This window comes from Cervus canadensis, chromosome 25, assembly GCF_019320065.1.
Source record: "Cervus canadensis isolate Bull #8, Minnesota chromosome 25, ASM1932006v1, whole genome shotgun sequence".
Taxonomy (NCBI): Eukaryota; Metazoa; Chordata; class Mammalia; order Artiodactyla; family Cervidae; genus Cervus; species Cervus canadensis.
The window spans coordinates 7522411-7594499 of NC_057410.1; the positions used below are offsets into that span (position 1 = coordinate 7522411).

At 38.5% G+C, this 72089-nt stretch overlaps 1 protein-coding gene and 1 non-coding gene across 3 annotated transcripts; both read left to right on the plus strand.

Moving 5' to 3' along the window:
• Positions 1–18538: 18538 nt before the first annotated feature.
• Positions 18539–18665, plus strand: LOC122427878. Its single transcript, XR_006265576.1, has one exon. It is a non-coding gene; the product is annotated as a small nucleolar RNA SNORA40 (small nucleolar RNA).
• Positions 18666–31351: 12686 nt separating this feature from the next.
• Positions 31352–57651, plus strand: RXYLT1 (ribitol xylosyltransferase 1). Of its 2 annotated transcripts, none has more exons than XM_043447144.1 (6): positions 31352–31650; positions 33078–33233; positions 39306–39408; positions 48748–49062; positions 51922–52092; positions 57214–57651. In XM_043447144.1, the coding sequence occupies exons 1-6, from the start codon at positions 31482–31484 to the stop codon at positions 57629–57631; spliced, it is 1332 nt and encodes a 443-aa protein (XP_043303079.1). In that variant the 5' UTR covers positions 31352–31481; the 3' UTR covers positions 57632–57651. The 2 variants fall into 2 exon arrangements, with proteins under 2 accessions (XP_043303079.1, XP_043303080.1); XM_043447145.1 differs by lacking the exon at positions 31352–31650 and adding an exon at positions 31704–31903.
• Positions 57652–72089: the final 14438 nt, after the last annotated feature.

Sequence of the window (72089 nt, forward strand, 5' to 3'; positions counted from 1 at the left end):
AATTTTTGAATCAGCATTGAGCAAAGACCCAATACCCAAGTTAATCAATTAGATTGAGTTGTCTTTGGCTTAATGGTCTGGCAGTAAATAAATTGCTTTGTTTATAAGACTAGCTCATTTGTAAGAAGATGGCATTAAGGAACTTCCCTGGTGGTCCTGTGGTTGAGACTCTGCCTGCCGAGGCAGGGGACAGGGTTGCGTCCCTGATCGGGGAACCAAGATCCTACATGCCAAAGGACATCTGAGCCCATGAAGCGCAACTACTGAACCCACGCACTGTAACTACTGCAGTCTGCAGGCGCTAGGGCCCCTGACCCACAAGAGGAGCCACGGCAGTGAGAAGACTGTACGCCACAACTAGAGAGCAGCACATACTCGCTGCAACTAGGGAAAGCCTGTGCAAAAAAGCAAAAAAGACCCAGCGTGACAAAGCGGGGAAAACAAGGGTAACTTAAAGCAACTGATGAAAACAAACTGAAAAAAAAAAAAAGATAAGATCCAAAGAAAAATGAGAACAGACCCAACAGAATCAAAGCAGAGGAAATTCTTCCCTAAGAGAACACTGCTGTTTCCTTCTCCTGAGGATTGCCCTTACCCCAAACCCACCCAGCCAATCTGACTCATCCGTCAAATCCCAGCTCCAAAGCTGTATTCTGCTAATCATTTCCTGATGTCTTCCTTCTTTTCAGCCTTTTTAAAATAGCAGATAGCATTGTTATCTTCCTCTCTCATTAATTTTTCTTTACTTATCAGCTCCACCTAAATCACAATGATATATGCCTATAGGGTGCTCTCAGTTCGGTTCAGCTCAGTCGCTCAGTTGTGTCCAACTCTCTGTGACCCCACAGACTGCAGCGCACCAGGCTTCCCTGTCCATCACCAACCCACAGAGCTCGTTCAAACTCACGTCCATCCAGTCGGTGATGCCATCCAACCATCTCATTCTCTGTTGTCCCCTTCTTCTCCTGCCTTCAATCTTTCCCAGCATCAGGGTCTTTTCAAATGAGTAGGTTCTTTAGATCAGGTGGCCAAAGTACTGGAGTTTCAGCTTCAGCACCAGTCCTTCCAATGAATATTCAGAACTGATTTCCTTTAGGATAGACTGGATGGATTTCCTTGCAGTCCAAGGGACTCTCAAGAGTCTCCTCCAACACCACAGTTCAAAAGCATCAATTCTTCAGTGCTCAGCTTTCTTTATGGTCCAACTCTCACATCCATACATGCCTACTGGAAAAATCATAACTTTGACTAGACAGACCTTTGTTGGTAAAGTAATGTCTCTGCTTTTTAATATGCTGTCTTCGTTGGTCATAACTTTTCTTCCAAGGAGCAAGCATCTTTTAATTTCATGGCTGCAGTCACCATCTGCAGTGATTTTGGAGCCCAAGACAGTAAAGTCTGTCAGTGTTTCCATTAGTTTCCCCATCTGCTTGCTGTGAAGTGATGGGACCATATGCCATGATTTTAGTTTTTTGAATGTTGAGTTTTAAGTCCTCTTTCACTTTCATCAAGAGCCTATTTCGTTCCTCTTTGCTTTCTGCCATGAGGGTGGTGTCATCTGCATATCTGAGGTTATTGATATTTCTCCCAGCAATCTTGATTCCAGCTTATGATTCATCCAGCCTGGCATTTCACATGATGTACTCTCTATAAAAGTTAAATAAGCAGGGTGACAATATACAGCCTTGACATACTCGCTCCCAATTTGGAACCAGTCTGTTGTTCCATATCTGGTTCTAATTGTTGCTTCTTGACCTGCATACAGATTTCTCAGGAGGCAGGTCAGGTGGTCTGGTGTTCCCATCTCTTGAAGAATTTTCCACAGTTTGTTGTGATGCACACAGTCAAAGGCTTTGGCCTAATCAATAGAGCAGAAGTAGATGTTTTTCTGGATTTCTCTTGCTTTTTCGATGATCCAGCAGATGTTGGCAACTTAATCTTTGGTTCCTCTACCTTTTCTAAATATAGCTTGAACATCTGGAAGTTCTCGTTTCATGTACTGTGGAAGCCTTGCTTGGAGAATTTTGAGATTACTTTGCTAGCATGTGAGATGAGTGCAATTGTGCAGTAGTTTGAACATTCTTTGACATTGCCTTTCTTTGGGATTGAAATGAAGACTGACCTTTTCCAGTCCTGTGGCCACTGCTGAGTTTTCCAATTTGCTGGCATACTAAGTTGCTTCATTTGTGTCCGACTCTTTGTGACCCTATGGGCCATAGCCCACCAGGCTCCTGTGTCGATGGGATTTTCCAGACAAAAATACTAGAGTGGCTTGCCATACCCTTCTCCAGGGGATCTTCCTTACCCAGAGATTGAACCTATGTCTCGTATGTCTCCTGCATTGGCAGACAGGTTCTTTACCACTAGTGCCACCTGGGAAGCTCACAGAGAATTTAAAAGAATTTAAATTTTCAAAAGTTATTATTCTCAGTAACTAGATACAGATTTACCTCTATAGTCCCATATGTCAAGAATCTTTTGTTTGTACTACTTCTTTCTGACAACCATGGGGAAATAAAGAAGTGGCATCATAGGCAACCATTTTAATCACTGACAGTGAATGTTACAAAGGTCTGGGGTGATTAGATTACAGAACTGATAAGTGCTTTGTGACGTGACATGAGGGGCTCATATTTTGTTCTCACATGTCATAGAAATATCTAGAAACAACTAATAGAAATAATTCCTTCACAAATAAATATCGACTACATATGTAACCTTTATACTGAACAGAGATTTTTTCGAAGTAGTCAATTCTTTTTTAATCATTCCATGAGGTTTTTTTTCTTTTTTAATCATTCCCATGAATTTCTAGACAGAAGTTTTGTGGGGGTTTTTTTGGGTATGGAAAGAGGATGAGAATTCTGGGGAAAGATGAGAGACAGAAGTGAAGGAGAATTGGATGGCAACCAATTGCCAGTAGCCTGGAGAACTGGATTTGAGCCTTTGGTAGGGATACATGATTAAGGAGCTAATTTCATGAATGACCTCATGAGTCCCTGAGGGTAAGGAGGGAAAGTTTAACAAACAGTTTAACATTAACAAAATGTTGAGCAGAACTGATGAAAGGCCATGCCTGATCCTTATTCTACCATGGGCTCAGTACAGTTTTGAATACTGAACTCAAAGTGTTACCAATGAACAGCCTGGAAGCCATCATTCTCAAGGATATTGGCAAAAGAAGTGGTGTTGAGTCCTCTTAGCAAAAAAGAGGTCAGGGAAAACAAGCAGATTTTTCCAAATGCAGATCTTTCACTTCTTTGGTTAGAGTTATTCTTAGGTATTTTATTCTTCTAGGTGCAATTGTAAATAGGATTGTTTTCTCAAATTCTTCTCTGTTTGTTCATTATTGGTATATAGAAATGCAGTATATTCTATATATTATATTAATTTTGTATCCTGGAAATTTACTAATTTTCTTTATTAGTTCTAACAGTGTTTTGGTGGAATCTATAGGGTTTTCTCAATATATAGTATCATGTCATCTGCACACAGTGACATCTTTTTTCTTCTTTTCCACATTTCATTTCTTTTTCTTGTCTCATTTCTGTGGTTAGGACTTTCAATACTACTTTCAATAAAAGTGAAAAGAGTAGACACTCTTGTGTTATTTCTGATCTTCGAGGAAAGTCTTTCAGCTTTTCCCCATTAGGTGTAATGTTAGCTGTGGGTTTGTCATAAGTCACCTTTATTATGGTGAAGTATGTTACTGCTGTTCTTACTTAGTTGAGAGTATTTATCATGAATGAATGAATTTTGTCAAATGTTTCTTTTTGTGCCTCTTGAGGTAATCAAGTGATTTTATCCTTCATTTTGCCCATGTATTGTATCATGTTGATTGATTTGCAGATACTGAACCATCCTTACAACTAACCCCATTTGATAATGATGCATGAGCTTTTTTAATGTATTGTTGAATCTGGCTTGCCAATTTTCTGTTGCGAATTTTTGCATCAGTCTTCATCAGGAATATTGGCCTGTAATTTTTTGTGGTGTCTTCTTCTGGTTTTAGAATAGGTGTAATGATGGCCTCTTACAATGAGTTTGAAAGTGCTCCCTCCTCTTTGAGTTTTATGACATCATTTGAGAAGGATCGGTATTAATCTTCTTTAAATGTTTGGTAGAATTCTCCTGTGTGCCTGTCTGGCCCTACACTTTTATTTGTTAGGTTTTTCTAATTCAATTTCATTCCTGATAATTGTTCAGTTCAAATTTTCTATTTCTTTCTGAGTCTGTCTTAGTAGATTGTATGTTTCCAGGAATTTATCCATTTTTTTTCTAGACTGAGAATCTGAGAAACTTTATGGACTATTTCCCAAATTACACACATTACTATAGACACAAGAATTTCTCCCCAAATTCCAAGAATTTCAGAAAATCCCATAAAGCCCATTTATTAAATAGCTAATGCTTGGGTTAATAATCTATTTTTAGGCAAAAATGGGTTACTAAATGCAATAAAATTTTTTTTTTTGTTCAAAATTCATATTTCTGTTCTCTCTGTCTCAGTTTCTGATTTATCAGTGCCTAAGGATTACTGATCTTTGGGATCCTTTTGTGGCAGAGATTCTGGTTGTCTATCTAATATCCATCCTCAGTTTCTTTAGATTTTACTCAGAATAGGAATGGATGCAACTAAAAGACTAATTTCCCAGCCTTCTTTGCAGCTAGTTTGGTTGTGTGGCCAAGTTTGGTCAATGATATGTAAACAGAGGTTGTTGTATAAGCCCTTTTTGCCCCTCCACCCTTCATCTTACTTGCTTCCAGGAAATGTGGGTGTGATAGCTAGAGGTCCAAAAGCCATCTGGACATAGATCTCTTTTTAAAAAGAAAACCACATGCTGTTGTGGGGGAAAAACAGTAGGTCAAAGAAGGCAGAGAGTCCTTGAAGATTTCATGAAGCTGCCTCACCAACACTAGAATATCTATTTCTGAACTTTTTTACATAAAAGAAGAAATCTTTGCATTGTATATATCACTATAGTCTATTACCGATAGCTAAATGAAAATTCCTTTTGGTTTTTTTGCAGTGGTCAACAAAACACCAATTACATAACACCCTAAATATTTTATGGCAAAAAAGGTGGGGAAATTTTCTTCATTTAGAAAACCCTGTGAGCTACAGACTTGGGATGACTGCCTCAAGCCCATTGCTACAGGATAGTTCTTATTGAAGCAAAACAGAGTATAAGGAAACATTCCCCAGGAATATTAGGCCCAGTCCCTTATCAGCTAAAAAATAATGACTGTTCAGTCTTCATCATTGTCCAAAGGGATGATGAGTGTCTCTCTTTGTCCACTTGAGAAAAGATATCTGAGGGCTATCTCCCCTTAAGCCACAGATTTATTTTCCCCCTGGGGCTCCTCAGAGCAGAGGCTTTTATAGTCAGAATGTTTCTGGTTCTACTTTTCACTTTCAGTAGCTAGAATCTGGAGTCTACCCACCATTTCCATTCATGTTCCACAGGCATTTCCGTTTCACTATGTTCACAATGGAACCTACTTCCCTTCCTCTCTATGACCCATTGGATGATACTGGAACCAGTAATCTGGGAATAATCATACATTCCTTCTTCCTCCCATTGGTTTATATGTAACTGTGGTCCTACCACCTACATTTTTCTTGAGTCCTCTTGCTCTTCCACCTTCTCATCATTTCTCATCTGAACAATATCATTCCCAAATAACTACTGTCTTGCCCCATCTAACTCACATTCCATGTTATAAATATATTAATCTTTTCAAAATAAAAATGCAATCAGTTTAAAATTCTAATCTCATAGCAGGAAATCAGAAGCCTATTAGAATCTAGTCCATGATTGCCCCCATAATGCCATCTTTTGCTGCTTCATTCCATGCCCTAGATAGCAGCCAAATAAGACTACCAGCAATTTACTGAATGAGTCAGGCTGTATCATATTTCCGCAACTTTCACTAAAAAGCTCTCTTCTTATCTCCCTCACCTGGAAAATTACTACTGATGCTCAAACTTAATTGAAGCATCACCACCTTCAGGTAGCCTACCTTGACTCTGCCCCTTAAGAAGCAATTATGGTATTTGAGAATATAGTTCATCTACCATATGATGAGCTATCCCACTTCTGGGTATTTATCCAACAAAGAAAGATATGGAAACAACCTGAGTGCCCATCAATGAATGAATGAATAAAGATGCGACATGCATGCTGCACACACATATGCACACACACACACAATGGAATACTAGTCAGTCACAAAAATAGATAAAATCTTGCCATTTGTGACAACAGGGTTGGACCTTGAAGGTATTATTCTAAGTGAAATGAAGAAAGACCAATACTGTATGATTTCACTCATGTGGAATATAAAAGACTCTTGGTAATAAACAAACAAAAACAAAATAAATGAACAAATCAAATGAAACAAAGACAAGCACATAGATATACAGAACAGAGTAATGGTTATCAGGGGGGAAGGAGCAGGGCATGGGAGTGGGATGATAGATAAAGGGGGTCACCAATATGGTGACAGATGGAAAATAATTTTTTTGGTGGTGAGCACATTGTAGGGTATTTAAAAATAGAAATATAATGTTGCACACATGAAACATATAATGTTATAAATCAACATTACCACCATAAAAAACAAATAATTAAAAAAATTTTAAAGAACACAGTTCATGAGTTCAAACCATGGTTCTATGATCTTTATCAAGTAATTTAACCTCTCTGTGCCTCAGTTTCTTCATGTGTATATTAGAGATAATTTCTAATAGAGTTATGAGAAAAATAAAAAAGATAATATATATAAAAGTGGTCTGAACTATTCCTGGAATATGGTAAGCACCAGTATATATGAGCTACTTTTCTAAGACTGAGTTAAATTCCTTAGTTTTGTGGTCACAGCCTTCCATGACCTATTCGAATGTGTGAAAGTTGTGGACTGGCTCACAAAGTCTTATCCACTAACACTGGAAAAACTAGAAAGTTAAAAATATTACTCTGACTCCCTCAGACCTAAGGTTCTGCATGCAAGCTATGCCCACAGACAAGACTTGAAGAGCAGAAGTCAATCAGAGGTCATCATCTTGGCATTTGTTGCTAGTAAACATCACCTTGGAAATGACTGCATTTCAGATTCCTGGGTATTGAATCTTGAGCTGATTCCCTAAAAGTAGAAGCTATGAGCAGCTATGAGTGCCCATTCTTCAGTTTCCTGGGTGTTCAGAGGTAAAAGTACAGTGGCAATAGTGGTAGTGGTTGTAGTCTTGATTTTGACTCAGTCTTTATGAGGGTGCAAGTGTGGTAGCTCCCCCATAAGTCAGTTCTTTACTGTTCTGAAAATATTTCTGGAGGCTTAGCCTGGAATATGTTCCTTCTTCATTCTAAAACTTTTGTAAGAATTTGTCTATTTCTTCCAAGTTGTCCATTTTATTGGCATATAGTCATAAGCTCTATATGACAAACCCACAGCAAACATTATCCTCAATGATAAAAAATTGAAAGCATTTCCCCTAAAGTCAGGAACAAGACAAGGGTTCCCACTCTCACCAGTACTATTCAACATAGTTTTGGAAGTTTTGGCCACGGCAATCAGAGCAGAAAAATAAATAAAAGGAATCCAGATTGGAAAAGAAGAAGTAAAACTCTCACTGTTTGCAGATGACATGATCCTCTACATAGAAAACCCTAAAGACTCCACCAGAAAATTACTAGAGCTAATCAATGAATACAGTAAAGTTGCAGGATATAAAATTAACACACAGTTAATTTTATAGTGCATTCCTATACACTAACAATGAGAAAACAGAAAGAGAAATTAAGGAAAGAATTCCATTCACCATTGCAACAAAAAGAATAAAATACTTAGGAATATATCTACCTAAAAAAACAAATGACCTATATATAGAAAACTATAAAACACTGATGAAAGAAATCAAAGAGGACACAAATAGATGGAGAAATATACTGTGTTCATGAGTTGGAAGAATCATAGTGAAAATGAGTATACTACCCAAAGCAATCTATAGATTCAATGCAATACCTATCAAGCTACCAACGGTATTTTTCACAGAACTAGAACAAATAATTTCACAATTTGTGTAGAAATACAAAAAGCCTCAAATAGCCAAAGCAATCCTGAGAAAGAAGAATGGAACTGGAGGAATCAACCTGCCTGACTTCAGGCTATACTACAAAGCTACAGTCATCAAGACAGTATGGTACTGGCACAAAAACAGAAATATAGATCAATGGAACAAAATAGAAAGCCCTGAGATAAATCCAGGCACCTAAGCACACCTTATCTTTGACAAAGGAGGCAAGAATATGCAATGGAGAAAAGACAATCTCTTTAACAAGTGGTGCTAAGAAAACTGGTCAGCCACTTGTAAAAGAATGAAAAAGAATGAAACCACTGTAAAAGAATGAAACTAGAACACTTTCTAACACCATACACAAAAATAAACTCAGAATGGATTAAAGATCTAAACGTAAGACCAGAAACTATAAAACTCCTAGAAGAGAACATAGGCAAAACACTCTCTGACCTATATCACAGCAAGATCCTCTATGATCCACCTCCCAGAGTAATGGGAATAAAAGCAAAAATAAAAATGGGACCTAATTAAACTTAAAAGCTTTTGCACAACGAAGGAAACTATAATCAAGGTGAAAAGACAGCCTTCAGAATGGGAGAAAATAATAGCAAATGAAGCAACTGACAAAGAATTAATCTCAAAAATATACAAGCAACTCCTGCAGCTCAATTCCAGAAAAATAAATGACCCAGTTAAAAAATAGGCCAAAGAACTAAACAGACATTTCTTCAAAGAAGACATACAAATGGCTAACAAACACATGAAAAGATGCTCAACATCACTCATTATTAGAGAAATGCAAATCAAAACCACAATGAGGTACCATCTCACGCTGGTCAGAATGGCTGCTATCCAAAAATCTGCAAACAATAAATGCTGGAGAGGGTGTGGAGAAAAGGGAACCCTCTTACACTGTTGGTAGGAATGCAAACTAGTACAGCCACTATGGAGAACAGTGTGGGGACTCCTTAAAAAACTGGAAATAGAACTGCCATGTGACCCAGCAATCCCATTGCTGGGCATACATACCAAGGAAACCAGAATTGAAAGAGACACATGTATTCCAATGTTCATCGCAGCACTGTTTATAATAGCCAGGACATGGAAGCAACCTACATGCCCATCAGCAGACGAATGGATAAGAAAGCTGTGGTGCATATACACCATGGAATATTACTCAGCCATTAAGAAGAACACATTTGAATCAGTTCTAATGAGGTGGATGAAACTGGAGCCTATTATACAGAGTGAAGTAAGTCAGAAAGAAAAACACCAATACAGTAAGTATACTAACGCATATATATGGAATTTAGAAAGATGGTGACGATGACCCTATATGCGAGACAGCAAAAGAGACACAGATGTATAGAATAGTCTTTTGAACTCTGTGGGAGAAGGCGAGGGTGGGATGATCTGAGAGAATAGCTTTGAAACATGTATATTATCATATGTAAAACAGATCACCGGTCCAGGTTTGATGCATGAGACAGGGTGCTCAGGGCTGGTGCACTGGGATGACCCTGAGGGATGGGATGGGGAGGGAGGTGGGAGGGGTTTCAGGACGGGGAACACATGTACACCCATGACTGATTCATGTCAATGTATGGCAAAACCACTACAATATTGTAAAGGAATTAGCTGCCAATTAAAATAAATAAATTTTAAAATAAAATAAAATAGAACTTTTGTAAGCACCTAACTCCCTGTATTAAATTCCTTACTGCTTCCACTATCTAGGATGGTTTCTTGTCTCCTGCACTGAACCCTAAATAACAATCTAAGGAACACCACTATTGACTTTCATTTCTCCCAAAATAAACTCAGTCAGGGTGCTCCCTGCTTTTCTGATACTCCATGCTTTCTTTACCTCCCCACTTTTCTTATATCACATCTACCCTGTTTCCCCTCCTCCCTGGAATCATTCCTATAATCCCAAATATTCTATTTGAAACTACATTTTTAGAAAGCTCCTTAGTCCATATTCAGTTATAGCTCTAATACAAACAATTTTTACTTTGTAACTTTTGGCAAAAGCAATCCACAAGAGTTGAAAAAGAATTAGGAAAGTTTAGACACATATACTCACAACCTAGCCAAGATTTCACGAATCATTTCTAGATTTCCATAGAAGTCATAAATATATCTTGGAGGTCTTTCTCAGAACTTTGCACAGCTTTCCAATATCTATTTAATGTCTCTTCCAGTGGGAGAAATTGCTATAGTCCTAAATTCAACATATAAATAGCATTAAGCTAAGCTGTATTATCCTTAGGGAGGGGAATACAAGATTTTGGATCAAAAGAAGCCATTTTAGACCAAAGTATGTAAGTGCATCAAGATTTAAAATATCTAAGTAATGCTTAATTTTGATACATTTTAATACAGACTTTACCATGTAAGGTAATATATTCATAGTCCCAGGGATTCAGGTCTATGGAATCTACCTGGGGACCATAATTCTGATGGCCACATATCTGAAACTAAGGCTTTCCAACTGGAGTACCTGCTTCTTATAGTACACCCAGGTGAGGAGCTGAGAGTAGAAAACTCTTTATTCACAAGAGTCCACTTCAAAGCCCAGAAGGATAAAATTTATTTGCTAAATCTTATAATCATCACATAGCAATAAATACATTCTCCTATCCATTACCTCTTACCAAAAAATGTGGAAACTGGCTTGTTGTTCAGTCACTCAGTCGTGTCCAACTCTTTATGACCCCACGGGCTGCAGCACACCAGGCTTCCCTGCCTTTCACCATCTCCCAGAGCTTGCTCAAACTCATGTCCGTTGAGTTTGATCACATGCAAATTATAATTACGAAGTTGATACTCAGGATAAGGCATTATATATGTTTGATAGTAACTGTGTGACATGAGATTCCAAGTGGGTTTTGTGTCCATATATATATATATATATATATATATATATATATGTATTGGATAGAGTCATTATAATACACTAAGTAGGGGGAAGCAAATTGGACAGCTAGACTTCTGAGGTTTTGTACCAGTTCTACAAACTGACTTAGTGACTTTGAACAAATCATTTAAGAAACCATGGTCTTGTATTTCCTTGATGGTACAGTGGTTAAGAATCTGCCTAGTGATGCAGGGAGCACATGTTTGATCCCTGGTCCAGAAGATCCCACATGCTGAAAGACAATTAAGCCCATGTGCCACAACTACTGAGCTACAGGTGCAACTACTGAAGCCCATGCATATAGAGCCCGTGTTCGGCAACAAGAGAAGTCACTGCAATGAGAGGCCTGTGAACTGCAACCAAGAGTAGGCCTGTCTCACCACAGCTAGTGAAAAGCCCAGGAGCACCAAAGAAAACCCAGTGCAACCATAAATAAATATTTTTTTAAAAAAAGAAATTCTAGTCTCAATTTTATTATGAAGCTGGATATTGTGTTAGTTTGACATCCAGGTGATGATTATAACTTAAGTAATTTATATTTATGTAAAGTAAGACAGCAGATAAGCCATAGATCAATTTATTAAAAATATTTCTTCATGGGAGAGTTATAATTTTTATTATTAAGATTTCTACCATTATCCAAAAGATAAGAGCTAAAAAATGCTGATATGGCTGTATAAAAATGGGGAAACTTGTGCACTGTTGGTGATAATGTAAATCGCACAGCCACTATGGAAACTGGTATGGAGTTTCCTCAAAAACTTAAAAATAGGACCACCATATGATCCAACAGTTCCAATCCTGGGTATTCGTCCAAAGGAAATAAAATCATTATCTCAAATATATCTGCACTCCTATGTACGTTTCAGCATTATTTGCAATATCCAAGACAGGGAAACAGCCTAAATGTCCATCAACGGGTAAATGAATAAAGAAAATGTTTTATATATATATATATAACATTGGAATATTATTCAACCATAATAAAGAAGGGAATCCTGCCATTTGCAATAACATGAATAGATTTGCAAGTGTTATGCTAAGTAAAATAACCCAAACAGAGAAAGGCAAATACAGTATAATCTCATTTATATGTGAAATCTAAAAACAAATGAACAGAAGCTCAGAGAACAGATTGATGGTTATCAAAGTTAGGGGGGCAGTTGATGGGTGGACAAAATGGGTGAAGGTGGTCAAAAGGTACAAACTTCCAGTTATAAGATAAATAAGTTCTGAGAATGTAATTATTGAACAGCATCAACCCTGAATACACATTGGAAGGACTGATGCTGCAACTGAAGCTTCAATACTTTGGCCACCTGATACGAACAGCCAACTCATTGGAAAAGACCCTGATACTGGGAAAGATTGAAGGCAAAAGAAGAAAGAGGGCACCAGAGGATGAGATGGTTGGATGGCATCACCGATTCAATGGACATGAACTTGGACGAACTCTGGGATGGTGAGGGACAGGGAGGCCTGGCATACTGCAACCCATGGGGTCGCAAAGAGTAGGACACAACTTAATGACTTAACAACAAAAACAGTGGAGACTATAGCTAATACCATATTGTATATTTAAAAGTTGCTAAAACAGAGTATCTTAAAAGTTCTCTGTATGAGAAAAAGAAATGTGTAACTGTATGGTGATGGATGTTCAATAGACTTACTGTGGTGATCATTTCACAATATACACATAAATCATTATGTTGTACACCTAAGATGAATACAATATTACATGTCAATTATATCTCAATGTTTTAAAATTTCTGTGAAGTTTTTTTCATTTCTTCATAGAAAACTCACCAATTTTCTTCTTCAGAAAGAAGTTTACAAAAGAAAAAGTAATTTGCAAGTTTACAAGTTGATTCCTTAATAAACAAAACAGAATTTGTTGTAAAAAAGTTCAGCATCTCAAGATTCACATATATCCTAATGCAAAACAGATGGTTATGAAAATTTCTTCCTAAGAAGGCAGCTTCTTCCTAAGAATAAATCCTGCGGAAGAGTTTACCCATCCTTTTGTTCCTGTGGTGAATTCTGACACTAATCACTCTTTCTCTGGCAACAGTCACAGCAGGTTCTCTTCGCTCCAGTTCACAGCATCTATTTCCCAGGGCACAAGTGAGATTGCACAAAACATATTTTCAGGGAAACACACATGACACGTGTTTCGGGTCCAAGAGGCGATGTCAGCTATTACTTGGACCTAAAACCCAAATAATGTAAACAATGTTTGCTGAACATAGTTAAAAGTGTCTGTATTAACAGAATCTCAGATTTTCCCCAAAAGAGATTCATAGCTTAAAAGCTCTTTCAAACCAGTTAATCTCACAAGCTAACATTTTCCATTACTTGCTTTAATTTCAAACTATCTAAATGCAATTAATAATTTTGTTTGGTTGAACTATTACAACCCCTTAAAAAGTAGTTTGTGTTTCCCAATAATTGCTGCTTATATTCAGAGAGTTAGAGAAGAACTGGAATTTATATTGTCTGTTCTATTTCCATATGCATATCCATGCTATTTCTTTTATGTCTATTTGAGAATATTTCAAGAAGCAGAAATTGTCTCTATTTCTTATATCACATAGCACAGTATTCTGTACACTGTGGTTGCGCCATAAATATCACTGATTGTAAACTTTATTAATAAAATTTATGGATCTCAATAGAGTATATAGCAAGGTAGAAAACAAACCAGTTCCACCTAATACCCATTAGTTATTACCCAAAGCCTTATGTCAATTCTTTTCTGTCTGGTTGCCACATTTTTTAAATCAATTTTGTTCAGGTACAATTTACAATTAAATGTACCCATATTATATATTGATCAATTTTGGCAAATGCATACACCCAAGCATAATCCACCAGTATAATAAAAAATATATCTCTATATGTGTTTGTATACATGTCAATAAGAATACATATATATTATGTGTGTGTGTGTGTGTGTGTGTGTTTAAATTTGGGAGAGAGTATTTTTTATGTAAAATTCTTTGAGTTTTGGAATCAGTATAGACTCGTGTAACCATCTCCCCCATCGAGATACTAAATAATTTCATTCCTCTAAAAAAATTCCCTCCTGCTACCCCTTCACAGGCTAGTCCTTCCCAGACCCTGAGCCCCTAACCGCCACTGATTTCTTCTCTATCTGTATAGTTTTGCCCTGTCCATATTGTCATTTATTAGTAAATTCAATCATATAGCATCTAGCGTTCTGAAACTTCTTTCACTAGTATAATGCCTTTGAGATTAATTTGTGTTGTATGCATCAACAGTTCATTCTTTTTATGCTTAAGCAGTATTCTGTGCCATTGAGTCAGTGAAGCTATCTAAACAAATGGCTGACTCAGTGGCATAGATGGAAGTACCATAGTTTATGCATTGGCCCATTGAAAGTCACTTGGGTTGTGTTCGGTTCTCGGAGATTATGAATAAACCAGCTGTAAACTTTTTTGTACAGTTTTTTTGCATGAATATAAGTTTTCATTTCTCTAGGGAAAAACATGGGAAAGGGGTTGCTGGGTCATACTAAATGTATGTTTACATTTATAAGTAATTGCCAAGTTATTTTCCATGGTGACTGGGATGTTTTGCATTTCCCAGCAGTAATGTAAGAGAGTCCCAATTATGCACATTCTTAGTAGTGCTTGGTAGTGTTAAGGGGCCTTTTGTTTTTGTTTTAGCTTTTTGTTTGTTTTTTTGTTGTTTTGTTTCTTTAGTCATTCTAATCAGTGTGTTGTAGTTTTAACATAATTTCCCTAGTGGCTAATGATGTTGAGCATCTTTTACTTATCTGCTATCTGCATTCAAGTCTTTTGCCCATTTTTTCACTGGGTATTTGTTTTCTTGTCATCAATTTTTTGTGAGTTCTGGATACATTATTTTGTCAGATATATGATTTGCAAGTATTTTCTTCCAGTCTATTCTTTATCATCCTCTTAATAATGTCTTTTGCAGAGCAAATATTTTTTAACTTTGATGAAGTTCAATTTATCCATTTTTTTGAGAGATCATGCTTTGGTGTTGTCTCTGAAAACTGTTTCCCAAAGCCAAGGTCAAGAAGGTTTTCTTCTATGTATACTTCTGAAATCTTGATAATTTCATGTTTATACCAGTGATCTATCTTGAGTTAACTTTAGTGTAAGGTGTGAAATTAGGATAGTTTTCAATATGGATATCCAGTTATTCCAATACCACTTGTTGGAAAAAGTACACTTTCTTCATTGAATTGCCATTGCACCTTTGTCAAAAATCAATTGACTGCATATCTGTGCATATATTTTCTGACTCTGTTCTGTTCCATTAATCAATGACTCCATTATTTTACCAATACAACTCTATTCTGATTACTGTGGCTTTATCATAAGTCAGAATCAAGTACTATCATTCTTCTAGTTCATTTTTTTTTCTAAAATTGTTCTGTTACAGTTCCTGTGCCTTTACATGTAACTTTAGAATAATCTCATCTGTATCTACAAAATATTCTTATTGGATTTTTATTTTAATTCATTTAAATCCATATATCAGTTTGAGAAAAATTGGTTTCTTAAGTATATCAAGTTTTCTAATTCATGAACATGGTATCTCTTTTCACTCATTTGGGTCTTTCTTTTTTATTGAGTGTTTTTTAGCTTTAGTGTATAGATTCTGTACATGCTTGTAGTTAGAATTATCCTAAATTATTTTTATGGAACTATTTTAAATTGTATAGGGTTTTTTTCAGTTTACAATTGAACAATTGAAACTTGCTAGTATATAGAAATACTGAATGCCACATATTGTAGTGGAACTTTTTCAAAGGAAACTATCAGATGGTGATTGGAATCAAAACCATTTCACATGAGGACAGTGAAATTTCATCAAAGAAATGGATAAATTTGCTTTCAAATAGAAGATAGAAGGAGATGAAATAGATTATCATAGCTGACTTCAAAACACTGGAAAAACTATGAATAACTTTAGGAGTCATACATTTATTTTACAGAGTTAAAGTCTGAAATCAGTGAGAAAGTTGGCATTTCTGCTACCTAACACATTTAAGAATTAATCTGTTGCAATCTGGAACTCTCCAAGAAAAAAGATCTGTGAATATTTCTTCATAGTTTTTTCTATCAGAAGTCAGCCAAACTGAATAGCCTACTTATTTCTAAGCTTTTAGAAACATGTCCTCCAAGCTTCCTGGGTCTGCATTTTGGTGTCTGGTTAATTTGTGGGAGTTCTCAGTCATTGTTGCAAATATTTCTTCTCCTTTTTCACTTTCTTTTCCTCTGATATTTCTATTACACATACATCACACCTTTTGTTGTTGTCCTTGGACATTCTGTTCTGTTTTTTAAAAATTGTTCTTTGTTCTCTTTGCTTTTGGGGTTTTGAGGATTCTATCAATATCTGTCTAGCTCAGAGAATCTTTCATATCTTTGGAAAGATAGTCCCAACCAAAGAAGGTTAATACCTTTGCTCACAAGACTTCGAGAAACACGAGAGACTCGTGGAGAAATGTCTTGTAAAAGATAAAGAAGGAAGGACAAAAAGAAGGGAGGGAGGAAGGAAGAAGGAAAAAGAGCCAGGGAGAGACGAAAGAGAGGAAAGAAGGGAGAGAGAGATTTTCATACATGTTCCAAAGGAAACAAATTACCTCCAGAGGTAAATGTTGGCTAAATTAAGCTTGTTCATATGCATAAAAGGGCTTCTCTGGTGGCTCAGAAGGTAACTAATTCACCTGCAGTGCAGGAGACTCGGGTTCGATCCCTGGGTTGGGAAGATCCCCTGGAGAAGGAAATGGCAACCCACTCCAGTATTCTTGCCTGGAGAACCCCTGGACAGAGGAGCCTGGTGGGCTACAGTCCATGGTGTTGCAAAGAGTCAGACACAACTGAGTGACTAAGCACAGCACAGATGCATAAAAAGACTTTCTGTTAGACCAGAAAGCAATATTGTACAACTCTGTATATTTGAATGAGAAGAAAATTTAAAGATAATGGGCTATTTGAGGAGATTGCTAGAAATATTTTCATCTTCACCTCCATGAGCCAGTCCCATTTCTGATTATATTACCTCAGATATGCTCCATGATAGGAGTCTCTCTCCATCTCTGATTTTTGCAAAGAATAATAATACAATTGTCCTAAAAGTTTTTGAGATGCAAGTTTGATTCTAAACGGCCTTTATTCTAGAATGTAAGCAAGACTGAGCATATTTTAGTACCACCTATGCCAATATGGCAGGGCAGTATCAGTGTACCTTGCCCCAGAACCAGCAGTGATGACACCCACACTAGGTCTTAGCTAAGAATTGCACAAAGAAGACTCCCCAGCAAAGCAAAGTAAGTGAAGTGAAAGTCACTCAGTTGTGTCCGACTCTTTGCGACTCCATGGATGGACTGGAGCCCTCCAGGCGCCCCTGTCCATGGAATTCTCCAGGCAAGAATACTGGAGTGGGTTGCCATTTCCTTCTCCCGGGGAGCAAAGTAAAAGAGGAGAAAATAATAACAGACAACTTCTCACATGTAAGCCACTTTTCGCAGGAATATCAAAGAGACAGATGTACACGCAGAGTGAATGGTGGCAGAGCCAGAGAAATGTTTCTTATTTATAACTGTTTTATTTATCCATGTTGCCTCCTAGATTGGAGTAACCTGAGAAACGTGGTTTGCTTACAAAAGACTGACTTCATTTCTGAACACCAACATCTTTCTCTACGTTATTCACTACACATTTCATTCCTGTACATTATAAAAGAGAGATATTAAACATTAGATTGAGCTTGTTACTTCTGTTAGGTTATTTATATCTTTAGTGATTTTTACTACACTATTTTAATTTTTTCAATTTGTTTTTATTATTTATTTTTGGCTGCACTGGGTCTTTGTTGGTGCCCATGGACTGTCTTTAGTTGCCATGAATGGGGGCTTCTCCCCGTTGCAGTGTGCAGGTATCTCCTTGTGGTGACTTCTCCTGTTAGGGGGCACAGACTGTAGGCATGTGGGCTCTGTAGTTGCAGCACACAGGTCTAGTTACTCCAAGCCATGTGAAATCTTCCCTGACCAGGGATCGAACCGGTGTCCCCTGCTTAGGCAGGCAAAGTCTCATCCGCTGTGCCACCGGGGAAGAGCAATATGCTTTATTTTTAAGAGCAGTTTTCAGTTCACAGCAAAACTGAAGGGAAGGTACAGAATTTTCCCATATACCTCCTGCTCCCACACATGCATAGCCTCCCTCATTATCAACATCCCCACCAGGGTGGTATATTTGTTATAATTGCTGAAGACAGATATCTTTTAAAGACAAATCTAGAATTAACCTTGTGACAATCTTTCTCCCCTCAAGCAAACATTCCTATTTCTTAGATACAGAAACATATAATTTTATGTGTAACATAGTTTTTAAGTCAATGTAAGCACCTATATTAACATATATCAGAAATCTCAAACATAAAACAAATGTATTCACATAGTTAAAATTCTATCTGCAGCTCCCTCCTCTGTTCACTCTCTTGAAATGCAGTTTCCCTTCTGCCTTTTAAAATAGGTCATGTATAGCACTTGTGTTTGTTTTTGTTTAATTTGTGGGCAAAGACTTACAGACAAGTGCAAAAGTAAGTCCTCTTTTGCAACCCACAACTCACTGTTCAGTATGAGTTTTGATACAGATAAGAAGGAACATGATCCATAAAATGGGTGTGTATTGATGAGCTTAAAGATTGCTTCCAGGGCTATAAAGTTAAATAAGCTTTTAAATTACCAGCTGTATTGATCCTAGTACTCAGTTTTAATGTTGACATAAAACAAACAAAGATGGGCTCCTCTTTTTAGGCTTTTATCTTCGGAATACAGTGTCTGGATTTTCCAAAGGTATTGGCATATCCCAATGATCTCTGTCAAGTTTTAGGGTGTGATAACTTAGGAATTAATATGATTTGAACTTGATAAGCTTTTAGAGAACTAGACATCCTATCTCCTGACCCTAAACAGGATCCTATAGTGAACTGCTTGAGGAAATTGGATCTTAAAGATTACAGGCATCACAGCTGTGGATTGAGCAGAACTTTTTGTAAGGGCTGCCTTGAAGATGACAACTTTGGAGGAACTATGGTGACTGGCAGTGGAAAGAATCAGGACGTGTGAAAATCCTTAAAAATTTATTGACTTAAATAACTTTGCCTATGTTATGAATAAAAAGAAACCTTTGTGCAGGAAAAAAAAAATAGGTCATGTAGGCAGTATTGTTTTATTACCAGATTTTCAAGGGATTTTCTCTGGACAACTCTCCATTTCTGAAAACTAGCATTTTCCTTTTTGATAACTTAGCAGCTACAATATCAGGACAAGGAACCCAAATTCAACTGCACAGATTATTTAAATTCCTCTCATCAAAACCTCAACATCTATTTTAATCACAAGATAGCTTTCAAGCCTGTAATATTTTTTGTTTAAACTGGAAATTGGCCCGTATCACTCAGACCTTGTTTTTCTAAGCTGACTGTGTCACAGAACTTGCACGTAGCTCCGTACTTTCATATGGAATGAATTATACCACCAATGGTTAGTCCAAAATTTCTCATAGTAACTTTTAAGGCAATAAGCAAGGATAGTCCTTTGAGAGACTTTTGAGTTGGGTGTGCTGGTATCACCACAGCATCAGGGACATGGCTTGTCATCTTGCCGTGAGGAAGGAACTCTATCTTGCTCAGTAAAAATAATGATGAGCATATCATTTTTTAGTATTTTTGTGTTGAATGGAGAAACGAGTGTTTAAAACTATCTACCAGATTCCTGCTGCCTTCAGGATAAGGACAAAACCCTTCATGATTGAACTCTTGGTTCTCAGGGGCCTTTCTAACTGTAACTCTGGAGGAGAATACTAATTTCTGTCCTATGCAGCAGAACTACTTGTTCCCAGGACAGTTCTTGGACATTCCAGGACACATTTACAGTGTCTTGCTTGACTACCAAAATAGACAATAACCATGTTATGGATAGATTTTACTAAATTCATTTTCTGAGGGCAAACTCATTCCAAAGTTCATTCTCTAAACATCCGCATCAGTCAGGGAAAGCTATGTTATGCCAAAGTAGCAAATAATCCTATACTCTAAGTGACTGAAAACACTTGAGGTTAGTTTTTCTCACTCACAGAATATGTCCATAGCTGGTCAACAGGAGGGCTTTGTGGGGAATAGTTACCCTCAGGCCAACAACAACCAAGCTGATGGGAAGATCTCATCCAGAACATGCCAGTCACAGTGACAGGGAGAAAAGAGAACAGCAGAGCACGTCCTGGCTCCTCAGTGTCTGCCTGATGGTGCCACACGATGTTTTCGTTCAATCACTAAGTTGTGTCTGACTTTTTGCGACTCAATGGACTGCAGCTCGCCAAGTTTCTCTGTTCTTCACCATCTCCGGAGCTCGCTCAACTCATGTCCATTGACTCAGTGATGCCATCCAATCATCTCATTCTCTTGTCTCCCCCTTCTCCTCTTGCCTTCAATCTCTCCCAGAATCAGGGTCTTTTCCAATGAGTCCACTCTTCGCATCAGGTAACCAAAGTATTGGAGTTTCAGCCTCAGCATCAGTCCTTCCGGTGAATATTCAAGCTTGATTTCCCTTAGAATTGACGGGTTTGATCTCACTACTGTCCAAGGGACTCTCGAGAGTCTTCTCCAGTACCACAATTCAAACATCAATTCTTTGGTGCAAAGCCTTCTTTATGGTCCAATTCTCGCATCTGTACATGACTACTGGAAAAACCACAGCTTTTTTTATATGGAACTCTGTCAACAAAGTTATGTCTCTGCTTTTTAATACACTGTCAAGGTTTGTCATAGCTTTTCATCTAAGGAACAAGCATCTTTTAATTTAATGGCTGCAATCGCGATTTGCAGTGATTTTGGAGTCCAAGAAAAGAAAATCTGTCACTGCTCCACTTTTTCCCCTTCTATTTGTCATGAAGTGATGGGACCAGATGCCATGATCTTAGTTTTTAAATGTTTCAAGTCAGCTTTTTCACTCTCCACTTTCACCCTCATCAAGCTCTTTATTTCCTCTTCTACCATTAGAATGGTATCATCTGCATATCTGAGGTTGTTGAAAGCCTGGCATGTAGCATGATGTACAGTGCATAGAAGTTAAATAAGCAGAGTGACAACATACAGCCTTGTAGTACTCCTTTCCCAATTTTGAACCAGTCCGTTGTTCCATGTAAGGTTCTAACTGTTGCTTTTTGACCTGCATACGAAGTTCTCAAGAGACAGTTAAGGTGGTCTGGTACTCCCATCTCTTTAAAAAATTTCCACAGTTTGTTGTGATCCACACAGTCAAAGACTTTAGCATAGTCAATGAAGCAGAAGTAGAGGTTTTTATGGAACTCCCTTGCTTTCTCCATGATCCAACAAATGTTGGCAATTTGATCTCCTGGTTCCTCTGACTCTTTCAAACCCAGCTTCTACATCTGGAATTTCTTGGTTCACATATTGCTGGAACTGAACTTGAAGGATTTGGAGCATAATCTTGCTAGTATGTGAAATGAGTGCAGCTGTACTGTAGTTTGAAAATTCTTTGACATTGTCCTTCTTTGGAATTGTAATGAAAACTGACCTTTTCCAGTCCTGTGGCCACTGCTGAGTTTTCCAAATTTGCTGGCACTTTTGCAGCAGCATCATTTAGGATTTGAAACAGCTCAGCTGGAATTCCATCACCTCCACTAGCTTTGTTCATAACAGTGCTTCCTAAGGCCAACTAGTTCATACTCCAGGTTGTCTGGCTCCAGGTAAGTGGCCACACCATTGTGGTATCCAGGTCATTAAGACCATTTTGTATAGTTCTGTGTATTCTTGCCACCTCTTCTTAATGTCTTCTGCTTCTGTTAGGTTCTTACCATTTCTATGCGCATTGAGCCCATCCTTGCATGAAATGTTCTCTTGATATCTCCAATTTTCTTGAAGAGAACTCTAGTCTTTCCCATTCTATTGTTTTCATCTATTTCTCTGCATTGTTCACTTAAAAAGGCTTTCTTATCTCTCCTTGCTATTCTCTAGAACTCTACATTCAGGTGGGTATCTCTTTCCCTTTCTCCCTGTCTTTCACTCCTCTTCTTTCCTCAGCTATTTGTAAAGCCTCCTTAGACAACCACTTTGCCGTATTACATTTCTTTTTCTTGAGGATGGTTTTGGTCACGACCTCCTGTACAATGTTGTGAACCATCATTCATAGTTCTTCAGGCACTCTATCAGATCTAATCCCTTGAATCTACTTGTCACTTCCACTGTATAATCGTAAGGGATTTGATTCAGGTCATACCTGAATGGTCTAGTGGTTTTCCCTACTTTCTTCAATTTAAGTCTGAATTTTGCAGTAAGGAACTCATGATCTGAGCCACAGACAGCTCCAGGTCTTATTTTTGCTGACTATATAGAGCTTCTCCATCCTTGAGTGCAAGGAACATAATCAATCCGATTTCAGTATTGACCATCTGGTGATGTCCATGTGTAGAGTCATCTCTTGTGTTGTTGGAAGAGGGTGTTTGCTGTGACCAGTGCATTCTCTTGGCAAAATTCTGTTAGCCTTTGCCCTGCTTCATTTGTACCCCATGGCCAAACTTGCCTGTTATTCTGGGTATCTCTTGACTTCTTACTTTGTATTTCAATCCCCTGTGATGAGAAGGACATCTTTTTTTGGTGTTAGTTCTAGAAGGTGTCATGGGTCTTCATAGAATCTGTCAGTTTCAGCTTCTTCATCATCAGTGGTTGGAGCATAGACTTGGGTTACTGTAATATTGAATAATTTGCCCTGGAAATGAATCAAGATCATTTGGTAGTTTTTGAGATTGTACCCAAGTACTGCATTTCAGACTGTTGTTGACTATGAGGACTACTCCATTTCTTCTAAGTAATTCTTGCCCACAGTAATAGATATAATGGTCATCTGAATTAAATTTACCCATTCCTGTTCATTTTAGTTCCTAAGATGTCAATGTTCAGTCTTGCCATCTCCTGCTTGACTATATCCAACTTATCTTGATTCAAGGGTCTAATATTCCAGGTTCCTATGTGATATTGTTCTTTATAGCATCAGACCTTACTTTCATCACCAGACAATATCCACAACTCAACATCATTTCCACTTTTGCCCAGGCACTTTATTCTTTCTGGAGCTATTACTAATTGCCATCCACTCTTCCCCAGTACCATATTTGGACACCTTCCAACCTAGGAGCAACTCATTTTTCAGTGTCATATCTTTTTGCCTTTTCATAGTGTCCATGGTGTTCTCCAGACAAGAATACTGGAGTAAGTTGCCATTTCCTCCTCCAGTGGACCACGTTTTGTCAGAACTCTTCACTGTGACCCATCTGTCTTGGATGACTCTGCACGACATGGCTCATAGCTTCACTGAGTAATATAAACCCCTTCATCATGACAATGTTGTGATCCAGGAAGAGGAAAATATTCTTAGACAAGAACAAAAGATTAAGATAATACTTAAGAGTAGTTCAGGTTAATCAATTGCAGTATCTTCCCATAGTTCAGTGCTGTTCAGTAAAGAAGATGATCAACACCACAACATACAAATATGCGCAAGCCTCACAAGTACATTAAATGAAAAAATCTATTCAGAAAACTACATAAAGTTTAAATACAAACAGACTCAAGTGACAGTGGAAAAAAGGGGATTATCTTGTGGAGGATGGAGGTAATATTGACTGATGGGCTGGCTTCTGAGCTGCTTGTAATGTTGGTTTTCAATCGGGATGTGAGTTTCAGAAAAGTATTCTCTTTGTGAAAATGTATTAAGCTGTACACTTGTGATATTGCCCTTTTCTATATGGATTTTACATTTTATACTTCATTATCTTCATTAGACTTCAATGAAAAGAAAGGAAAATGTGTCCTCATTTGTTGAAACTCAATGAAAAACAGATCCCACTCTCTAGAGACATTTTCACCACCCAACTCAGGGAAATTTTCATTTATCCTCTACCCAGGACAAATGAAACTCCCTCAGGAAATAAATAGCACCTGATAAACTCGCAAGGAAAAAATTAAAAACATTCAGATACGATCAATACCAACTGTTGTATTGGTAACAGTATTTTATAAACATAAGTTTCCATTTCCCAAAAAGAATACCATAAAAGCTTATAGATCAATGAAAACTAAGTTTACTAGAGTTACTCTGGTAAGGAAAGACACAAACTGGACAGTCTGAGTGATGACTGAGAAGAAGAAAATCAAGACAAGATAAATATAAGGTTTTTAAAAAAGCAGTAAATATATTGAAATATATCTTACTCTCACTATTAAGCAGGGAAACAATAATTAAAACAACAGAACATCCTTTTAACCATTACATAGGTAAAATTTTAAAAGCCAAATCAAATCTTTACCACTTGGTAATTAAAATTCCATGTACCCTCTCTCTTATAATCACTACTAAATTAAGTAAAAAGCCTAAATAGCAAAGAGTAAAAAACAGTATGCTCTCAAAGTATGACCAGTGTTGTAGAGGAAAAATAATATATTTCCATGGTTTTATTATTAAGAAGGAATGATAAAAATTTTAAACCAACTTTTCAGCTGAAGAAAGAAAAAAAGGTCAACAACCAGGATAACAGAAGGAAGAAAATGATTTTGAAATGCACAATCTAGTAATTGCAAAATAGAAAAACAGAGCTGATAAACACCTCCAAAGATGATGGGTAATGGAAGAGAAAGCAAACAGTAAAATAATAAAATCAAGTGTAAAAACTGAAAAAAACCTCATGTAGTAGAAGAAAACAAAAACATGAAACTGGGAATGCGAGAAGGGATATATCTGAAAATTTTTGAATACCACTGAAATAAATTGTTCTCTCAGAAAATTAAAATTTCCAGAACAGATTCAAGACTTGTTAAAAATATGAATAAACCAATGAAATATTATTAAAAATCACCTTCAAAAATAGATCTAGGGGCAATAAATATTACTGAAAGTGCAGTCAAACTGGCAAGGGCTAGTATTACCTCTGTTACTTATGTTCAAGAAAAGCTGAACTGCTATCTAACCCATTTGAAGTAGTAGCTAGCAATAACCTTAATGTAAAGTAAACATAGCATAGTTTCTAAAAATAAACCTCAAACTCCTGAATGTGCAGTATTACTCTCTACTCTTGAGAGTCCCATGGACTGCAAGGAGATCCAACCAGTCCATTCTAAAGGAGATCAGTCCTGGGTGTTCATTGGAAGGGCTGATGCTGAAGCTGAAACTCCAATACTTTGGCCACCTCATGCGAAGAGTTGACTCACTGGAAAAGACCCTGATGCTGGGAGGGATTGGGGGCAAGAGGAGAAGGGGACAACAGAGGATGAGATGGCTGGATGGTATCACCAACTCGATGGGCATGAGTTTGAGTAAACTCTGGGAGTTGGTGATGGACAGGGAGGCCAGGCGTGCTGTGATTCATGGGGTCGCAAAGAGTCAGACATGACTGAGTGACTGAACTGAACTGAACTGAATTGATCCTGTTGGAAAAGTTCAGGGTGTGTTAATAGACATACAAATGTGTGAAGTTAATGAATTTAAGAAAATATGTACAAGCCATCAAGAGTTTGTGATGACAGACATAGAAAAGGCACCTGTGGTTGCCAAGGGGAAGGGGAAGGATTGGGAGCTTGGGATTAGCAGATACAAACTAGTATATATAGAATGGATCAACAACAAGAGCCTACTGTGTGGTACAGGGTGTTGTTCAGTTTTTCAGTCCTGTATGACTCTTTGTGACCCCACGGACTGCAGCACACCAGACTTCCCTACCTTCACTATCTCCAGGAGTTAGCTTAAACTCATGTCCATTGAGTTGGTGATGCCATCCAATCACCTCATCCTCTGTTACCCCTTCTCCTCCTGCCCTCAGTCTTTCCCAGAATCAGGGTCTTTTCCTATGAGTTGGCTCTTTGCATCAGGTGACCAAAGTATTGCAGCTTCAGCTTCAGCTTCAGCATCAGTCCTTCCAATGAATATTCAGGGTCAATTTCCTTTAGGATTGATTGGTTTGATTTCCTTGCAGTCCAAGGAGCTCTCAAGAGTCTTCTTCTCCAGCACCAACTCTTAGGCACTCTGCCTTCCCATATGGTCCAACTCACATGACTACTGGAAAACCATAGCTTTGACTAAACAAACTATATTCAATATCCTGTGATAAACTAGAATGGAAAAGAATATGAAAAATATATATGTGTTTCTGTGTGTGTGTATATATGTGTGTGTGTGTGTGTGTGTGTGTGTGTGCAAGAATCCCTTAGAAAATGGTGTAGCCATCATAGTCAACAAAAGAGTCCAAAATGCAGTACTTGGATGCAATCTCGAAAACAACAGAATGATCTTTGTTCATTTCCAAGGCAAACCATTCAATACCACAGAATCCAAGTCTATGCCCTGACCAGTAATGCTGAAGAAGCTGAAGTTAAATGGTTCTATGAAGACCTACAAGACCTTCTAGAACTAACACCCAAAAAAGATGTCCTTTTCATTATAGGGGACTGGAATGCAAAAGTCAGAAGTCAAGAAATACCTGGAGTAACAGGCAAATTTGACCTTGGAATACAAAATGAAGCAGGTCAAAGGCTAACAGTTTTGCCAAGAGAACGCACTGGTTATAACAAACACCCTATTCCAACAGCACAAGAGAAGACTCTACACATGGACATCACCAGATGGTCAATACCGGTCAGATTGATTATATTCCTTACAACCAAAGATGAAGAAGCTCTATGCAGTCAGCAAAAACAAGACCGGTAGCTGGCTGAGGCTCAGTTCATGAACTCCTTATTGCCAAATTCAGACTTAAATTGAAGAAAGTAGGGAAAACTACTAGACTATTCAGGTATGACCTAAATCAAATCCCTTATGATTATACAGTGGAAGTAAGAAATAGATTCAAGGGTTTAGATCTGATAGACAGAGTGCCTGATGAACTATGGATGGAGGTTCGTGACATCGTACAGAAAGCAGTGATCAAGACCATCCCCAAGAAAAAGAAATGCAAAAAGGCAAAATGGTTGTCTGAGGAGGACTTACAAATAGCTGTGAAAAGGAGAGAAGCGAAAAGCAAAGGAGAAAAGGAAAGATATACCCATTTGAATGCAGAGTTCCAAAAAATAGCAAGGAGAAATAAGAAAACCTTCCTCAGTGATCAATGCAAAGAAATAGAGGGAAACAATAGAATGGGAAAGACTAGACATCTCTTCAAGAAAATGAGGGCTACCAAGGAAACATTTCATGCAAAGATGGGTACAATAGAGGCCAGAAATGGTATGGACCTAACAGAAGCAGAAGATAATAAGAAGAGGTGGTAAGAATACACAGAAGAATTATAAAAAAAAAAAAAAAGATCTTCATGACCCAGATAACCATGATGGTGTGACCCCTCACCTAGAGCCAGACATCCTGGAATGTGAAGTCAAGTGGGCCTTAGGAAGCATCGCTATGAACAAAGCTAGTGGAGGTGATGGAATTCCAGTTGAGCTATTTCAAATCCTAAAAGATGATGCTATGAAAGTGCTGCAATATGCCAGCAAATTTGGAAAACTCAGCAGTGGTCACGGGACTAGAAAAGGTCAGTTTTCATTCCAATCCCAAAGAAAGGCAATGCCAAAGAATGCTCAAACTACTGCACAATTGCACTCATCTCACATGCTAGCAAAGTAATGCTCAAAATTCTCCAAGCCAGACTTCAACAGTATGTGAACCATGAACTTCCAGATGTTCAAGCTGGATTTAGAAAAGGCAGAGGAACCAGAGATAAAATTGCCAGCATCTGTTGGATCATCGTAAAAGCAAGAGAGTTCTAGAAAAATATCTACTTCTGCTTTATTGATTACACCAAAGCCTTTGACTGTGTGGATCACAACAAACTGTGGAAAATTCTTCAAGAGATGGGAATACCAGACCACCTGACCTGCCTCTTGAGGAAACTGTATGCAGGTCAAGAAGCAACAGTTAGAACTGGACATGGAACAACAGACTGGTTGCAAATCGGGAAAGGAGTACATTAAGGCTGTGTATTGTCACCTTGATTATTTAACTTATATGCAGAGTACATCATGAGAAACACTGGGCTGGAGGAAGCACAAGCTGGAATCAAGATTGCCAGGAGAAATACCAATAACCTCAGATATGCACATGACACCACCCTTATGGCATAAAGTGAAGAGGAACTAAAGAACCTCTTGATGAAAGTGAAAAAGTTGGCTTAAAACTCAACATTCAGAAAACGAAGATCATGGCCTCTGGTTCTACCACTTCATGACAAATAGATGGGGAAACAATGGAAACAGTGACAGACTTTATTTTGGGGGGGTTCCAAAATCACTGCAGATGGAGACTGCAGCCGTGATATTAAAAGATGCTTGCTCCTTGGAAGAAAAGTTATGACCAACCTAGACAGCATATTAAAAAGCAGAGTCATTACTTTGCCAACAAAGGTCCATCTAGTGAAAGCTATGGTTTTTCCAGTAGTCATGTATGGATGTGAGAGTTGGACTATAAAGAAAGCTGAGTGCCGAAGAATCAATGATTTGGAACTGTGGTGTTGGAGAAGACTCTTGAGAGTCCCTTGGACTGCAAGGAGATCCAACCAGTTCATCCTAAAGAAAATCAATCCTGAAATTTCACTGGAAGGACTGATGCTGAGGCTGAAACTCTAATACTTTGGCCTCCTGATGCAAAGAACTGACTCATTGGAAAAGACCGTGATGCTGGGAAAGATTGAAGGCAGGAGGAGAAGGAGACAGAAGATGAGACGGTTGGATAGCATCACCAACTCGATGGACATGAGTTTGAGTAAACTCCAGGAGTTAGTGATGGACAGGGAGGCCTGGCATGCTGCAGTCCATGGGGTCACAAAGAGCCAAACATGACTGAGCGACTGAACTGAACTGAACTGAGTGTTACTGAAATCTTGATAAACTTGGAGAATTCTGGTCAGGTATCACAAGAAATTTGTATTTGTGACCTTTTAAAAATGAATGTGTACTATTTCTCGGGTAGTTAGTAGAAGGTATTAGGGCCTTAGAGCTAATTTACTATTATTTTGTTGATTAATGGCTCTCCCTTTTGCAAACAGAAAAGAAAATTTTGTTAAATAGTTTTTACACTTTCTTTAGTTTAATTCATCTCATGTTCCTTTATGTATACCCTCCCTCCCATATTTTTTCTTCCCAGATCTGGTTCCCTATACCTGGAGCTTCCAATCTCAGAAGATATTTACTTTTTCTCTTCTCTCTCTACCACTTCTCTTTCTTTCTCTTTCTCCATCTACCAATCCCAACCTGAGGAATTACAGCTATTCACAAAAAGTAGTCCTCAGCTACAGCAACTATTAAAAACAAAGAGAAAAGAAAATGAATACTGCTGTACTTTGATCAATTAAAAGCTTTCTTCATTTGTAACCTAAATACATAACAAAAACATAATCAAATTGTAGAGTCATTGGTAGTTTGAAGTAAAATGCTTTCATTTGCCTGGTCTTCCTCTCTACTCAACAAAACTTCAACTCCACATTAGCTACATCTTTTATACTGTTCTGAATAGCAAAACCATTAGTATATTTTACACTGGATGTTTTACTTAATTATAAAATAAATTCTTCCTATCTTTAAATCGTTGTCTTTCCCACAGAAAAGACACACCAAACAAATTATATGTAAAGTAACTGCCATCTTTCCAAGAGATCATCAGAATAATCTGATGATTAAGAAAGACAAAGTTTAGTACATCTACCACAATAAAGGATAGCAACACTTTGACAAAGGCTTAATAGCCTTAGAAGGAGAATAGAAGGTGATATTCATAGGATTGGGGAGTCTGAGTACAAATGGCTTCGGATAGCTCTTGCAAAGCGGAGAACTTTTGTTTAGGAGATTGGGCAGAATTTCTGACATCATAGTTCAGAGTTGGTGGTACGGTGACCAACTCATCCTTGGTTTCCCTGGACTTTCCCAGTTTTAGCTTGAAAATCCCACATGCCTGTGTGCATTCAAGTCACATCATATCAATTAAACTTAATTTGTTCATATTTTTATTGTGGCAAGGTATATATAATACAAAGTGGGCTTCTCTGGTGGTTCAGACAGTAAAGAATCTGCCTGTAATATAGGAGACCAGAGTTCAATCCCTGGGTCAGGGAGATCCCCTAGAGGAGGGCATGGCAACCCACTCCAGTATTCTTGCCTGAAGAATCCCACAGACATAGGAGCCTGGCAGACTACAGTCCATGGAGTTGCAAAGGGTCAAAACTACTGAAGCAACTTAGCACCCACACAACAGGTGCATATATAATATGGGGGCTTCCCAGGAAGCTTAGTGGTAAAAAGAATCCATCTGCCAATGCAGGAGACACAGGAGATGCCAATATGATTCCTGGATCGGGAGGATCACCTGGAAAAGGAAATGGCAACCCACTCCAGTATTCCTGCCTGGAGAATCCTGTGGACAGAGAAGCCTGGTGGGCTACGGTCCCTAAGAGTCACAAAGAGTGGGACACAACTGAGCGAATGTACACGGATGCACATATATGACCTTTGCCATTCTTTGGGGCTTCCCTGATAGCTCAGTTGGTAAAGAATCCCTCTGCAATGCAGGAGACCCCAGCCCGATTCCTGGGTCAGGAAGATCTTCTGGAGAAGGAATAGGCTACCACTCCAGCCTTCTTAGGCTTTCCTTATGGCTCAGCGGATAAAGAATCCACCTGCAATGCAGGAGACCTGGGTTCGATTCCTGGGGTGGGAAAATCCCCTGGAGAAGGGAAAGAATACCCACTCCAGTATTCTAGCCTGGAGAATTCCGTGAACTATACAGTTCGTGGGGTTGCAAAGAGTCGGACACGACCGAGGGGCTTGCACGTTCCCTTTCAAGCATTCCTTAATGTGTGACTGAGTGGGGATCACATTCGCAATGTTGTGCCACTACCACCACTTAATTTTTTTAATAGAAATCTATGTTCATTCGTTTTTCAATACAGCAGGCTGGGGCTGGGGATCACATGTTGAACAGAAATTTTCATAGTTCATGCCTTCATCTGGCCTTCAAGGGACCAAAGTGCTGTTTTGTTTTTTTTTCTTTGCAGTCAAATAAGGTGAAGTCTTTCTGTACATCGGAAGGTGAGCAGGATTGAAAAGGGCCTTGGATACCCTGCAGAGGTCAAGGAGCAGCACGAGAGGAGGTGAGATCTAGAGCCCAATTCCAGGATCCGCGGCAGGTAGGATTCCAGCACTCCCCGCGGGGGCGGAGCCTATGGCAGGGCGGGGCCGACAAGCCACAGAGGTTGGGCGGGGCCTGAGCGGGGCGGTGGGCGGGGCGGATGAGCAGTGGGCGGGTCCGTTTCTGGCGACTCCCTCCCGCAGCGCCTGGGCCTGCACCCGACGCCGACCGGACCGCGGCGCCGAACGGCAGTCTAGTCCCTGGCCCATCTCCATGTTGGTGGCGGCCTGAGCGGAAGCCCGAGTGGGATGCGGCTGACGCGGAAGCGTCTCTGCTCGATTTTCATAGCCGTGTACTGCCTCTTCTCGCTCTACGCCGCCTACCACGTCTTCTTCGGGCGCCGCCGCCGGACGCCGGACGCGCCTTTGCGGGGCCTCAGGAAGGGGGTTGTCCCGGTGCGGGAGAGGCGCGGCCGAGGTAGGACACCGGACCGCGGCCTCGCTCCTCGGCTGCGCGCCGGGGCGCGGGGCTGAGGGCTGGTAGGGGCCGGGGTGGCTGAGCCACGCTGCCACCAGCCCCGCTCTCGGGTCCAGGATGGCTCCGGGGCGCACTTCTCCTCTTCCAGCTCTCCGCAGCCACCCCAGGCCTCGGGATTGGAGGCTATAGGAATGCTCCGGGCCTCGCCCAGATCTCACGTGCTGTTGCCACTCCCCATCCCTGGGGCTAACAGGTGCACGCACTTTTAAAAATACATCTTGAATATCCAAGACGTTGTCACAAAATGCCAGATTCTCTGGAATGCCGCTGGCTTAAAGACATCTATTCCCATATTGAAACAAAAGAAAGTGGAAAGTGAGGTCGCTCAATCGTGTCCTACTCTTTGCGACCCCATGGACAGTAGCCTACCAGGCTCCTCCGTCCATGGGATTTTCCAGGCAAGAGTACTGGAGTGGGTTGCCATTTCCTTCTTCAGAGGATCTTCCTGACCCTGGAGTGTGTTGCCATTTCCTTCCCCACCCTTGAGTAGGTTGCCATTTCCTTCTCCCGAGAATCTTCCCGACCCAGGGGTCGAACCCAGATCTCCCAGATCTCCCGCATTGTAGGCAGACGCTTTACCGCCTGAGCCACCAGAAAACCTGGTCAAACAAAGCCTTCTCTAATCCTGCGGTGACTTCGGAAGACTAGAGCCCTTTATCTTCCTTCTTTGTATTTTGATCCCTTCTTTGTATTTTGTTGACCCTTGTCAGGATCGGACTCAGGCTTATTTCTGCCTTCTTTCAGAATTTTGCACAATAGTATCTGAAACTGTTGGACACTTTTCATGTTGAAATCAAGTTTTATGTATAGTTTGCGTAACGTATATACAATCTATATAGAATTGGCAAAAGTTAGGCTTGTAATAGTACATATTACTGTACCCAGTTATTTTAGACGGCTTTTTGGGGGAGCCTAACATTTTGTTAACATTTTATTTCAAGTTCTTTTGGGGTAATGGTTCAATCAAAATTAAGTTCTGATTTCCTTTTTTAAGTTTTTATTGTGTGTTTAGCCTATTCAAATTCTCTTGCTTAATCTCTTTGAAAAATTGAAGTTAGGATGCAGGTAAAACTCCCTCACTTTCCAGGTGGCTGAGTGGTGAAGAATCCACCTGCCATGCAGGAGATGTGGGTTGGATCCCTGGATAGGAAAGATCCCCAGAAGAAAAAAAAAAATAGCAGCCACTACAGTATTCTCACCTGGAAAATCCATGGACAGAGGAGCCTGGCAGGCTACAGTCCATGGGGGTTGCAAAAGAGTCGTACACTACTTAGCGACTAAACAACATCTAATTTAAATGGCTTGAATTTATCTACAACTGATGCTCTGCCTTATTAATAACACTTGTTACTCTTTTTATAACACAGAACAATCTACTTTGAGAAGTGAAGAATGGAATCCTTGGGAAGAAGATGAAAAAAATGAACAACAACACAGACTTAAAACTAGCCTTCAGATATTAAATAAGTCCACAAAAGAGAAAAAACACTTCCATGTACAAATCTGGGGCAAAGCTGCCATTGGTAAGTTAATGTTTAAAGCTAAGATATGTAAAAGCATCGTATAAAAGCATTATAAATACATTTATAGTCTATTTCACCATTTGTTAAGATACCATAATACATTTTCTTCACTTTTTTCAATATTCCATTTCTTTGTTAGACAACATCTGTGTAAACACACACAAACATACACATGTGCACCTGTCTTTAGCAGAGCACAGCTTTATTTGTAGATACAAAAGAGTTGGTTATGTAAACATCATTATATTAAAATGCCTATGTCAACTGAATTTTCATGGAACTATGTGTTTATTAGTCACTTGATGCACAAGTGTAAGATGTGGCCTCTGACCTTAATGGCCAAACAAGTTTAGGAAACATTGAACTGAACAAAGTTAAACAAGGTTCTTTGTTGCAGAAACTTTGTCAGAGGTTTTAATATGCCAGTGTTCATCATGAATGCCTCGGAAGGGGATATAGTATGTAGTTGATTAAACTTGGTTGCCCACTAAAACACTTTTGCTCTGAGTATCATGAGTATTGTGTTCCAAATTATATGATATGCTCAGTTAGAGAATGGGACCCTCAATGGCAAAAGAGTCAGAAAGAACTTAGTCAATTAGAAGTGAGTGTTCTGGCCATTAAACATGAGTTAAATAGATGTACATTAAGGGATTTGGATAAAAGGTACCAGGTGAAAGGAAAGTGAACAGAATAGTAGTGCCTGACCCATAGTGTTTCATAAATGCATAAACATTTGCACACATATATACATCCTTGAAAATTACTCATCTCTAAAGTTCAAGTACCCAGATCCAGACCTCTAATCATCAAGTTCTAGCAATTTTTCTCTCTATGAGAATCTGTCATATTAATTTCTTTAAATTTCCACTTCCTCATTCTAGTTTTTAATTAAATATACTTCTTAACAGTTTTCATGTTTCTAGACTTTTCTGATTTCAGTCTAGTAGGCACAAAGTGGTCAGATGAGCTTTATCAAGCATTGCATTCATCAGCCTGTTCCCCAGGCACAGTCATAGGATACCAGTTACAGAAATTCCCATTCAAAAGGGAGAAAATGGAAGGAGGAGTCACAGGTTTAAGCAGTTTTGATATCCAACCACGCAAATTCCATTAGGCTTCAAGCCCTGGGAGTGAGTGATCTATGGCTCAAAACGTTCTTTCTGGATTTTTCAGCCCCATGCTTGGGAAGTCATCCTTCCATTTTCAGGAAGGTTAGCATGTGTTTGCAGCTCAGTAGTTTTATCAGCCTGTTTCCTGCTGTTAGGATTTTGGGAATCCAATAAGCTTGTTTCATTTCAACTCTCTCTCTGCCCCTTTTAGTCCAAGTTGGCAGTGTTTCTATTAATATAACGTTCTCAAGAACCATGTCAGTCTCCCATATGTATGTCATAAAGATTCGCTTTATTAGACAAGAGTTCCTCCACAGGTGTTTCCTGAATAATCCCATCTCTATTTCTAGCTTCTGCTGATAATGGCTAAGGAAATCCACAAATCAACACCTAATGTTTTAAAAAAAACAAAAACCCTCTCTGTGATTGAATATTCTGACCAGACATTAGCAAAAGGATATCAGCTACATCTTTAGCGTTCCATTTTCAGGAAGGTTAGCATGCTTTCTTGACAGCGAATCCCCTAATTTTTCTTCTCTTTTGCAATCTGAAGAGGCTGAGAATTTCTAAAATCATCAAGTCATGATTCCTTTTTGCTTAGTTTTTTTCTCAGTCTCTCTTTTCAACTCATATTTTATTGTAATCAGTGAGAAGAAATGAGGCCACAGCTACTTTACTTAGAAATTTCTTCAACTAACTATCCAAGTTTATCATTTACAAGTTCTGCTTTGCACATAAGTGCAGGAAACAATTCAGCTAAACTTTCTACTTCTGTATATAACAAGGATCTTCTTTACTCCAGTCTCCAATAACATGTTCCTCACTGTCTTCTGAGCCCTCACCAACAGCACTTTTAATGTGCCTATTTCTTCCAGCAATCAGTTTATGATGATTTTGATATTCTCTAAAATGATACAAGTTTTTTCCTACTGTTCTCCTAGCTTTCTCCTGAGTTCTCACCAGCTGAGTCACTAACATCCATCTTTCTACCTACAGTCTGTTTTAAGTCAGTCTAATCTAAGTTTCTTTTAATCCTTGTTCTCAAAATTTTTTCAACCTTTCCCCATTACCCAGTTCCAAAGCCACTTCCAGATTTTTAAGTATTTGTTACAGCAGCACCCCATTTCTATAGCTACATAATATGTAGTTTCCTTTAGCTGCTATAACCAATTACCAAAAAGTTAGTGGCTTAAAACATATATTTTTTTTTTTTTTTAAATTTTTTTATTAGTTGGAGGCTAATTACTTCACAACATTTCAGTGGGTTTTGTCATACATTGATATGAATCAGCCATAGATTTACACTTATTCCCCACATATTTTTTATTTAAATTTAATTATTTTTAATTGGAAGATAATTGCCTTACAATATTGTATTGATTTCTGGTGTACAACAGTGTGAACCAGCCATAAGTATACATTTACCCCTCCCTCTTGAACCTCCATCCCACCCCAGCCTCCATCCCATCCCTTTAGGTCATCACAGAGCCCCAGGCTGAGCTCCCTGTGTTATATAGCAACTTCCCACTAGCTATTTATTTTACACATTGTAACATATATGTTTCAGTGCTCCTCTCCCAATTCACCCCACTCTCTCCTTCCCCTGCTGTGTCCACATGTCAGGAGACCACCTGCAGTGCAGGAGACTGCCTGCAATGCAGGAGACCTGGGTTCTGCCCCTGGGCTGGGAAGAGCCCCTGGAGAAGGAAATGGCAACCCACTCTGGTATTCTTGCCTGGGAAATCCCATGGACAGAGAAGCCTGGCAGGCTACAGTCCATGGTGCTAAGAGTTGGAGACAACTTAGCAACTAAACCACCAACCACTACCATGGGTGAGCAACATTCCATTGTATATAAAAACAACATATATTTTTTAATCTATAATTGACTTATAAGTTTCAAGTGTACTACATAATGATTTGACATAGATGTATATTGTGAAAGGATCAATACAGTAAGTCTAGTGAACATCCATCACCTCACATAGTTAAAACTTTTTTCTTGTGATATGAACTTTATGATCTACTCTCTTAGCAACTTTCAGATATGCAAATACAGTATTATTAACTTTGGTCACCATAAATTTATTATATTACATTTCTGAAGGCAGAAATCTAAAGTGTGTCCTCAGGCTATATTCCATTTGGATGCTGTAGAGGAACATCTGTTTCCTTGCTTTTTACTGCCTTCTAGTAACTGCCTTCATTCCTTGACCCATGCCCCACCTCATCCTGAATTCTTCTTCCTCAAACCTCTTTCCCTCATTTTGACACTCCTGGCTCCCTCTCCTGAGGACCCTTGTGATTACATAGGACCCACCTAGAACAAAGGACTGGTTCAAAATTGGGAAAGGAGTATGTCAAGACTGTATATTGTCACCTTGCTTATTTAGCTTATATGTAGAGTACATCATGCGAAATGCCAGGCTAGCTGAATCACAAGTGGAATCAAGATTGCCAGGAGAAATATCATCTGCCTATCTGAGGTTCTTGTATCAAGAACCACTCTAATGGCAGAAAGCAAAGAGGAACTAAGGAGTCTCTTGATGAAGGTGAAAGAAGAGAGTGAAAAAGCCGACTTAAAACTTAACAGAAAACTAAGATCATGGCATCTGGTCCCATCACTTCATGGCAAATAATGGAGAAAAAGTGAACACAGTGGCAGATTTTATTTTCTTGGACTCCAAAATCACTATGGACAGTGACCACAGCCACAAGATTAAAAGATGCTTGCTCATTAGAAGAAAAGCTATGACAAACCTCAATTCAGTTCAGTTCAGTCACTCAGTTGTGTCTGACTCTGCAACCCCATGGACTGCAGCTTGCCAAGCTTCCCTGTCCATCACCAACTCCTGGAGCTTACTCAAACTCATGTCCATCGAGTTGGTGATGCCATCCAACCATCTCATCCTCTGTCATCCCCTTCTCCTCCTGCCTTCAGTCTTTCCCAGCATCAGGGTCTTTTCAAATGAGTCAATACTTCTCATCTGGTGGCCAAAGCATTGGAGTTTCAGCTTCAGCATCAGTCCTTCCAATGAATATTCAGGACTGATTTCCTTTAGGATGGACTGGTTGGATCTCCTTGCAGTCCAAGGGACTCTCAAGAGTCTTCTCCAACACTACAGTTCAAAAGCATCAATTCTTCGGCGCCCAGCTTTCTTTATAGTCCAACTCTCATATCCATACATGACTACTGGAAAAACCATAGCCTTGACTAGACAGACTTTTGTTGGCAAAGTAATGTCTCTGCTTTTTAATATACTGTCTAGGTTGGTCATAGCTTTTCTTTCAAGGAGCAAGTGTCCTTTTATTTCATGGCTACAGTCATCATCTGCAGTGATTGTGGAGACCCCCAAAATAAAGTCTCTTGCGGTTTCCATTGTTTCCCCAACTATTTGCAGTAAAGTGATGGGCCTAGACAGCGTATTAAAAGCTAAGCACCGAAGAATTGATGCTTTTGAACTGTGATGCTAGAAAAGATCTTGAGAGTCCCTTGGACAGCAAGGAGATCAAAGCAGGCAATCTTAAAGGAAATCAACCCTGAATACACTTTGGAAGGACTGATGCTGAAACTCTAGTACTTTGGCCACCTGATGTGACGAGCCAACTCATTGGAACAGACCCTGATGCTGGGAAAGATTGAGAGCAGGAGGAAACGGGGGTGACAGAGGATGAGATGATTGGATGGCATCATCGACTCAATGGACATGAGTTTGAGCAGACTCTGGGAGATAGTGAAGGACAGGGAAGCCTGGCATGCCACAGTCCATGGGGTCACAAAGAGTCGGACATGACTTAACGATTGAAGAACTGCAACAACACCCAGATAATCCAGCATAATCTCTCCACTTTAGCATCCTTATCTTAATCACATTATAAAGCCTCTTTTGCTTTCTAAAGGTAATGTATTTACAGGTCCTAGAGATTTCATCTTTGGCCATCTTGGGTTGGGAGAAAGCATTACTCAACCTACTGTATTTGGAAAGGTTTATCTGATTAGCCAAGTCTTTTAACATGGGTTTTTTGTGCATGTCTTTTATTTTTTTTTTTAATTAGTTGGAGGCTAATTACTTCACAACATTTCAGTGGGTTTTGTCATACATTGATATGAATCAGCCATAGATTTACACGTATTCCCCATCCCGATCCCCCCTCCCACCTCCCTCTCCACCCGATTCCTCTGGGTCTTCCCAGTGCACCAGGCCCGAGCACTTGTCTCATGCATCCCACCTGGGCTGGTGATCTGTTTCACCATAGATAGTATGTGCATGTCTTTTAGTACCAGAGTATGATGAGAAAGTAACAAAACACATCTTCCAATGTAACTTTTTAGTTACATTTAGGTAACCTGGCTCCCCAATTACCTCATCGTCTCCAGAATACCTTATTGTGTGACGCTGCTCTCCTCTACTCTCAGAGCTTTCATGTAGGTGAAATCATGATAAAACATAGGGGCTGGCCTAAAGAGATAGGAGGCAGTGGCATTTGTTTGCAGACGGTATCATCTAGTGAAGGATGTGTGCTCATTTGGGAAGGAGGTGATACCTCCTTGATATATTGAATGTATATGCATACATGAGACCCTCTGGTTCTATTTGGCACAAGATGGTGAATCCATCCCCAGCTTGTTATAGTATAGAAACAGTTCTAAGCTAAGATAACTTACACTGTAATATAACACATTTCAGGATAAAATAGTTAGTCCAATGATACTTAGGGGTTTCTCAAATTTAGAGTCAGAGAGTTTATTAATATATCCCACATTTTGCCACATTTTATACTGACATCATCTGAGTTAGTCTCTTGTACATTAGCTGCCATGTTGATGATTTTGAGCCCAAAGAGGAATAGAATCTGATTTCTGATCAAATAATATGAAAGAGCAGAACATAAAGTCATCTCACACAATAGAGTAAACCAGATGGTAACTGCTTTCACTTTTTGTTTTTTTAATTACCAGGTTTGTATCTCTGGGAGCATATTTTCGAAGGTTTACTTGAACCCACTGATGTGACTGCTCAGTGGAGAGAAGGAAATTCAGTTGTTGGCAGAACACATTACAGGTATTAACTGTGCAACGCTAACCTTTGACATGTCGCTGTACAATGTTTTATATCAACACCAGAAGAAAACTCAGAGGAAAATATATTCATAGAAAGTATTTCCACTTTCACTTGTAAAGAATGGAGAATCTCATGAATATGTATTTGTAGTTAAAGCTTACCTTAAACATTTCCTTATAAAATTGGATGTTACAAAATTCTGCTTTTTTTGGAATTCTATATATGTTTTATTTTAATCAAAACATTTCTGATTATATGGAAAAGTTCATGCTCTGAATTTTGTAACATTTGGCTATTAATAAATATTTAACATTCTATCTTGGAATGATATGTAAACAAAGTGTTTTTATTTTTCTCTTTCATGTAATAGAGTCACCTATTTTCATAATATTCACATGGTAGCTAAAGCTACTGCTATTAGTTCTGAAATTTTTATCCATTAAAACATTTCATATATGAGTTCTATCATGATTTATAGTATAGATATAGTATATAGATAGTATAGATTACCATTTTACTGCAATATTCAGAAATCTTTCTTTAGATTAAATAAAACCAATGTATTATGAAGATTTTTTTGCACTCTTGTTTTTATAACTGTGATTGCATATTTTCTGAAGATTTTTAAATAGCATTAAGGCAATTTTATTTAGAAAAATTGTGGCAATGAAGTAATACTGTTTTCTATTATATTTTGCTTTCTAATTGAATAAAAACCAAAAGTAATTATTTTAAATGCTTATTTCATTTAACAGTTATATTATTGAGGGGAAAAAAATGTGAATTAATGATTATGGTTTCCATTAGGATTCTATTTATTTCCCACAGAGGTTAAGAGGAAGGGCTATGGTTAATATGAGTTTCATTTGAATTTTCACTTCTCTTTTAATTCTTTATTTACTGTATACTCACTTGGAAATCAATTTCATTGCATGTATCTTTTCAAAGAAATCATTCTTGAAAAGCAAACAGACTTTTAAATCATCACTGGTAATGATTATTTTTCCTTTTATCTCCAGGCTTATAGATGGGATTATAGATGTAATCCCACTGAAGAGTTTATACATAATTCCAAAATTAGAATAGTTGGATTCAGGTGTCTGCAAGTAGATGTGTGTTTTGCATATAAATCTAACATTTTGCTGTTTTAAATATAAGCATATGTTATGAGTATTAGTCTAATAGATCTATCTACAACATGGTGATGGTGATGGTGAAAAGTCGCTCAGTCGTGTCCGACTCTTTGCATCCCCATGGACTGGGGCCTACCAGGCTCCTCCGTCCTTGGAATTCTCCAGGCAAGAATACTGGAGTGGGTTGCCATTTCCTTCTCCAGGAGATTTTCCCAACCCAGGGACTGAACCCGGCTCTCCCTCATGGTAGGCTTTACCGCTTTACCATCTGAGCCACCAGGGAAGTCTCACCTACAACATATAGAATTTCCAAAAGAATTAACATACAGTGTTATTATATTGATAGCAAAGACTTTGAGCAAATAGCATTAACTCCAAAAAGAAAAACTCACTTCCTGTTTTCTTCTGAAATACTTACCTGAGATTTTATATTATGATTAAATAGCAATGCTATTTCCTTTTAGATTTCAAGAGAACTGTGTATTCAGGGAAGTTCACTGTTACAGCTGATTTTTGTAAACAGCTTACTAAAGGTTTAGGCTCATGGAAAGTAGCATATATAATTTATCCAAAATTAATAAACTTCTATGAAATTGCAGTTTTGAGTTGAATCAGGCTTCATGGGTACTAACTAAAATGTTTTTACACGTTCATTTTTTTACTTTCCCAAAAGTGAGTTGGAAGTAGTAGCTCCTCTTGAAGATACAGAAAGAGTTTCTGAATACTATCAAGATCCTTTAAATAAGCATAAATACATTCTATTTAAATAAACCTCTAAATTTGCAAAGAACTTATATTATTTAATTTTAATTTCATAACAGTTCTGAGGCAGAAAATAGAAAGGATATCATCAGTGTTCCAGGATAAATCAGGCTCCTGAATGCTTATTCTTAACAATTCATAGGCCCAAGTGATATAATCCAAGATATCAGGTGAATAATTCAGAATGGAAATAGAGCTATCAGACAGTCCCTGTGCTTATATTGGCCTGACCAGCTCCTTATTTCCTTAAAGGCAGGCTCTAAGTGATATCTAAATATTTGGGAGTTGTTTGATCAAATATGGAATTAAGTGTGGGATATAGCTATATGTAGCACTTCATGTTTCAGAAGGAAAGAAATGAAATGACTCCGTGTTCACCACTGAGTCCATACCTTATCTAGTCTGTGCTTAGGATGTGAGTAGTTGAGCACATGTGGGGCAGACTGAACCTGTGATTCAGCCTGTGAAGCCCTGTCGCCTCCGGACAGGGTAGCAGTGTGACTGAGTTGTTAAGGGCACAGACTCCGGAGCCAGAATATCCCAGTTCCAGTTCCAGCTTTACCTCTCATTAGTTGTCTGACCTTGGACAAATTTCTTAACCTCTCTGTGCCTGGATTTCCTTGAGTTTAAAATAAGGCAAATAATAGTTTCTATTTCACAGTACTCTTTTGAAGATTTTGAAGATTAAGTACTCATTTGGTGCTTAGATCAGTACCAGGCACATAGTAATCACTATAGAAGTCTTGTTACTAGTTTTATTATGTTTACTCTACTTAAATAGGTATTGCACCATCTCTGTATCTTTCAATTCTCCTTTTTCTGTGTTTCCATCATTGTCTATTATCTCTCCATCACATAGCTTCCCAACAAGCACCTTATTGATACATTTTTTATGTTAATGTGTTACGTTACAAGCTAGCGTGGAACTCATTCATCTCTTGAAGAAACTTTGCCTGTCTCTACTCACATCATCATATGTTCATTTATCGTTTAATTTCATAGGGAAACTTATTTTTAATTTCTTAGGAGGAATCTTCTGTTCATCGTGGCATTTGCTTTATTCCCAGAAGACTGCCTTCAGAATTCTGTAATGTCCCTATGCAGGCATTATTGTAAGGTATATAAATGCCTACCCATTTGATAAAACAAAAGTTAGATGCTAAGTTGCTTAATTCATTATTGTCTAAATTTAATTATGATATTTTCAGTGAGTATCTGGTCCTTATGAAAAAGGTTCTTTAAATATCATGATAGAATAAAATATGTCTGATCCTATTTTTAGAATTTCCAGGCATTACTATTATAAGAAGTTAAGGAGCTCACTACTCATTACAATGAGTGAAAGCATTTATAGATAATATTAATGGTTATACTATATTTAAGTTATATACTGGATCATAGATCAATACAGATTTCAAATAAACCTTTCATTGGTAACCAAAGATAATATAGTTAATTTTTCATAATACCCATTCTCCCTCTCCAGCCAGGCTATTAAGAGGGTGGGAGTGTTTCAGCATAAACACTGAATTAGGAAGGAATGGAGTCATGGCAGTGATACTGGCCATGAGAATGGGGTGAATTGCAGCAGCTATTCAAAAGTAAGGGCCATTAATGAGTTCAGTACACCTATTTGATAAAACTGAATTTTCTAAAACTATCAGTCAAAAACAATGTAGAATCAATGGCTGAGAGCTATGTGGATGGTTTAGTTTGTGCACTTATTATTGATCAAGGCATTTGCCAGTCTCTTAGCTGGCAAATTATTAATCTTATCTGTAACTCACTTAATATAACAACATACAGCATTTTTTCAGTAGCACTTACTGAATTTAGAAAAAATGAAACAGTATTTATACTGGATTCTAAAAAATATGTTTTGCTCACGTTCAGCTTAGAATTTAATATTCAGATTATTTCTCTGGACTATCTAAGTATCAAAAGTACTTAGGAGGAAAGTTTTTAACTGAACCTAGCAGAAAAAGTACAAATATTGAAGAACAGAAGTTCTGACTATTAAATATGTGCTAGGAAATCTAGAAGAGGAAGTCACTGTTTTAAAATTCCATGTATAGCTCCATAAATATGTTCATTTTTCAGTTAATGGATATTTATGACTGATGCATGATTCATAACTTTAGCAAACAAAAATGCAATGTTTCATCATGAATAAATATACTATAATATCTTATACATATGCCTGAGCACACATGCTCAGTCATTTCACTCGTGTCTGACTCTTTGTGACTCTATGGACCGTAGCCCGCCAGGCTCCTCTGTCCGTGGGCTTCTTCAGGCAAAATACTGGAGTGGGTTGCCATGCCCTCCTGCAGGGGGTCTTCCCAACCCAGGGATTGAACCCACGTCTTCTGCGACTCCTACATGGCAGGTGGGTTCTTTAGCTCTGAGCCGCTGGGGAAGCCCACATGTGGCGTACTGCATAGCTGGAAATTTATTACTAAATTGAATTTTGTAATTTGATTCATATTTTAAATGCAGTAGGAGAACTTAAATAAATCGGTAGAACAAAATAACTCCCTTAAAGAGAATTACAGCTTACTTATTTGACATTTACTGAGTTGCCTGCCTGTTGGTTCATACTAGGTTCTGAAGATCTCAAAGTGAATAACATACTTTTCCCTCAGGGAGTTCACACACTCGAGGCTGAGATAAATACATTAATAACTTTGATACTTTATACAGAGCATAATGATAAAGACGTGTATACCCCTTAGTTGTTAGGGAAGTATAACTCAATGTAAGTAGAGTTGGGGATATGGCACCTATCAGGAAAGGTTTCCTAGAGGAGGTGATAGCTGAGCTGAGTCTTAAAAGATTAGAATTTAGAAAGGCACCAAGAGGAGTGATTGTATTCCCAGCAGAGGCAGGGTCAGAACTGATACACAGCTCGGCTTGTGCACAAAACCTCAGGGCGTTCAGAGCCCCCAGAACATGAAGATGGGGTAGAGTAGCCGATGCTGGAAGTGGAGGGCAAGGGCCAGATCGTGGCGGGCCCTATACATGCCACAGTAAAGCTCTTGGACTTTGTTCTTGTTCAGTGAAAAACAGTTGGAGATGATTAAGCTAGACAGTGTGGTATTGTCATGCGTTTTTGGTGTGGATGTCTCTAGTAGCTGTGTGGGGAAATGATTTGAAGGAGACAGCTGAAATCAGGCAGACCACAACTTTGCATTAGAAAACTCTTAAGTATCCTGCTGAGATATAAATAAGGGATGAAATTGGGAAGTGGTATTCTGACAGAGCCAGGAATTTGAGAAACTTAGGGGCAAAACTATCAGAATTTAAGGATTATTAGATGAGAGCAAGAATCAAATGTGACAGTTCCCTGGTTGCTAGCTTGCATGACAAGATAGCTAGTATGCATTCAACATAGAAAGTACGGGAAGAATAAAAGCAGATTTTCCCGCTCTTCTCTAGCCCACTACGCAGCCCCAGCCTAACCCCCCTTTCACAGCAGACTATCCTGTCTGTTTCCTCAAGAGTAGCCATGACTGTCTCCCTTAACTAGCTCCTCTAACGTTTACCTACATGATCTCTAAGTGATCCCTCACCCAGCCTTCTCTCTTTTCCTTAGCTCTCAGACGGTGAGGTGATTCCCTAGCTCAAGATTAACTTCCTCTACCTGTGCATCCTTTCTACACATTGCAAGACCTTGCTCCATTGGTTACTTCCTTGCTCTCCTCATCTTCAGCCTTTCACTTATTATTACTTTCTCGCCTTCTCATCCACACTTTCTGAAGAGTTGTCTATGCTTACTGTCCCCACTTACTCTTTTTTGTAAATTTATTTAAGTATAGTTGATTTATAATGTTATATCAATTTCAGTATAGCAGAGTGATTCAGTTAAACATACACACCGACATATATACACACACATTCTTTTTCATACTCTTTTTCCATTTGGGTTTATCATAGGATGTTCACTATGGTTCCTTGTTGTTTATCCATTCTATATATAATTGTTTACATCTGCTAACCCAGACTTCCAGTCCATCTTCCCTACTTCTCATCCCCCTTGGCGGCCACAAGTCTCTTCTCTATGCCTGTGATTCTGCTTCATAGACAGATTCATTTGTGTCATATGTTAGATTGCACTTGTAAGTAATATATGGTTTTGTGTTTTTATGACTTAATGCACTTAGTATGATAATGTCTAGGTCCACCATATTGCTGCAAATGGCATGTTTCATTGTTTTTTATGGCTGAGTAGTATTCCATTGTGTATATATAGCACATCTTTATCCATTCATCTGTCATTGAGCATTTAGGTTGCTTCTACATCTTGGCTGCTGTGAATAGCGCTACTGTGGACATAGGAGTCCTTGTATCTTTTTGAATTACAGTTTTATTTGAATATATGCTCAGGAGTGAGATTGCTAGATCATATGGCAACTCTATTTTCAACTGTATTGTTAGTTTTTTGAGGAACTTTCATACTGCTTTCCATAGTGGCTCTACCAACTTACATTCCCACCAACAGTGAGGGAGGCGCCCTTTTCTCCATACCCTCTTCAGCATTTGTTAATTTGTAGACTTTTTAATGGTGGTGTAGACTTTTTAATTTAACAGACTTTAAAACAGTTTAAGTTTAACTTTTAAACTGTTACGAATTTTGAGTTGCTTGAGTTGCACGTCTCCTCACTTAACTTCTTACTGTCCCCTTACTTCTCATTCACTTCTCAACTCATTGCAGTTTGACTACCACACCTTCCAACACACACATACACACAACTATCTGAATCATGGGGATTTTTTTTACCCCTATAGTTTCTTTATCTAAATCCGTGTTTCCCAAATTATGTACTAAGGTACCCTGGGGCACCACAAAGTATTTTTAATATTTGTGGGAATGACAGTTACACTTCGCATCTGTCAAACACCATGCAAATTGCTAGTTTGAGGTAGTTCACACTTTCAGCATTAGATCACCCTACATCCACTTCAGAAATGTTACACATTTGTGGAGCTGGGTTTCTCATGATTGCTGTGATCAAATCCAGGTACCACTCAGAAATCAAAGTGGAATAAGCAGTGTCCTCTCTGATTCCAAGGTTTGAGAAGTTGTATAGTGCTCCGTAGGTACACACATCCCATTATAAGTATGTATAGCTAGTTAAGAATGAAATAGGAATATTACTTTTTTCTTCAGTGTATGCATGTTATATTTTAAGTGTCTTCTAAGCTCTTGGACAGAAATACTTAACAAGTTATTTGAATCTAACAGCTTAAAAAACCTTGCTCATTAACCATTACTCATTATTTTTGGTTTGGTAGATACTATGAAAAAATTACTAAAACACTGAAAGTCCTGGGAACCAAAAAATATTGGGGAACTTCTGATCTATACCTTGGCTCCGCAGTATTGACCCCAGGCCTTTCACCATTACTTGAACATGGCCTCGAGGTCTGGAAAACCAGTTGGTCAGAGCGTGAAGGGTGACATGCCTGCTTGCTGGAATGTGAGAGCCTTCTACAAAAAGGGAGCAGCAGAGACTCCACAGCGGGTCAGATGTGCCCTGAATAAATAATGCTTTTGTTAATTCACATGGATCAATAAAGTTAAAAGTACTCCTCCCTATCACTTCATTTTGGGATCCTCACCACATCATTTGGGATCTTTCATTGCGGCGTATGGTCTCTCTAGTTGTGGCATGCTGACTTAGTTGCTCCACTGCCTGTGGGAATCTTAGTTCCTTGACCAGGGATCAGACCTGCATCCTCTGTGTTGCAAGATGGATTCTTAACCACTGGACCATCAGGGAAGTCCCCCTGCCTATGACTTTGGTGGTTTAGTCACTAAATCGTGTCCAACTCTTTGCAACCCCATGGACTGTAGCCCTCCAGGCTGCTCTGTGCATGGAATTCTCCAGGCAAGAATACTGGAGTGGATTGCCATTTCCTTCTCCAGCCTATAGCTTTAAAGGAGACAAAAATGTTCATGTACTACCAATAATAACTATTTTAAATTTACCATAACTATCCTCATCATCTCTAAAGTGCTTTCTAGCCCCTCAGATTCTGCAGATTCTCCTAAATGACTAAATAATCACTGAATCGTTTGGCATCTTCCTGTCCAAGGCAAATTCAAAAAACACAGTTTTGTTCCCGTAGCTTATCATCACTGTAGAACGTCATAAAAATCACACAGTACACACACACACAACATACATATTTATTTATATTTTGTGTTTTGACTAATATCTACTAATTTGAGCTAACCATAGTGTCTTGGGAAAGATTCAAGCTCTCAAGTTAGATTTGGATTCAAATCTCAATGCTGCCATCACAGGCTGTGTAACTTCAGCCTGATTTCCCAAATGCAAAATAGGGGCCTAATGTCCCCTGCAGAGTTGTTGTAGAGGTTAAAGGAGAACCTGTGCAGAGTGTCTATGTACCATGTATATAAAAGGCATTAATGTTAGTTTTTATCCCAAACAATAATAAGCAATAAAAGTAGGATTTCAACATGTTTGTACTAAATATTTAAAGATTCTAGCAAGTTATTTAAAAATGATTGAGCAGGCTGCAAAGAATCCAGGACCATCTAATTTTACCATAGGTTAAATGGTACTTTTTATATTTAATACATATTCATTTAAAATATTTCAGTGGTACTGGTTGATCAAAACAGCACATAATATGAAAATGTGAGTTATGAAATGTATCTATTCCTTTTATGATATTTTTAAGTACTTTAAAGAATAGAGAGTAATACAATAGATTCCCATTTATCCACCACCTGGAACCGGGTGGCACAGTGGTAAAGAATCCAATGCAGGAAACAATAGAGATAATTTTCAATCCCTAGTTAGGAAAGATCCCCTAAAGAAGGAAATGGCGACCCACTCCAGTATTCTTGCCTGGAAAATTCCATGGACAGAGGAGCCTGGCGGGCTACAGTCTATGGGGTCATAGAGTCGGACATGACAGCACACCCACAAACAGAACTAACAAATTCTGGCTGTCTGTCATATTTGCTTCAGATATATAGCTTTCCTCTCAATTAAATATTTCCAATAAAGGCATTAAATGCGTTCTTCGTATTGTTCCTCATGTCCTTTCCTCTTCCTTCCTCAGAGTCAACCACTATCGTGAATTTGTTATATATCTTCCCATTCAAATTTTTATATTTATATAAAAATATAAGCATATTTAAGCATAAGATATATAAGCATAAGTTTTTCCCCTGTGATTCTTTCAAATTTGCATATAATTAATCTGTCTACAACCAAAACTTCCCATTAATCTACATCTCTGTCCCGCCATCCAAACTGGTTCAAAAAAAGTATTATAGAAATTATTTCTAGGAAGAATATGGATGAAGTATCATTGTATATTTTACATAAAATGACATAGAACTTCTGGTACCAAACAATTTTGTTCTCTTCGTGTTTGTCTCTTGTTTTTCTTTTGTTTTTACCAGCTTCATCACTGGTCCGGCTGTGGTCCCTGGGTACTTCTCTGTTGATGTGAACAACGTGGTCCTTGTTCTAAATGGAAGAGAAAAGGCGAAGGTCTTTTATGCCACCCAGTGGTTACTTTATGCACAGAATTTAGTGCAAACTCAAAGACTCCAGCATCTTGCTGTTGTTTTGCTAGGAAATGAACATTGTAATAATGACTGGATAAACCAATTCCTCAAAAGAAACGGAGGCTCTGTGGAACGACTTTTCATAATATATGACAGCCCCTGGATTAATGACGTGGATGTTTTTCAGTGGCCTTTAGGAGTAGCAACGTAAGTACAAATTATTTTTATATGTTTCCAGGCTCTAAGACCTGAATCTCTGTATCAGGAAGACTGTGTTTTAGATTTGTGATAAATGTAGTTCTTCTGAGCTCCTTGAGGCCATGTGCAACCTTTTCTATGGGCAGAAATGTGGTTTGGCCTCATGCTTTGGTAATAGTAGTTGATATTTTTAGAGTATTTTAGACTTTGATGAGGAGACCAGATAAGTTACATTTTTGTATTTTCGAACCCCAAGGCATAGTAAATTTTCAAATTGATCAGTAGTGCCTTAAAGAGATGTTTAGCAGTGGATGGCAGACAGATTTTCTAAAAACAATTACAGAATCTATTCATATATATCTATATAACTATTATATAGAGACTTAGTTTTCTTAAACCCTTACTTTAGATCAAGTGTCACATCAAAAGCACCCTGACCCTTCGGTTTGGGAGGATTATAATATACTCAGATCTGACACTGAGATTGGTTGAATTTGCACAGATCTCTTGCATGTGCTCAGTCATGGCTGACACTTTGCAACCCGCTATACTGTATCCCACCAGGCTCCTCTGTCCATGGGATTTTCCAGCAAGAATACTAGAGTGGGTTTCCGTTCCTTACTCCAGGGGATCTTCCCGACCCAGGGATCAAACACACATCTCTAGAATCTCCTGCCTTGGCAGGTGAATTCTTTACCACTTCACCACCTTGGAAGCCCTCTCCCCCAAATTAATTTATATATTATTTTGGGGTTTTTTTTGTCTATCTTGTTGTTGTTGTTTAGTCAGTAAGTTGTGTCTGACTCTTTTGTGACCCCATTTACTGTAGCCCACCAGACTCCTCTGTCCATTGGATTTCCCAGGCAAGAATACTGGAATGAGTTCCATTTCCTTCTCCAGGCTATATTCCCAAATTAGGGATTGAACCCATGTCTCCTGCATTGGCAGGAAGATTCTTTACCACTGAGCTACCAGTCTATCTTTCTATTAAAAGGAAGGTTAGTTAAATAATATGTAATATATATGAGGACTTTCTTTAAAATTGGAAACTTATTTTTTATCATTCTGTTAGTACGGGGCCTTTGAGTAACAATAAGTTGACTTCAAGTTGCCACTAGTACATAAACTTCCTGATAGCAGGGATTTTTGGCTCCTTTTTGCACTACTTTATCTGTAGAGCCTAAAACAGTGCATACACACAGTAGGCACTCAATAAATATATGTCAAATGGATGAATTATGAAGTAGCTGACTAACCTGGTACTTGAATCAGATATTCACTTTCCATTATTTTATCACGGGTTACAAGATGTGACCTCTGACTGCTCCCCAGTTGGCTACACAAATGTCACCAGGGAAGCACATTGACAAAACATATTCTCTGGCCTTCCACGACCCGATTCTGACTCAACAGGTTTATGGTAGGGAAGAAGCAGACAAAAGGTTTGCTAGGTATAACCAGGTTTAAGATGCTCTGAAAAATCTATCCTTTGAGTAGAATGTTTTGAAACAAAAGAATTATTTCTTTATAGTATACTACATCACCTATTCATACAGTATAGGAGGGAAACTCATCATAATTCTGGTACTGTTGCACAAATATCTTCCTCATAGACCAGTGGTTCTCAACCAGGTGCAATTTTGCCCTCCGCCTAGGAGACATTGGCAATGTCTGGAGATACATTTGATTGTTACAAGTGGAGGGAGGAGGCGAAACTGGCATCTGGTGGACAGAGGCCAGGGGTGCTGCTCAATATGTTAGAGGATAGAGGACAGCCTCCACAGCGAAGAATTACCCGGCCCAAAGGGCAGTAATGCTGAGATTGAGGAAACCACTATTGACCTAACTGTTAAGCTTTGCTCTTATGTGAAGGTTGTAATTCAGGCACATAATTTGTTGCCTCTTATTCCCAAATGCCCATAAGAATGCGCCAATTGCAACAGGCCTCTCCTGTGTGGGATATAAGATTTTGGTTTTTTTTTAAAAATCTAGTTGAAAAGCTTTTGGAATTGGAGTTCTTTGCTATAGTAATAAAAAGAAACAAAAATAGTGCCATTTGCAGAGATGTGAATAGATCTAGAGACTGTCATATGGAGTGAAGTCAGAAAGAGAAAAACAAATATCATCAAATATTGCTTATATGTGGAATCTAGAAACAGTACAGATGAACTTATTTGCAGAGCAGAAATAGAGACACAGATGTGGAGAACACACATATGGATAACCTACGGGTACGAAGGGGGCAGGAGGGGTGGGATGAATGGGAGATTAGGATTGACGTATACTCACTATAAAATCGATCAGTACTGAGACCCTAACATGCAGCAGAGGGGACTCTGCTCAGCGCTCTGTGGTGACCTGAACAGGAGGGAGCACTAAAGAAGAGGGACATGTGTATCCGTGTGGCTCATTCACTTTGCTTACAGCAGAAACTCACAAAACATTGTAAAGCAACTATACTCCAGTTTTTTTTTTTTAAATCATGATTATTATGAATGTAGAAGATCCTTTATACTTTGAAGGTCTTAAGTTCTTCCTGTCTTGTAACTTCAGATCAGTAATAGAAGTTGAAGAATATAAAACAACAAAGCATTTTAGGTGCATAATTTCTGTAGCAACTTTGTAAAGGATGTCCAAGTGAGAATTTTGTTTTAAGTCAGTAGATTCAGGAACTTTTCCAAAGTAAGCATGGAAAATTATAACTTGAGATTTAAAGAATCTTATTTTATTTTTATTTTATTTTATTTTTTTTAGAATCTTATTTTAAATCTCTCTTTTCTACATCATAATGCTACCTCAGATGTTAGATTATGGAAATTTTGCCAATCTTCTTGTCATATATTAACTCACATGTTCTTACTTTTACAGATACAGGAATTTTCCTGTGGTGGAGGTGAATTGGTCAATGCTACATAATGAAAGGCCATACTTGTGTAATTTTGTAGGAACCGTTTATGAAAATTCATCCAGACAAGCACTAATGAAAATTTTGGAACAGGATGGGAATGATAAGCTTTGCTGGGTTTCAGCAAGAGAACAGTAAGTTCTGTGTGTACTTGATTCATCCATCATGCTTCCAATCTGAGAGTTGCTTTATGTGACACTACAGATTTCCACAGGCATTTTTAACTCCATTAACACTAGTCTTTCCCCAGAAGAAACATTAATAATTAAAGCTGTGAAGAAACAGTGTTGTATACCTTAAAAATAGAGAGCATCTCCCATAGTCCATCTTGAAGACAAACACTGGTAACTGTCCTATGCACATGTCAATTGTTAGGTTTCCTCAATAATGTTTGTTAGTCAGACTTGAACACAGGAGACTGTGGATGACAATCAGGATCTTAGGTTCACCTCTGAGATGTTCAACAAACCAGTTCAGTGTTCCAAGACTGGCATGCCATATGCCTCACAGTGTCAGGAACCTGGCATCACTCTGAGGACAGAGGCCATGTACTGTTCTTTGAACCCCAGGATCTAACATAGGACTTTGCATAATGTAGGCCAGGACAAGTGGGGAATGGATGGATGGATGGATTTAATAGGGTTAACTTTCTTCCATCTTTTACATAGTAATCATGAAACAGGTGTTCATGGACTGAAGGAAGAAATTTGGAGATCATTTATTTTATTTTTAAATAAAGTTTCATGTGTAAAGCATTGTTATCAGAGAAGTAATGCCTTTTTAAAAAAAATGTCCTTTTACATCTAGAAATACATTAATTGGAACAGATACTGTGTTCTAGAAAGCATGACTCTACTACAACCAAGAATACTCTACCCAGTGAAGCTTGCATTCAGATTTGATGGAGTGATCAAAAGTTTTACTGAGAAGCAAAAGCTAAGAGTATAGCACCACCAAACCAGCCTTAAAACAAATGTTAAAGGAGCTTCGCTAGGTGAAAAAAGAAAAGGCCACAAGAAAGAAGAAACTTACAAAGTAAAAAAGTAAAGACAAACATACAGTAAAGGTGGGAAATCATCCACACATGAAGCTAGTAGGGAGGTTAAAAGACAAAAGTAGTAAAATCATCTATATCCATAATAAGCATTTAAGGGATATACCAAATAATTAGATGTAAAATATGATACCGAAAACAGTAATTGTGAGGGGAGAAGAGTACAAGTGCAGGGTTTTTAAAATTCATTTGAAGTAAAGAGATCAGCAACTTAAAGTGATAAAAACATCAGTGAAACTAAAAGGTGGTTCTTTGAAAAGATAAACCCAAATGTATAAACCTTTAACAAGACTCTTAAAAAACAAAAATGAAGAGCACCCAAATCAATAAAATCAGAAAAGAAAAAGAAAAAGTTACAGCCAACATTACAAAAATACAAGGCATCATAAGAGACTACTATGTACAACTATATGCCAATACAGTGGACAACCTAGGAGACATGGGCAAATTCTTAGAAAGGTAGAATCTCCCAAAACTGAACCAGAAAGAAATAGAAAATATGAACTGACTACCAATAATGAAACTGAATCAGTAATTTAAACACTTCCAACAAACAAAAGTCCAGCACCAGATGGCTTCACAGGTAAATTCTACCAAACATTTAAGGAAGAGTTGACATCTATCCTCAAACTATTTTTTTAAAATTGCAGAGGAAAAAACACTTTCAAACTCATTCTGCAAGGCTGTAATCACCTTATGTGATACACCACATTAGCCAAATGTAGAGTAAAAACCATATGATCATCTCCATAGATGGCAGAAAAAACTTTTGATAAAGTTCAACATTCATTTACGATAAAAACTCTCCAGAAAGTGGGCATAGAGGGAACTTGCCTCAACATAATAAAGACCTTATACAACAAACCAGGAACAAGACAAGGATGCCCACTGTCACCACCATTTATTCAGCATAGTTTCAGAAGTCTTGGCCACAGCAATCAGAGAAGAAAAAGAAATGGAGTCCAGATTGAAAAGGAAGAAGGAAAACTGTCACTGTTTGCAGATGACATGATCCTATACATAGAAAATCCTAAAGCCACCACCAGAAAACTACTAGAGCTCATCAGTGAGTTTGGTAAAGTTTGGTAAAGTTGTAAGATACAAAATTAACATATAGAAATTGGTTGCATTTCTCTAAACAATTAGTGTACTATCAGAAAGAGAAATTACCATCTTATCAAATAAACTACCTAGAAATAAACCTAAGAAGGGAAAAGACCTATGCTCAGAAAGCTATAAAACACTGATGAAAGAAATTGAAGACAACATAAACAGATGGAAAGATATACCTTGTTCATCTTGTTCTCAGAATAAAAGAATTAATACTGTTAAAGTGACCATACTACCCAAGGCAATCTATGGATTCAAGACAATCCCTATCAAAATACCAATGGCATTTTTCACAGAATTAGAACAAACCATTTTTAAATGTTTGGAAACACAAAGACCTCAAATAGCAAAAAAAAAAAGTCTTAAGAAAGAAGAATGATTTGGAGGAATCATGCTCCCTAACTTCAGACTGTACTACAAAGCTACAGTCATCAATACAGTGTGTTACTGGCACAAACAGACATGTAGATCAGTGGGACAGAATAGAGAGACAGAAATAAATCGACATACTACGGTCAATTAAGCTGTGACAAAGGAGGCAAGAATATACAGTGGAAAAAAGACAGTTTCTTCAATAAGTGATGCTGGGAAAATTGGACAGATGCATGTAAAAGAGTGAAATTAGAACATTCTGTAACAATATAAAAAAATAAACTCAAAATGGATTAAAGACCTAAATATAAAGAACAGATACTATAAAACTATAAGAAAACATAGGTAGAATTCTCTTTGACATAAATAACAGCAAATTTTTTTTCAGATCTGTTTTCTAAAACGAAACAAAAATAAACAAATGGGAACCTGATTAAACTTAAAAGCTTTGGCACAGCAAAGGAAACCATCAATAGAACAAAAACCTAAAGGGTTAATATCATATATATATATATATATATATATATATATATATATATATATATATATATATATATAGCTCATCCAGCTCAACACCAAAGAAAGAAAATAGCCAAGTTAAAAAAATCGGCAGAAGAACTAAAAAGACATTTTTCCAAAAAGGAAATGCAGATGGCCAACAGACACATGAAAATATGCTCAACATGGATACATCAGGGAAATGCAAATCAATACCACATGTGTGAGGACCAAGAGACAGTGTGCCTGGAATGGACTGAGTGAGGGCAGAATATGACAGCTGATTGTGGAGACAGGTTTACTCTTGATATTCCTTTGCTACCATTGAACCAGGAGGTGTGGGGTAGGAGTCCTCCTTGCTTCTCATTGCTGCTTCCAGACCTCTTTCCCTTTTCCCTCCCTAAAACAAGATCAGTTTTGAATCTCATACCAGCAGACAAAAGTATTCACTACTCTTTCTCTTTGAAATCATAATGAAGAGAAATAAATTGGTAGGTTGACTTACTATATGAAAGAGATAACTAAGAAGAGTCTACTATAGCACACAGAACTCTACCCAGCACTCTGTAATGACCTATATGCGAAAAGGATCTAAAACAGAGTGGATATATGTTTATGTATAAATGGCTTATTGCCATACAGCAGAAATTAACATTGTAAATCAACAATATTCCAATAAAAATTAATTTTAAAAAATAGCTCCTTTATAAAGAAATCATGTAAACCTTGGGTTCATCTCCTTAATTCTTTGAAGAGTCTAGTTCCTGATACACTCTCATTCTCTCCGACATTTCTCCAGCCTCATTCTTAGTGATCCCCAAATCCACACAGATGGTCTTTCCATAGCCTTGGTCCTGCACATCCTTTACTTCCTCTCCTCCAGTGATTTGGGTCTCCACTTGACTTCCGCCATTCACTGTCATGGTCATTTTCTAGACCTCATGATTACACATACTGCATGATCTCAGGTTCCAGCAGTTCTCTCTGTGACCATCTCTTTCTAACACGCCCGCTCATTCCCTGTAATAATCTGATCTCCGCAGTTTAGCTGGGACTTAGAATTCCTTGTTCCTACTACCTTTCCATTGTCCTCACTCACCTCATCTTTACTTTCTTATTTACCCCACTTAAACGTCATAGTCAATCACGACTGCATATACACTCAGCTTCTTCATTTCTTAACCTAGCAAATCCTAACTGGTTAAATCCAGCTCTGTTACCTGCTCCATACCTCCCCCTGTGCAGCCACACTTGGAGAAAGGTGCTGACTGATCTCACTTGAAATATGTGACCTTGAATGTCTGGCAGTCATCCATTTCTGTTTTCCATGTGTTCTCCCACTTTCCTGGAAGACCGTTTCATACCCTCTTTGCCCAGCTGCTCTTACCTTATAACCCTATTGCTTATTTCCCTGAGAAAATAGGAGAAAACGTCTAGCTTTCCAGCTAGTCTCTCAGTTTCTACCCTTGCCCCATACAGTCTGTTCTCAACACGATAGCCAAACTGATTTTGCTAAAACATAGATGAGGTCACTTACCCCTCTGATCGAAACTGTGTGATAGGGTGCTCTGACTGCATCTTCTCCACCTCTCCCCTTCAGTTGCTCTGCGTTAGCCACCCTGGCTCCCTTGCTGTCCCTTGAAAATGCCAGGCAGGTACCATCTCATGGCCCTTATGCCTGCTGTACCTTCTGTCCTCTCCCCAGATATGTGTGGTCTGCTCCCTCATCACCATGCTCAGATGCCCCTGAGCGAGACACTCCCTGATCACCTATTTACAGTTGTAATACTGCCCTGTCAGAAACTCCCTCCTCACTTCTCTGCTCTGTTTTTCCACACAGTACTTAACACCTTCTAAATAATTGGCTTGACCTGGTTACTATCTGTCTCTACCACTTGAACTGAGATATAAGCTCCATAAGGGCAGGAATTTGGAGTGTGAGGTAGAGAGAGAAGACCTAGCACTCACCAAATTTTGGCTGGTATAACATTCATTCAGAAACTGTATGATCACTAGATTTTAAGTGTACAACTGCAAACTTCTCAAATTCTTAAATATTTTCAAGAAACCTGTTTGGGCAAGACTTGATTCATCTCTTCTGCCTGCCACCTCTATAATGCATTTACCATTTCCTGTAACCAACATTAAAAGATTAAATATTTTCTTCCATAAAGATACGCTTAGTAAAGTGAAAACTGCAGCTGTTTTTCTGATTTTCTAGGTGGCAACCTCAAGAAACCAATGAAAGCCTCAAGAATTACCAAGATGCTCTGCTTCAGAGTGACCTCACCCTGTGCCCAGCAGGAGTAAACACGGAGTGTTACCGAATATACGAGGCCTGCTCCTATGGCTCCGTTCCTGTGGTGGAAGACGTGATGACTCCTGGCGGCTGTGGAAATTCATCTGTGTACCTTAAGGCTCCTCTGCAGTTGCTCAAGTCCATGAATGCTCCTTTCATCTTTATTCAGAACTGGAAGGAGCTTCCTGCTATTTTAGAAAAAGAGAAGACTATAAATTTAGAGGAAAAGATTCAAAGAAGAAAAAGATTACTTCACTGGTATCAACACTTCAAAACAGAGCTAAAAATGAGGTTTACTAATATTTTAGAAAGTTCATTTTTAAAGAACAATAAAAATTAACTGTAATTCATTTTTTTCAAGCTAAGGTCTGAGTTTTTGAATCATTTCTAATGCTGTGTGTGTATTAAGAAATGTTCTTTAAGGTACCCCGTAGACTCTAGATTATGTCTGTAGTATTGACCAAGTACAGCCTTATTGGACCACTCCTGAAAATAAAGTTAAAATGTACTCAGACTCATTTGTACAAAGTTGAGTGATTGAGCATTTATTAACGCTTCTCACTCCTTTAAATCTGCTCGAGGCAAGCAGCATGGTTTAGTGGAAAGACTGGGCTGAGGAGTCAGACAAAGCCTGGGTTTAAACCTCACTGCTGTACCTACTATCGGGGACCTTGAGCAAGCCACCTCGTTGTTTTGAGTGTAGGTTCCTTTCCATGTAGAACAGAGATCATGGTACCTCGTAGAATTGATTGTAAATATGAAATGAAATAATATATAAAGTACTCAATAATGGAAATAATTTCTAATTCATTTTTCATTCCTTACTAGTTAATAATAGGGTTAAATTTAAATATTTTAATACACAATCATTTCCATAATTTGAGAGTAATCATACATCATGTTGGGAATGTATGTGGACAAATCTTACAGAGTTAGACTTTATTTATTTACATGTTATCTTTTGGTTATTATATTTCTTAAGTCTTTTTATTGTGATGAAGTACACATAACAAAATTTACCATCTTTAAGATTTCCAAGTGTACAGTTCAGTGGTGGTAAATACATTCATAATGTTTTACAACCATCATCTCTATCCATTTCCTTAGGCTTTTCCATCTTGTAGGACTGAAACTCCACACCCATTTAACAACCGCTCTCCCTTTTTGCCTTGTTCAGGTCCTGGCAGCCACCGCTCTACTTTCTGTCTCCACGATTTTGACTGTTCCACGTACCTTAAAGTGGAATCATACAGTGTTTCTCTTTTTGTGACTGACTTGTTTTACTTAGCATGATGTCCTCAGGGTTCATCTATGTGGTAACATATGTCAGAATTTCCTTCTTTTTAAGGCTAAATAGTGTTCCATTGTATGTATATACCACATTTTATTTATTCATTCTTCTATCAGTGGCCACTTGGATTGTCTCCACTATTGTGGATAAGGCTATTGTGAATAAGGATGTGATAAACATGAATATACAGATATTTCTTTGTGATCCTGCCTTTAGTTCTTTTAGGTATACCCAGAAATGGAATTGCTGGATTATAGGGTAATTTGATTTTTAATTTTATGAGATACCGTCATCCTGTTTTGCAGAGTAGCTGTACCATTTCAGATTCTCACCAACAGTGTACAAACATTCTAATATCTCCACTTCCTTGCCAACAGTTGTTATTTTCTGATATTTTGATAGTAGCCATCCTAACAGGTGTGAGGTGGTATCTGACTATAGTTTTTGACTAGCATTTCCCTAGTGATTATTGATAATGAGCATATGTCTCCTTTGGATAAATATCTATTCAAGTTCTTTACCTATTTTTTTGTTGTTGTTAGTTGACAGAGTTGATAAAAGTTGATGCTTTTTATATAAATCTGTTTTCTTTACATAATTTCCTAAAAGTGAAATCACTGAGCCAAAATGTGTACACACATTAAGGCCTTCTTAAAACTTTATTTTATATTGAAATATAGCTGATTAACAATGTGATAGTCTCGGGTGGACAGCAGAGGGACAGCAGAGCAAACTCCCCTCCCATCCAGGCTGCCACATAGCACTGAGCAGAATTCTTGTGCTCTACTGTAAGTCTTGTTGGTTATCCATTTTAAATACAGCAGTGCACACATGTCAATCCACAACTCCCTAACTATCCCTTCCCCCATTCCTCGTGTCCCCCACATCCCCCCCCAGCAACCATGGTTTGTCCCCTAAGATTTGTATGTCTGTTTCTGTCTTGTCAGTAAGTTCATTTTGTATCATTTCTTTTTAGATTCTGCATATATGAGATGCCATACAGTATTTCTCCTTCTCTGTCTGACTTCAGTGGAGTTAGAATTTTAGATTACTCAAGTTTTATTGGATCATGTATGTTGAGGTAGATGCCTAGAAACAGAATTTAGTCATGATCTAAACAAAACGTGGATTGGGGGCAGTCAGAGCGAGAAAATTAATGTCTAAACTCAACAAGAGTTGTCACTGAAGTGTGAAGTAAGACAGGCCAACTCAAAGGAGAGTGCTTTGTGCAAGGCTGTCTGATGTCCTCAACAGTGGCTTTGATTAAGGCTGAGAGAGTGTTCTTGTATCTTCAGGTCTTTGGGCTTCTGAAAGGATGCAGGGGACCTTGGACTCAGTCAGTTGCTTTGCCTGGATTTTTATTTTCTCAGAAATCCTGTTCCTTGACTTCTGTGAAACTAAGCAACTAACATTCCTTCCAGGAGTTTTTTGTCTCATTATATGAACGGCCACAGATACTGGACAAGTGTAAATACCCACAGTTTCTTATATCCAGAGCTCCCACAGAAGTATTCACATTATCAGAAGTTCTGGCAGCTTCAATAAAAAGGATCTTATCTTTGCATCACATTGGAGAATCACCACAGTGCCTGCCACATCACGGTGCCATGGTATCCTCTATTTGTTTTCTAGAGAACATACTTGTCTCTTTCGTTGTAACAGTGATTGTACGTTTTACCAGTCCCAATGCAAATGAGAGATTCTCAAACTGTTTACTGAGAGAAGTTAGTTAAACAAGCTACAGTTTGTCAGTTGGGCAGAATATCCAGATGTCTAAAGCAGCCAGGTATTTAAACTTATCTTAGATTCAGTCATGGTTTCTGTGGTCTATCTTGCTTAACACAGATTTGAATCACTTTAAGTGTATTATATTATTTACCTTTCTGAAATGGAAATGGAAAATACAGTTGTTGCAACTTCCTTTCCTGAGTACACCTACCGTGAAGCTGTTTTCTGGGTTTGTTTTTTAAATTTCTTATTGAAATACAGTTGATTTACAATGCTGTGTTAATTTCTGCTGTACACCATGGTGATTCAGTATACATACATATATACGTTCTTTTCATATATATGTTTTTTTATTACAGCTTATCATAGAATATTGAGTATACTTCTCTATCCTGTACAGTAGGATGTTGTTGTTTATCCTTTCTGCATATAATAGTTTATATCTGCTAACCCTGAATTCCCACTCCATCCCACTCTCACCTACCACCCTCCTCACTGGTAACCACAAATCTGTTCTCATGTCTGAGAGTCTGTTTCTTTTTGTTCAGTTCAGTTCAGTCGCTCAGTCATGTCTGACTCTTTGCGACCCTATGGACTGCAGCATGCCAGACTTCTCTGTCCATCACCAAACCCGGAGTTTACTCATAAACTCATGTCCATCGAGTCGGTGATGCCATCCAACCATCTCATCCTCTGTCGTCCTCTTCTCCTCCTGCCGTCAGTCTTTCCCAGCACAAAGGTTTTTTCAAATGAGTCAGTTCTTCACATCAGGTGGCCAAAGTATTGGAGTTTCAGCTTCAGCATCAGTCCTTCCAATAAATATTAAGGACTGATTTCCTTAAGGACTGACTGGTTGGATCTCCTTGCAGTCCAAGGGATTCTCAAGAGTCTTCTCCACACCACAGTTCAAAAGCATCAATTCTTTGGTGCTCAGCTTTCTTTATAGTCCAACTCTCACATCCATACATGACTACTGGAAAAACCGTAACTTTTACTAGATGGACCTTTGTTGGCAAAGTAATGTCTCTGCTTTTTAATATGATGTCTAGGTTGGTCATAGCTTTTCTTCCAGGGAGTAAGCCTCTTTTAATTTCATGGCTGTGGTCACCATCTGTGGTGATTTTGGAGCCCCAAAAAATAAAATCTCACTGTTCCATTGTTTCCCAATCTATTTGCCATGAAGTGATGGGACCAGATGCCATGATCTTAGTTTTCTGAATGTTGAGCTTTAAGCCAGCTTTTTCACTCTCACTTTCATCAAGAGGCTCTTTAGTTCTTCTTCACTTTCTGCCATAAGGATGGTGTCATTTGTATATCTGAGTTATTGATATTTCTCCCGGTAATCTTGATTCCAACTTGGGCTTCATCCAGCCTGGCATTTTGCATGGTGTACTCTGCATATAAGTTAAACAAGCAGGCTGACAGTACTGCTTGACAGTACAGCCTTGATGTACTCCTTTCCTGATTTGGAACCAGTCTGTTGTTCCATGTCCAGTTCTAACTGTTGCTTCTTGACCTGCATACATATTTATCAGGAGGTAGGTCAGATGGTCTGGTGTTCCCATCTCTTGAAGAATTTTCCACAGTTTGTTGTGATCTTTGATGTGATCCACAGTCAAAGGCTTTGGTGTAATCAATAAAGCAGAAGTAAGTGTTTTTCTGGAACTCTGTTGCTTTTTGGATGATCCAACGGATGCTGGCAATTTGATCTCTGGTTCCTCTGCCTTTTCTAAAACCAGCTTGAACATCTGGAAGTTCACAGTTCATGTACTATTGAAGACTGACTTGGAGAATTTGGAGCATTACTTGGCTAGTGTGTGAGATGAGTGCAATTGTGCAGTAGATTGAGCATTCTTTGGCATTGCCTTTCTTTGGGATTGGATGAAGACTGAACTTTTCCAGTCCTGTGGCCACTGCTGAGTTTTCCAAATTTGCTGGCATATTGAGTGCAACACTTTCACAGCATCATCTTTTAGGATTTGAAATAGCTCTGTTCAAATTCCATCACCTCCACTAGCTTTGTTCATAGTGATGCTTCCTAAGGCCCACTTGACTTCGCATTCCAGGATGTCTGGCTGTAGGTGAGGGATCACACCATCGTGGTTATCTGGGTCATGAAGATCTTTTTTGTATAGTTATTTTGTGTATTCTTGCCACCTCTTCTTAATATCTTCTGCTTTTGTTAGGTCCATAACATTTCTGTCCTTTATTGTGCTCATCTTTGCAGTGAAATGTTCCCTTGGTGTATCTAATTTTCTTGAGATCTTTAGTCATTCCCATTCTGTTGTTTTCCTCTCTTTCTTTGCATTGATCACTGAGGAAGGCTTTCTTATCTCTCCTTGCTATTCTTTGGAACTCTGCATTCAAATGACTATATCTTTCCTTTTCTCCTTTGCCTTTAACTTCTCTTCTTTTCTCAGCTCTTTGTAAGGCCTCCTCAGACAGTCATTTTGCTTTTTTGCATTTCTTTTTCTTGGGGATGGTCTTGATCACTGCCTCCTGTACAATGTCATGTCCATAGTTCCTCAGGCACTCTCTCTATCAGATCTAATACCTTGAATCTATTTGTCACTTCCACTGTATAATCATATGGGATTTGATTTAGGTCATACCTGAATGGTCTAGTGGTTTTCCCTACTTTCTTCAATTTAAGTCTGTATTTGGCAATAAGGAGTTCATGATCTGAGCCACAGTCAGCTCCTGGTCTTGTTTTTGCTGACTGTGTAGAGCTTCTCCATCTTTGGCTATAAAGAACATAATCAGTCTGATTTCTGTATTGACTGTCTGGTGATGTCCATTTGTAGAGTCTTCTCTTGTGTTGTTGGAAGAGGGTGTTTGCTATGACCAGTGCGTTCTTTTGGCAAAACTCTGTTAGCCTTTGACCTGTTTTTGTTTTGTACTCCAAGGCCAAATTTGCCTGTTACTCCAGGTGTTTCTTGACTTCCTACTTTTGCATTCCAGTCCCCTATAATGATAAGGACATCTTTTTTGGGTGTTAGTTCTAGAAGGTCTTGTAGGTCTTCATAGAACCATTCAATTTCAGCTTCTTCAGCATTACTGGTTTGGGCATAAGACTTGGATTACTGTGATATTGAATGGTTTGCCTTGGAAACGAATAGAGATCATTCTGTTGGTTTTAAGATTGCACCCAAGTACTGCATTTCAGACCCTTGTTGACTATGATGGCTACTCCATTTCTTCTAAGGGATTCCTGTGCACAGTAGTAGATATAATGGTCATCTGAGTTAAATTCATCCGTTCCAGTCCATTTTAGTTCACTGATTCCTAAAATGTCAATGTTCACTCTTACCATCTCCTGTTTGATCACTTCTAATTTGCCTTGATTCATGGACCTAACATTCCAGGTTCCTATGGAATATTGTTCATTACAGTGTCGAACTTTACTTCCATCACCAGTCACATCCCCACCTGATCTCCAGTAGCACAGTGGGCACCTGCCGACCTAGGGAGTCCACCTTTCAGTGTCCTATCTTTTTGCCTTTTCATACTGTTGATGGCATTCTCCAGGCAAGAATACTGAAGTGGTTTGCCATTGCCTTCTCCAGTGGACCACGTTTTGTCAGAACTCTCCACCATGACCCGTCCATCTTGGATGGCCCTACATGGCATGGCTCATAGTTTCATTGAATTAGACAAGGCTGTGGTCCATGTGATCAGATTGGTTCATTTTCTGAGATTGTGGTTTTTCATTCTGTCTGCCCTTGATGGGTAAGGATAAGAGGCTTATGGAAGCTTCCTGATGGGAGAAACTGACTAAAGGGGAAACTGGGTCTTGTTCTGATGGGCGGACCATGTTCAGTAAATCTTTAATCCAATTTTCTGTTGATGGGCAGGGCTGTGTTCCTCCCTGTTGTTTGACCTGAGCCCAAACTATGGTGGAGGAAATGATATGTTCATTTATGTTGTGTTTTAGATTCCACCTGTAAGTGATATCATAACGTATTTGTCTTTCTCTTTCTGACTCACTTCACTTAGCATGATAATCTCTGTGTTGCTGCAAAATGTTCTTTTTCATTCTTCTTATGGCTGAGTAGTACTCCATTGTATATATGTACCACATGTTCTTTATCCATTCATCTGTCAGTGAACTTTTAGGTTCCTCCCACATCTTGGCTATTATGAATGGTGCTGCTATGAACATAGGGGTGCATGTATCTTTTTGAATTATATTCTTGTCCAGAAGCCTTGTTTTTGAAAACCATATAGTGTAAGAGGAATCCGCCTGCTGGGCTGAAGGCGGCGTCCTTATCCCACCCACCCCTCCAAAGGGGCTCTTCATCCTCTCCGGGATTTCTAGTGTGTCCCGTGTTTGTCTTTCTTTTTGATTCGCTCTTCTCTTGAAATCTGTTGTTTGAAAGGTTTGTTTAAAACTTTTAAAAACTCACTAAAAGCAAAGCAGGAAATGTGATAATGGATCATTAACTCAGAAGCATGTTTCTAACCGATGTTGACATTTATTCATGATGTTTTCTGTCTGTTACCATTTACTGGAACTCCACCAGGGATTTATGCTCATTGCATCAAAGCTCTTCCCTTCAGTCATCTTGGGCTAGGTTACACTGCTGGTTTTGTCTGTATTCAAACTTTTGATGTTTTGTTCATCGTGGATTCTTTTTGCATTAATTGTGACCTTTCTAAAAGCGTTGCATAAAATTTCACTCATCTTGATTCCTGAGTTGTTTGAAATCCTGTGAGTTTTGCCCTCAAGGAGAGTGCCTCACACCCATCACCCTAGATAACTAACAACCAAACCTCAAATCTTAGTGACTTAAAAGAACAAAAATATTTATTTCTTACTCATATTTCTTTGGGGTGACAGGTCAGCTGCAACTTTGATGGGCTCAGCTAGGCTCTGCTCAGCTGGTTTCTACACATCTTCTTTTTCCAGAAGTGTAAAAGGGAGGAGGAGAGTGTTACATGTTTAGAGGAGTTTTCCTTCATCCCAAAGTCATGTCTTTGTTCTTTTGTTTATTTGGTTTTGGTTGGTTGTCTTTTGTTTTTCTTTTTTTAAATGAGTAAATGTGTGTTCTAAGCTGAAAATCACATTTGTTTTTCTTTGCCTTCAGAGTTCTTATTTAAAATGTTTTTCTTTTATCCCAAATGATACCTCATCATAGAAGAAAATACAAATAAGGAAAAGTAAGAAATAAAAATCATATCCATAATCCAAACATGTCAAAGTCATATATATTCTCTCACATGTACTGCCAAATTGTAAATGTGTGTGTAATCCTTATACCAGTAAAAATTTGACTTTACATCTGAATATCTAACATGTAATCTCTTTTTGTGGGGGAGGGTGTGCCTTCTTTTCCTTTTTTTTTTAAACTATTAATTTTGTAATGGGGTATAGCCAATTAACAATACTGTGACAATTTCAGTGAACAGCGAAGGGGCTCAGCCATATGTATACATGTATTTACTCTCCCCCCAAACTCCCCTCCCATCCAGGCTGCCACGTAACTGAGCAGGGTTCCGTGTGCTATGCAGTAGGTCCTTGTTGGTTATCCATTTTAAATATAGCAGTGTGTACTACATGTAATCTCCTTCTTAAAAAATGCTGTTTTACTGACTAAGAAGCACATGAAAAGATGCTCAGCAGCATCAATCCTGAGGAAAATGCAAATCAGTGCCACAATATGATAACCACTTCACACCAACTAGGACGGCACGAACATAAAACCATGGAAAATAACAAGCGTCGGTGAGGATGTTAGGTAATTGGAACCTTATATGCTGCTGTTAGGAGCATAAAATGGTGCAGCCACTGTGGAAAACAGTCTGGTGTTTCCTCAATAAATTAAACCTAGAATTACCATATGACCCAGCCATCCCGTGCCTACGTATGTACCCAAGAGAATTGAAAACCAGGTGTTCAAACAAAAACTTGTACTCTTTGTTGTGGCATTATCCTTGGGAAATAATCTGATTATCCATTAACAGATGGATAGATAAATGAAGTGTATCCATAATAAGAAATATGATTGGGTTATAAAACGGAATGAAGCATTGATACATGCTACAACATGAAGAACTTTGAAAGCACTATGCTAAGTGAAAGGAGCTGGACACAAAAGGTCACATGTGATTCCTTTTTTATGATATGTCCCAAATAGGCAAATCCACAGAGATAGACCCAGGAGCTGGAGGGTGGAGGAGGAAAGGAAAGTTGACTGTTAATGGGTATGGGTCTCCTTTCAGGTGATGAGTAGATAGAGGAGAGCTGGTTGTACAACACTGTGAATGTATTAGATGCATGGGATCACACCCAAAGTCAAGTTTTTGATGCAGATATAAACAAGACCAGTTGTTCTCTTTTATAGATAAAAAGTGAAAGCAGTTGGCAGCAAGACCCAGTGTGGACACAAGTAAAACTGGCAGCATTCACAGGTAATTATGAGAAGTCTCTTAGAAACACCATAGTGTCAGAGATTCAGATGCACTTTTAAAAGTGCAAAATGCCAAGTGTTGTAATTATAGGTCAAGTCCATTAACCCCATCTCTTCTGGATACTTGGTAGCTTTGGTTTCCTTTGTTTAGTTACTCAATGTTTGACAAAGAGTGCAACTTTCCCTTCTATGATAAATGGTTTAACTCTTACACACCTGAAGCAACAGGGGGCCTGTATTCATTCACTCTTTCATTACCCCTGTATTTAGACATCATCTCCTAACTGACATTTGTAAGTCACTTAATGCTTACAGCCTCTTAGAAAATATGTATACTATTAACTAGAAGTGGCAGCATGGCAAACAGAAAGTGTGCTGACAAGGGGCTCCAAGGACACTGATCTGAGACATAGCTCCACCAATCTAGTTACTTTTCTGGAATAAGTAACTCAGTCTCTTTGAATCTTAGCTTTCTTATCTGTAAAATGGGAGTGCATACTGGACACCCAAGAGAGATAAAGACAACATGAAAAGGTAAAGAATCCGAAAAGCGTGAGGTGAGGTAAAACTCATGCTATTCTCCGTTGAGCCCAGCCCAGTTTCTTTCTTTTTAACCATTATTTATTTGGCCGTGTCGGGTCTTAGAAGTGGCCTGCTCAGTCTTTGTTGCAGCATGTGAGATCTCGTTCCCCGACCAGGGATCGAACCCAGGTGCCCACTTTGGGAGCTCAGAGTCTTCTCCACCGGACCACCCGGGAAATCCCCAGCCCAGGTTCTTTTTTTTTTTTTTTCTTAAACAAGGAAACCTTTATTACGAAAGTAGCCTGTGCTCAGTGTGAAAGATGGAAACAATTTACAGAAGTATACAGGTTGGGACAAGTGAGATTGTTCATTCACACGTTCTCCAAATCCTTCTCTACCCGCCTCCCACCCCAGAACCACTGTTTCTACTCTTTTTGCAATGTTTACATACACACACAAATGCACACACCATTTGTCTTTATAATTACTATTTTGATTGCCCATTTCTGTAATAGCAGAAAGCACAATTATCATTCATCCTTGCAAAACTCTTCGTCCCAGTTAAAGTCCTGACAATTGTTTCCCCTTGCTTGTCCTTCTTCCTGGTGGCTTATTTAATTCTGGGAATTTAAGGAGGGTCATGGCTTCTGAAGTGAGGAGACTGTTGGACCCCATGAGGGTTGTCACCCTAGAATTTTCTGGGACATGTATCATCTAACCCCATTCAACTATGCTCACCTCCTTGGGTGTCCCTGGTGCAGCCCAGGTTCTTAATGCTAGCTGTCCATTAGGATTACCTGAGAAAAATTTAAACTACCCACCTTTGTGATTCTGTTCATTAGTCTGGGGTGGGGCTCAGACATTGATATTCTAATGCCATGGTTCTCAGACTTTGAAAGTAAAAGTCACTCAGTCGTGTCTGACTCTTTGTACAGTCTATGGAATTCTCCAGACCAGAATACTGGAGTGGGTAGCCTATTGTCCCAACCCAGGGATCACACCCAGATCTCCTGCATTGCAGGCAGATTCTTTACCAGCTGAGCCACAAGGGAAGCCCAAGAATACTGGAGTGGGTAGCCTATTCCTTCTCCAGCGGATCTTCCAGACCCAGGAATTGAACTAGGGTCTCTTGCATCGGAGGCGGATTCTTTACCAGCTGCGCTATCAGGGAGCCCTTAGCAAGCCTCAGAGTCACCTAAAGAGTTTGGGAGAACACCCCCAGAGTTTCTGATTCCCTAGGTCTAGGACTGGGCTGAAGATTTGCGTTTCCAACAGTTTCCCAGATGATGTGGTTACTGGGGACCCACCCACTTGGAGAAATCAGTCAGAAAGGATTAGTAGAAAATGCCATAAGGGCATTTGAGGGTATATACGTTTTTCTCTTACTAACTGAGGAACGTAATATGTCATCACTCTGAAATTCCTCTTTATTTTATTAAGCATGTGCAGAGGATTCTCATTAAATATATGTGTTAAGAAATTGACACTAGAGATTGCTCCCCTGGGAGGGGAGCTAACAAATGTATTTCTCACTGAATACGTTTGGTATTGAATAAATTTTGCATCATATGCAATTATTTACAAATGAATAAATTAATTAATTGAAAGTAAATCCAACAAAATCTTGGCTCAACTTAATGAGTAACAAAAATAATAGAGGAATCATGCTCCCTGGCCCTTACTACAAAGCTTCGGTAAGCAAAACAGTATGATACTGGCACAAAAACAAACATATAGACCAATGGAATAGAATAAAAGGCCCAGAAGTAAACTCATGTGCTTCTGGTAAACTAGTCTATGACAAAGGAGACAAGAATATACAATGGAGAAGAGACAGTCTCTTCAATAAGTGGTGCTGGGAAGACTAGACAGCTACAGGTAAAAGAATGAAATTAGAACTTTTCTCTAACACCATATACAAAAATAAATTCAAAATGGATCAAAACTCTAAATATGAGACCAGATACTATAAAATTCCTAGAGGAAAACATGGGCAAAACACTCTTTGACAGAAATCTCAGCAATATGTTTTTTGTATCCCTGTCCTAAAGCAAAGGAAACAAAAAGCAAATTAGAGCTCATTAAACTTAAAAGCCTTTGCACAGAAAGGAAGTCATAAACAAAATGAAATTATAACCTATAGACTAGAAAGAAATATTTGTAAACGATGCTACCAACAAAGGCTTACTTTCTAAAGTGTACAAACGGCTCATACCGCTTAATATTAAAAAAAATCAAAACATGGGCAGAAGATCTAAATGACATTTCTCCAAAGAAGACATATAGGTGGCCAATAGGCACAAGAGAAGATGCTCAATATCACTGATCAGGAGAGAAATGCAAATCAAAACTAGAGTAGGTATCACCTCATACCAGTCTGCGTGGGCGTCATTAAAGGTGGGATTAACATATTCACACTACTGTATATAAAATAGATAAACAAGGAGCTACGGTACAGCACAGAGAATTATAGTCAATATCTTCTAGTGACCTATGATGGAAAATAACCTGAGAAAGGATGTATGTATCTGAATCACTCTGCTGTATACCTGAAACTAATCCAGTATTGTAAATTAACTGTATTTTAATTTTTTAAAATGGTTATTAAAAACTAATAGAGAAACCCTCTGAATATATTATGTATGACTGTCATCTTCCCCACATTGGAGTTCCCCAGTATTCCTTGCATTGCACTAAAATTCATTTAAGCAGTCATAAATAAGGGTTTTTTTTAAGGACAGAAGAAAGGAGGAATGGTAGGAAGGAGGGGAGAGAGAAATGGAAAGGAAAGGAAGGAAACATGAGCAGGTATACTAACGTTTGTGGTTTGGGCTGAGTCAACTTCATTTTTCAGGAGGAAAAAAATCACATCAGAGAACTAGATAAATATCAGGATTAAAAGGTACAGAATAAATGCAATATAAGGAAAGGCATCAAGGGTAAATTATCAATTGATAACACTTTAAAATACCTTATTGCGAAGATTCCCACACCACAAAGACTTAGGGGAAAAGAGAGAAGGAAAATATATCTATCTGCCTGTGAGAGTTGGATTGGATGGTGGATAAGAAAATAGATAGATAAAATATATTTCTTTTTAATCTTTACATGTTGTATATATTGAGGAAGTTTAGGTGGTGGTTGTTTAATCATTAAGTCATTTTAGCAACCCTACGGACTGCCAGACTCCTCGGTCCATGGGATATCCCGGGCAAGAGTACTGGAGTGGGTGTCCATTTCCTTCTGTAGGGGATCTTCCCAACCCAAGGATAGAACCAGCATCTCCTGCTTAGCAGGTGGATTCTTTACCACTGAGCCACCAGGGAAGCCCAAAGTAGAAACAGAGAAAATTTCAATTATAATATGTAATAGAAAGTGAATGACTTTTCACCGTGCAAGTTTAGGCTTTTGGCCTGAAGAGGGCAATGTGAAACTACAAATAGCATAATGGTTTCCTGATTTTGCTTCTGATATTTCTGAACTGAGGAGCCATAAGAGAGCCTGGGACTGGGGAAAGGAGGGCTGTTGGCATTTGGACAAATAAGTCTTTGGAGCTAGCAACTGTCTCCAACACCGCAGCTTTGAAACTGTTGAGCAGAACACCCAGCGGCTGGTGCCCAGGCCTGATTTTCTGTTAAGTCCCTTTCCTTTTTGCTGTTCAGTCACTCAGTCGTGTCTGACTCTCTGTGACCCCATGGACTGCAGCACGCCAGGCTTCCCTTTACAACCTAAGAATTAATATTGTATCCTTATTGTTAGAAGCGTCCCATTCTTTTTACCTGAAATGATTAGAATCTAGAATGTGTTCACTGTTTAAAGAAAAATGGGTTCATGTTAGTGAAGTCCTACAGCACAATCAGAAATCTAAAAAGTAGGAAATTTTTCAAAAGATAGGTTGTTCAAGCTTCTCAGAACTTTAGTAGTCTTTTGTTCTTTTTAACATAAAAAGACAAATATGATTACTTATATTTTATGAGATGTAATAGATTTATTAGTTCCTCATATAAATTTCACTTAAATTTACTTAAATTGAAAACATCCTACTTAACTAACCACCATGGCCTAGAGAGGTCCAGTTATGTTTTCACATGCGGCATGTCTTGTGTGCATGGGGACTGTCTCCTATATTGTTTCACATTCTCCAAACAATTCAAGGAAGAGCAAAGAAAAACAACCGATAAACATGTGTAAACATGTTCATCCTCGCCAGTAATCAGGGAAATGCAAATTGAAATCAAAAGGAGATACCATTTTAGACTCATTGTACAGACAAAAATTTTAAAGCCAGATTCGAGTTTGTTGGAAAATGGGCACCTCCACACGCTGCTGGAAGAGTCTAAATTGGCACAACCACACTAGAGAGCAGTTTAGCACGTGTAATAAAGTTAATGACGCGTATCCCCTGCAGTCCAGTAATTCTGCTCCCCTTAAGTGGAAACCTGACCGCACATTTAAACTCATTATCCCAGTGGGCTATCACCCCATCACCCTATAAGAAACTCTTGCACGTGTGCATCTGGAAGCAAATTAAAAAATATTCTTAGCAACATTGTTTATAACCACAAAAAAATTATCCAACAGCATACATGTCCATTAGCTGGAGAACAGAGAAATAAATTATGGTGTAGTCACTCAGAAAACTAAGGAAACTGCACAAACTGCCGGGACCTGCAGCAACATGACTGCGTTTCATAGACGTAATTTTGATAAGCAGGGGGCAGCACAGAGCAGATGCAATGGAAACCTACGTCACAACCCGGCGTCTAGCCGAAGCTGCTCTCCCGGCCAAAGGGCTGTGCCCTGGATCTGGCCTGGCTGGGAATGTTGAGTTTGTGCCCTGTGTTTAA

What these genes read in the sequence shown, in the direction of transcription:
- RXYLT1 (XM_043447144.1), top strand. Translation starts at nt 31,482, where the DNA reads ATGCGGCTGACGCGGAAGCGTCTCTGCTCGATTTTCATAGCCGTGTAC. An exon ending in GTTGGCAGAACACATTACAG is followed by an intron (nt 39,409 to 48,747) that starts GTATTAACTGTG and finishes TGTTTTTACCAG; the next exon opens with CTTCATCACTGGTCCGGCTG. An exon ending in TGGCCTTTAGGAGTAGCAAC is followed by an intron (nt 49,063 to 51,921) that starts GTAAGTACAAAT and finishes TTACTTTTACAG; the next exon opens with ATACAGGAATTTTCCTGTGG.